General features: G+C 42.3%; 2 protein-coding genes across 3 annotated transcripts; both read right to left on the bottom strand.

Moving 5' to 3' along the window:
• Positions 1–16,903: 16,903 nt before the first annotated feature.
• On the bottom strand, positions 16,904–28,527 carry LOC106578483 (alpha-amylase). Of its 2 annotated transcripts, XM_045702104.1 has the most exons (12): positions 28,337–28,527; positions 27,977–28,139; positions 25,698–25,895; positions 24,996–25,142; positions 20,214–20,420; positions 19,805–20,035; positions 19,313–19,446; positions 18,845–18,967; positions 18,669–18,768; positions 18,381–18,502; positions 17,899–18,024; positions 16,904–17,653 (listed from the first exon to the last, which is right to left on the bottom strand). In XM_045702104.1, exons 2-12 carry the CDS (start codon positions 27,980–27,982, stop codon positions 17,461–17,463), a joined length of 1,587 nt encoding a protein of 528 aa, XP_045558060.1. In that variant the 5' UTR covers positions 27,983–28,139; positions 28,337–28,527; the 3' UTR covers positions 16,904–17,460. The 2 variants fall into 2 exon arrangements, with proteins under 2 accessions (XP_045558060.1, XP_014012808.1); XM_014157333.2 differs by having other exon boundaries at positions 27,977–28,444.
• A 321-nt stretch (positions 28,528–28,848) lies between these two features.
• rnpc3 (RNA-binding region (RNP1, RRM) containing 3) lies at positions 28,849–47,069 on the bottom strand. The gene is made up of 16 exons (XM_045702105.1): positions 46,934–47,069; positions 44,877–45,036; positions 42,491–42,538; positions 42,281–42,390; positions 42,100–42,189; positions 40,946–41,057; positions 38,115–38,196; positions 37,672–37,789; positions 37,191–37,316; positions 34,441–34,610; positions 31,119–31,298; positions 30,537–30,631; positions 30,310–30,368; positions 30,010–30,142; positions 29,700–29,775; positions 28,849–29,460 (listed from the first exon to the last, which is right to left on the bottom strand). Exons 1-15 carry the CDS (start codon positions 46,972–46,974, stop codon positions 29,704–29,706), a joined length of 1,596 nt encoding a protein of 531 aa, XP_045558061.1. The 5' UTR covers positions 46,975–47,069; the 3' UTR covers positions 28,849–29,460; positions 29,700–29,703.
• Positions 47,070–67,655: the final 20,586 nt, after the last annotated feature.

Here is a 67,655-nt window from a genome sequence, read left to right on the forward strand (position 1 = left end):
ACACAACATGTATCTGCTCATTTCCCTAATCACCCCATTCACTCTGTCCAATTTGAAATATAGTTGAGTAGTGGAGACCAGTCTATCAAACTTGGGTTGTCTCTTGCAGAGGTCATAAGTGAGCTTTTCAAGAGAGAGAAAGTCAACAATCTGGTCAATCCACATTTTAAATGTAGGAGAGGTATTAGAGGCCCACAATAGAAGAATACATTTCTTAGCAAAGTATGTAATAGTCATAAGCAAAATTTCTCTGTCAGGATCAGGAACAAAGTACCGCTGGGCATTAAGAAGATAGATACACGGGGTAATATCAAACTGTACATCTAGTATTTTCTGTGCAGCAGTATGTATAGATTGCCAGATTTTGGCAATCTCTCTACAGCTCCGAAATACATGCATATAGGTTCCACTTTCAGAGGTACATCTTTTACAGTTAGGAGAAATGTCTGTTTTCATTCTATGGAGTCTCATTGGAGTGTAATAAAATTTGTACAAAAATGTGTAATTAGATTCTTTCATTTTTACATTTGTAGAGGAGCAGTATACCCTGTGGCAAACCTCCACCCATAAATCATCAATGATAGTCAGACCAAGGTCCTTTTCCCAGATTATTTTCAAAGGAGTAAAGGAGGAGTCCACTTTCTCAGAAAGGAGTCTATAGATATAAGATATTTTGCCTTTAATGGATTGTGCTGTGACAAGAAGGGTTTCAACTTCATTCAGCTGAGTTCTAAACCTCCTAACAACAGTTTTCTGACATTTCAATCTCATATGTCAAGTCCTTTCAAATCAGTGGTCAGAAAGGAAAGGAAACATAGAAAGGAGGCCTATCGAGCCAGAGAGAATGTGTGTGTGTGTGACTGTTAGTTACTGACAGAGAGTGGCAGGGTGATCTCACCCCAGGATCTGGTGATAAGAGTCTGTTTATACCCCAGAGTTTGTGAACGGGGTCCTCCTGCTCTGCGCAGTGGGGCCTAATTCAATGCTACTGTGCACTTACACTACACACACTCTTCACTCACACGCACACACGCTCACACACACGCTCACACACGCACGCACGCACGCACACACGCACGCACGCACACACGCACACACACACACAGAGAGAGAGAGCGATGCACCACTGCGGAAATGACATGTGTACAATGAGGTAATGACATTTCCCCCATAATGTGGCCGAAGGCATCTTTCAGCAGAATGGCAGGTCTAAGAGTCTGACCTGCTCCAGTGACAAGTCAGGCTCTAATCGGTAGGTACAGCTTTCACTGCGGCTCAGGACCCAGCCACAGAGTGGCCGTTCAATTATTGAACAGGTGCAATATGTTCAGGCAGAGAGAGAGAGGTACTTCTCTAAAATGGCTGCAGTGTCCTTCCTCTGCTTGCCTGGTAGGAGTCATCAAATGTTAGACGGGAGAAAATGTCCAACTACTTTCCCCCTCGTTCCTTCGGTCCGGAAACATATTCCTCTCAATTCCCCAAAGGTGCAACGTCTTCGTCGGTTGTCAGCCGCGGCACTGATTTATTGTCTTTCTCTCCTATCTCCCTTTCAGACCTTTATTTTTTTATTTTTCTCCTAAGGATGTTTTATTGTTTTTCAGCTTTTCATCAGGGCCTGGGTTGCCATGACGACAAAGTGGAATGTCATGCTGAATTTCACCTTTGCTGTTTCACCTCATATGCAGCACAGCATCACTGTGTGTATCTGCACGCGTCTCATATGGAGCTTGCCACTCAGAGCAAACACTGCGGAACGACTCGGACATACAGATGCCTGATTTCATGGCGACGGGCGATGAGAGAAGGAGGCGGAGGGGAGGAGGAAGAGGAGATGGCATGGGAGAGTGACCTTGGGAGAGTGTCCCTCTTGAGGTTTGGGGGGGGGCCGGGGGGTTTCACTCAGCAATCTGCTGCTTGTGAGCCCCCAACACGGGGCCCAAATGGTGAGTGCCACAACTGCACTCAGGTGAAACCGACATGGCCTCCCACTGAAGGCTAAGGACTGGAGGGAAAGTTGAAATTAAAAAACAGTAACACTGACTATACTGTTACTGTAGGAGACCTACAATAATATCTGAGGGGCTGTGTTATGGGACGGTATTATACCGTTACTGTAGGAGACCTACAGTAATATCTGAGGGGCTGTGTTATGGGACGGTATAATACCGTTACTGTAGGAGATCTACAGTAATATCTGAGGGGCTGTGTTATGGGACGGTATAATACCGTTACTGTAGGAGACCTACAGTAATATCTGAGGGGCTGTGTTATGGGACGGTATAATACCGTTACTGTAGGAGACCTACAGTAATATCTGAGGGGCTGTGTTATGGGACCAGGGGCGAAAATCTGATATCAACTCTGGGGGGGACAATTACATGAAATTTTCTCAAGAGCAATTCCTGAGAAGGGACACCAAAAGTAGCGTTGTAACACATAGCCTACATTGTAATATGGTAAATGTATATTGAGGAACCAAAGAAATAAGGTGTTTGCCGTACTCCTAACTACCGGTACCCAAAACTACACAACTACTCACAACAGCAATACCATTGCCTTTAACAAATCTTAGTTCAGTCACCAGTTTAAGTTGAGAGTGGGGGTATCCATGGCATTCACATCAATCATCTCCAATCCAAAGTTAAATTTAGAATTGGCTTCCTATTTCGCAACAATTCATCCTTCACTCATGCTGCCAAACTTACCCTCGTAAAACTGACCATCCTACCAATCCTCGACTTCGGCGATGTCATTTACAAAATAGCCTCTAATACCCTACTCAACAAGCTGGATGCAGTCTATCACAGTGCCATCCGTTTTGTCACCAAAGCCCCATATACTACCCACCACTGCGACCTGTACGCTCTCGTTGGCTGGCCTTCGCTTCATAATTGTCGCCAAATACATTGGCTCCAGGTCATCTACAAGACCCTGCTAGGTAAAGTCCCCCCTTATCTCCGCTCTCTGGTCACCATAGCAGCACCCACCTGTAGCACGCGCGCCATCAGGTATATCTCTCTGGTCACCCCTAAAGCCAACTCCTCCTTTGGTCGTCTCTCCTTCCAGTTCTCTGCTGCCAATGACTGGAACAAACTACAAAAATCTTTGAAACTGGAAACACTTATCTCCCTCACTAGCTTTAAGCACCAGCTATCAGAGCAGCTCCCAGATCACTGCACCTGTACATAGCCCATCTATAATTTAGCCCAAACTACTACCTCTTCCCCTACTTTATTTATTTTGCTCCTTTGCACCATATTATTTATATTTTAACTTTGAACTTTCTTCAAATAACAAATCTACCATTCCAGTGTTTTACTTGCTATACTTTATTTACTCTGCCACCATGGCCTTTTTTGCCTTTACCTCCCTTATCTCACATCATTTGCTCACATTGTATATAGTCTTATTTTTTTCTACTGTATCATTGATTGTATGTTGTTATACTCCATGTGTAACTCTGTGTTTTTGTATGTTGTCGAACTGCTTTGCTTTATCTTGGCCAGGTCGCAATTGTAAATGAGAACTTGTTCTCAACTTGCCTACCTGGTTAAATAAAGGTGAAATAAATAAATAAAATACATTTTCCAATTATGTTCCTATTTTACAAGTAAAAAAAATTGAGAACCTTTCATAATGTTGCCAAACAAAGACTCAACAAACTTACCTGAGACTCCGTCTCTGCCAGTCTGTCCCTGCATATCTGTCCCCAACTCTGTCTGTGTGCCATCTGTTGCCTGCTCTGCCTAATGACATCATTGTGAAACATTTCCATTAGAATTTCATTTCTTTCTTATGAACATTTTATCAACTAGTCTTTGAGATATTAGGCTACTAGGGTTCTTACTTTGCGTTTTGGTGTACTGAAAAATACTCTGATGTCCGTCTTTTATTTTTCTGCCATTTTTCTACCTGGCTGGCTGGCTACACACACACACACAGTGTGTAGGTTATTTACAGTAGGAGATGGGCTTCTATCATCTTATCTTTTATCATTCTATTTGGGCTTCGATCTAAAAGGTAGCTAGCAAATGTGAAACGGATTAAAATGACAAGAGTTGACAGCTGTATGAGTTCACCATTTACACAACATATGCTGCAACCTTTTGTAATTTTAATAGTTTGTTTCATATTGGCTGGCTTCCAACAATAGCTGAATTTGCAAAGCAAGCGAGCACCAATTCCGTTTCAGTGGTGTTTGCTATAATCTTTGCTACCCGGGTTAAATAAAGGTGAAATTAAATAAATAAAAGTTCCCTTGCGACAATTTAGCTTATGCAACGAGACCATTAAATATATTTAAGACAATGGTAGAAGAGAGTGTAGTTCTGTTCAGTTTGGACTTCAGTTTATCGCTAACCTTATCACAGGGACTTTGAAGCACTAACTTACATCATCTGCATGCTGATCTCGGAATAAATTGACGATAGCAAAAGATTCCATCTTTGACGAGGCCACATAAATGGAATAGGTACTAGCTAGCTTAATAGTTAATATTTGCGCGCTAGCTCTGCATATTCAGCTAGTGTGTGTGCGTGATTGACTGGATTAACCTCACGTCAGTTACGTTCATTGAATGCCTTTCAGACAGTAGATACGACCTCTCTGTTACCTTGCCAGTGGATCAAGCCATTGTGAGGCAAAGGGTGGGGGGGTCGCAATCTTTTGAAACTTAAAAAGGCGCTATTAAGTGTCTATAATCAGTACAATTGCTTTCATTGCGTATTATTAATATTATTTAAATTACATAGTTATGTTTCAGTGATATATTGGGGGGGACAAATCATATTTTTCCCAGGATGGGGGATCGTGTGTCCCCCCGTCCCCCCCGGGATTTCCGCCCCTGTATGGGACGGTATTATACCGTTACTGTAGGAGACCTACAGTAATATCTGAGGGGCTGTGTTATGGGACGGTATTATACCGTTACTGTAGGAGACCTACAGTAATATCTGAGGGGCTGTGTTATGGGACGGTATTATACCGTTACTGTCGGAGACCTACAGTAATATCAGAAAGTATTAAGATCCCTTGACTTCTTCCACATTTTATTACGTTACAGCCTTATCCTAAAATTTATTAAATAGTTTTTCCCCCTCATCAATCTACACACAATACCCCATAATGACAAAGCAAAAAAATGTTTTTACACATTTTTTCAAAAAAATTAATGAAATTTACATAAGTATTCAGACCCTTTACTCAGTACTTTGTTGAAGCACCTTTAGCAGCGATTACAGCATTGAGTCTTCTTGGGTATGACGCTACAAGCTTGGTACACCTGTATTTGGGGAGTTTCTCCCATTCTCTCCAGATCCTCTTAAGCTCTGTCAGGTTGGATGGGGAGCGTCGCTGCACAGCTATTTTCAGGTCTCTCCAGAGATGTTCGCTTGGGTTCAAGTCCGGGGCTCCGGCTGGGCCACTCAAGGAAACTTGTCTCGAAGCCACTCCTGCGTTGTCTTGGATGTGTGCTTAGGGTTATTTTCGTGATGGAAGGTGAACCTTCGCCCCAGTCTGAGGTCCTGAGCAGGTTTTCATCAAGGATCTCTCTGTAATTTGCTAAGTTCATCTTTCCCTCTATCCTGACAAGTCTCCCAGTCCATGCCACTGAACAACATCCCCACAGCATGATGCTGCCACCACTATGCTTCACCGTAGGTTTCCTCCAGACGTGACACTTGGCATTCAGGCCAAAGAGTTTAATATTGGTTTCATCCGACCACAGAATTTTGTTTTCATGGTCTAAGAGTCCTTCAGGTGCCTATTGGCAAACTCCAACCGGGCTGTCATTTACTGAGAAGTGGCTTCAGTCTGGCCACTCTTCCATAAAGGCCTGATTGGTGGAGTGCTGCAGAGATAGTTGTCCTTCTGGAAGGTTCTCCCATCTCCACAGAGGAACTCTGGAGCTCTGTGTGACCATCGGGTTCTTGGTCACCTCCCTGACCAAGGCCCTTCTCCCCCGATTACTCAGTTTGGACGGGCGGCCAGCTCTAGGAAGAATCTTGGTGGTTCCAAACTACTTCCATTTAAGAATGTTGGAGGCCAATGTGTTCTTGGGGACCTTCAATGTCGCCGAATGTTTTTGGTACCCTTCCTCAGATCTGTGCCTCGACACAATCCTGTCTCGGAGCTCTACAGACAATTCTTTCGACCTCATGGCTTGGTTCTTGCTCTGACATGCACTGACAACTTTCGGACCTTATATAGACAGGTATGTGCCTTTTCAAATCATGTCCAATCAATTGAATTTACCACAGGTGGACTCCAATCAAGTTGTAGAAATATCTCAAGGATGCTCAATGGAAACAGGATCCACCTGAGCTCAATTTCGAGTCTCATACGAAAGGGTCTGAATACTGTATAAATGCAAATAAGGTATTTTATTACATTTGCCAACATTTATAGAAATCTGTTTTCGCTTTGTCATTATGCAGCATTGTGTGTAGAATGATATATATAATATGTGGAATAAGGGAAGGGGTCTGAATACTTTCCAAATGCACTGTATACCTGAGGGGCTGTGTTATTGAACTCACAAGGCAGTATCACAGTAAACCGTATAAATTATGTGATGTTTAATATTCGTAAACATCAGCTGTTTCTGAGATCGCACAGTAAAGTTTAGAGTATGGCCTACAAATAATAACCGTAAACTCCTACTCAACAACCAAAACCATCTATTGTAATGACAGATCATGCAGTGTGTTTTCAGGAGTGTCTACATGCTCTGAAGGTCCCTATTAGACGAGTCATTGTTGTGAGAAGTGGCACGGTGCCACACAGGTGCCACAGCAAGCAGATGCTGTCGTAGCCTGTCACTGTTGAGTGGTAGACCGCAGGAAGAATACCCCCCCCCCCCCCCGAGAGAGAGAAAGAAAGAGAGAGGGGAGGGAAAGAGAGGGAGACTGAGAGATGGAGAGAGAGAGAGACAGCGACAAAGACAGGATTGAGCTCGGTTTCGACATTGTTGTGTATCATGGGACCTCCTGTCAATCCTCCAGACAATGCCTCTCCTCTCCATTCATTCTGGGGTTTAACTGACAATAACGGCTCTAACTGTCATGGCTGACGGCTATATTATTCACCATGACAAATGGGGTTGAGTGAAGAGAGGTGCGGATGCCAGAGATCACCTCCCCCCTCTCTAATCCATACGTGTCTCTTTAATCCCCCCATCCCGACTCACACACACACACACATCCCACACCCCCTTACGTATGCTCGCCTCTAAAAAGTGACAACTTCATTATTAGACTGTAGAGGAATATAGAAATAATAGCTTTTCTGTGGTCGTCAGTGTGTGTGTGTGTGTTAGTGTTGAGTGAAAAGGCTTCTGACATGTCTGAGAGCTATTGTTAAACCATATGACAGATGTCATTATGAAGACTTAGGAAAAAGGCACATAAAGCCATCAACGAGATTGACTGTCATCTGCCAAGAGTCAAACACTGTGACCAAGTCCTGAGTTACTACAGCGTAAGACTAGAGTGGAAAATTAATATAGCTATGGTGTCATACTCTTCCCGTACCGAAATGCATTACTTCCAAAAACTGTTCCACAAACACCAACAACTATCACAGAATATTCTCTAAAAGCTGCATGTTCAAGATGAGTCTATTAGTGGGCCTATATTCCTGTCAGTTATGATACGAGAAGGGAGAATAGATTATAAGGCTGCTATCAGGGGCCTTGGGCCGTATAGTACTGTCTGCTGTTACAATTCATTAAGTGAGGATAGGCCCTATAGGATTATCTCTGTTCAGAGGCCGGGTTTAGACGCTGGCATCAGGCAGCCTTTCTGACAGGTCATTATGGCGCATCACACTGGGACCCACTGCAGAAAGAGGAGAGGATCAGGAGCAGGCCCACCATGCCACTGTGTGTGTGTGTGTGTGTGTGTGTGTGTGTGTGTGTGTGTGTGTGTGTGTGTGTGTGTGTGTGTGTGTGTGTGTGTGTGTGTGTGTGTGTGTGTGTGTGTGTGTGTGTGTACTTGTGCGTGTGCACCCCAACAGAGATGGGGTAGTAAGACCTGCTCTTCTCTGAGATGTGTGTGGAGGGTTCCCTGCTACACTAATGACTTATAGTTGTACACACTAGGCTCTGGAAGGCTTCACAGCAGTAGAGATGCATCAGGCATGCTTCAGACTGGGAGGGGAGGTCTGATACATCGTCTTAATGCAGATGTTAAACTAGTAGGGGGCACAATGTTAGAATCATAGGAGAGTGAGCCAATGTGTACTGGATAGCATAGATGAATACACACACACACATACAGTATCATTCAAAATTTTGGACACACCTACTCATTCAATGTTTTTTCTTTATTTGTACTATTTTCCCAATGTAGAATAATAGTGAAGACATCAAAACTATGAAATAACACATATGGAATCACGTAGTGACCAAAAAAGTGTTAATCAAATCAAAATATATTTTATATTTGAGATTCTTCAAAGTAGCCACCCTTTGCCTTGATGACAGCTTTGCACACTCTTGGCATTCACTCAACCAGCGTCATGAGGTAGTCACCAGGAATGTATTTCAATTAACAGGTGTGCCTGGTTAAAAGTAACTTTGTGTAATTTCTTTCATTCTTAATGTGTTTGAGCCAATCAGTTCTGTTGTGATAAGGTAGGGGTGGTAAACAGCAGAAAGCCCTATTTGGTATGAGACCACATCTATATTATGTCAAGAACAGCTCAAATAAGCAGAGAGAAACGACAGTCCATCATTAATAGAAGACATGAAGGTCAGTCAATCTGGAAAATGTCAAGAACTTTGATGAAACTGGCTCTGATGAGGACCGCCACAGGAAAGGAAGACCCAGAGTTACTTCTGCTGCAGAGGATAAGTTCATTAGAGTTACCAGCCTCAGAAATTGCAGCTCAAATAAATGCTTCACAGAGGTCAAGTAACAGACACATCTCAATATCAACTGTTCAGAGAAGACTGTGTGAATCAGGCCTTCTTGGTCAAATTGCTGCAAAGAAACCACTACTAAAGGACACCAATAATAAGAAGATACTTGATTGGGCCAAGAAACACAAGCAACGAACATTAGACTGGTATAAATCTGTCCTTTGGCCTGATGAGACCATATTTGAGATTTTTGGTTCCAACCGCCTTTGTGAGACGCAGGGTAGATGAATGGATGATCTCTGCATGTGTGGTTCCAACTGTGAAGCATGGAGAAGGAGGTGTGATGGTGTGGGGTTCTTTTTCTGGTGTGACAAAGCTCCCACTCTGTCTGCCGAATTCTTTCTCTTTGCTCTTGTTTTCCTTAATAGGATGTCGGTGAGTGGAGCCGGGAGGGTTGTCAGCGAAATTGGACACACCTGGGCTCGGGTGTGTCCCAGGATAAATGCACCTCTTCCCCATTCATTGAGGAGACTCTCTCCATGCAGACACCCTGATAGATTTTGGTCAATTACACTACTGATTACTGAATACACACACGATTGTTAATTGTATTTAGTTTACTTTAGTTAATAAATATATTTTGTTATTCCTCATCTCCACGTCGTCTCCCTTTTTGTTACGGGCTTCGAGCCGGTTCGTGACACTGGTGACACTGTCAGTGATTTATTTCGAATTCAAGGCACACTTAACCAGTATGGCATTCTGCAGCGATACCCCATCCCATCTGGTTTGCGCTTAATGGGACTATCATTTGGTTTTCAACAGGACAATGACCCAACACACCTTGAGGCTGTGTAAAGGCTATTTGACTAAGAGAGAGATGGAGTGCTGTATCAGAATACCTGGCCTCCACAATCACCCGACCTCAACCCAATTGAGATGGTTTGGGATGAGTTGGACTGCAGAGTGAAGGAAAAGCAGGCTCAGCATATGTGGAAACTCCTTCAAGACTGTTGGAAAATCATTTGAGGCGAAGCTGGTTGAGAGAATGCCAAGTGTGCAAAGCTGTCATCAAGGCAAAGGGTGGCTACTTTGAAGAATCTCAAATATAAAACATTGTTTAACACTTTTTTGGTTACTACATGCATCCATATATGTTATTTCATAGTTTTGATGTCCAAAATTTTGACTCGTACTGTACATACAGTTGAAGTCGAAAGTTTACATACACTTAGGTTGGACTGTATCACAATTCCAATGGGTCATGCACTAAGTTGACTGTGCCTTTAAACAGCTTGGAAAATTCCAGAAAAGGATGTCATAGCTTTAGAAGCTTCTGATAGGCTAATTGACATAATTTGAGTCAATTGGAGGTGTACCTGTGTATGTATTTCAAGGCCTACCTTCAAAATCAGTGCCTCTTTGCTTGACATTTTGGGAAAATCTAAAGAAATCAGCCAAGACCTCAGAAAAAAAATGGTAGACCTCCACAAGTCTGGTTCATCCTTGGGAGCAATTTCCAAATGCCTGAAGGTACCACGTTCATCTGTACAAACAATAGTATGCAAGTATAAACACCATGGGACCACGCAGCCGTCATACCGCTGTCTCCTAGAGATGAACGTACTTTGGTGCCAAAAGTGCAAATCAATCCCAGAACAACAGCAAAGGACCTTGTGAAGATACTGGAGGAAACAGGTACAAAAGTATCTATATAGAAGAAGCCACTGCTCCAAAACCGCCATAAAAAACCCAGACTACGTTTTGCAACTGCACATGGGGACAAAGATCGTACTTTTTGGAGAAATGTCCTCTGGTCTGATGAAACAAAAATAGAACTGTTTGGCCATAATGACCATCATTATGTTTGGAGGAAAAAGGGGGAGGCTTGCAAACCGAAGAACACCATCCCAACCGTGAAGCATGGGGGTGGCAGCATCATGTTGTGGGGGTGCTTTGCTGCAGGAGGGACCTGGTGCACTTCACAAAATAGGTGGCATCATGAGGAAGGACAATTATGTGGATATTTTGAAGCAACATCTCAAGACATCAGTCAGGAAGTTAAAGCTTGGTCGCAAATGGGTCTTCCAAATCGACAATGACCCAAATCATACTTCCAAAGTTGTGGCAAAATGGCTTAAGGACAACAATCCCATAGAAAATTTGTGGGCAGAACTGAAAAAGCGTGTGCGAGCGAGGAGACCTACAAACCTGACTCAGTTACACCAACTCTGTCAGGAGGAATGGGCCAAAATTCACCCAACTTATTGTGGGAAGCTTGTGGAAGGCTACCCGAAACATTTGACCCAAGTTAAACGATGTAAAAGCAATGCTACCAAATACTAATTGAGAGTATGTCAACTTCTGACCCACTGGGAATGTGATGAAAGAAATAAAAGCTGAAATAAATCATTCTCTCTACTATTATTCTGACATTTCACATTCTTAAAATAAAGTGGTGATCCTAACTGACCTAAGACAGGGAATTTTTACTAGTATTAAATGGCAGGAATTGTGAAAAACGGAGTTTAAATGTGCATCCAGGCATGCACACACATGAACAAACACGATTGAATACAAACCCAGTAGTAATAACTCCTCTATGAGAATCCTTTCTTGATGGACATAATGTGTATGAGTTGTTCATATTGGCAGCAGAACGATTATCTACTGTGTCATGCTTGAGCTTAATACCCACTCATGTTTGATGTCAGTGACTCCCAGTTCAGCTAAATGTCTGTCTGATGCTATCTTCCCTTTCACAGAGAGTAGAAATAGAGAGAGAGCGGGAGAGAGAAAGGAAGAGAAGCAGAGGGAGGGAGAGAGGGAGAGAGAAGGAGAGAGAGAGAACAAAAAAGAGAGAGTGACGGACAGAGAGAGAGAGAGAGAGAGATGCTACAGTGGGATGTTCCATATGTGCAGCAGACCTGGATCAATAAGCCTTGTTGCTATGGCAGACCAGAGAGAGAGAGAGAGAGAGAGAGAGAGACGGACGGGGTATCTGAAGGTAGATGGTATCGATTTGCTCCCGTTTAAACAAACCTCCGTAATGCAATTCCGAGGGTAACTGACACACACACACTGACGACCACGGAAAAGCTATTATTTCTCAATATTGCAAAACAAATTGTACGTCTGTGACTTTGAGGCCACAGACGATTGAGAAACACAAGAGAGCAGAGCCCTTTAAATTGATCTGCCATTTTATTTAACTTGACCTCTCATAAACAAGGAAGATTATTAGAGGCTTAGATGATAAACCTGTTTCGCTGGGAAACTGCCTGACTCACAGACATGGACAGACAAACAGACAGGAAGGGGATACTAGATCTCATCAAAATGAAAGGGACAGCTCAGCTACCCGTCTCATATAGAGCTAAGAGCAGCTCAACTAGCCCTAATGTAATGTGTGATTGACTTCTCCCCTTCATATGTCTGAGTCCGAGTCTGGCCCAGCCAGCTCCTAAAGACCTAGGATTTATGGGGGGCTCATTGGAAGTGGGAGTGCACACACACACACACACACACACACACACACACACACACACACACACACACACACACACACACACACACACACACACACATATATATAGAAAGCATGCACACACGCACGCACGCACACACACACACACACACACACACAGCTTTCTCAATCACACAGTGGTGAATTAACAGGAATATGTAAATGCATTAGATGAGCATTAGATGAAATTACCCAGCCTGGGCTGCTCCCTCCCAGCTAATATTCATGGCTAATTACAAGGTGCTGGTCGACTGTCTATCAACATGGTTGGTGACGCGAGCAGACGTTACAAAGACCTGTTGGCCTAGGAGATGAGTGCAGAGACTGGATTAATGTTCATGACTGAGAAAACAGTGTTGAACTTCAGATGGGTGCTGAGGGGAACACCATCAGGCTTGACAATGTAATGCACAGAAATGAAGTTGTGAGTTTGTAGGAACTCGATAGGATTTTGTCAGACCCTGGGTTCAAATACTATTCTATTTTTTTTTTTAATACTTTGAGTGTTTACTGTAGCTTTTGCAACAGGAAAGCTCAATCAAGGACAGCTAAAGTATTTGAAATAATTTCAAATAGTATTTGAACCCAGGTCCGAATCTTGTACATGCGTTACGCGTAGAAACTTTACTCCCTCCAGAGAAATGAGTAGGACTTTCTTCAAACATCTCACTCTTCAAGGTCATACATCTCTCTGCGTTCCTGTTGCTTTAATTCATCTTTATTTAAGGATTCATATCTAATTCTACCAGTGGGCCTAGATTACCCTTTTGTTATTGACTCTGGCACGGCGAAAGAAAACCTGTTGGATTATTTCAATTGAAATGTTTATTTTTTTAGGCTCATAGCCAATTGCACACTGTGCAGCGAAGGTTTACTCACCACATTGATCTCCTGGACAATATTGAGGGTGGAAATCCCAGGATACATCATCACCCTTCGATGGCTCCTACCCAACTTCTATAAGAGACCGGGCCGTCCGGCTGCTCTCTCTACACACGCTACGAGAGAGAAGAGCACAAGGTTAAAAGATTAGCAAAGTTCTGTTGAGGTTTGATGCCCCAAAGTAATGCATACCTGTCTGGAGCTTTGCATGCTGGGAGCTAGAAAAGCTAGAAATCTCTCGCTTAAAGGTCCAATGCAGCCGTTTTTATCTCAATATCAAATCATCTCTGGGTAAAAATTAAGTACCTTACTGTGATTGTTTTCAATTAAAATGGTCCAAAACAAAAATAGCTTCTTAGCAAAGAGCAATTTCTCAAGAAAGAATCTTCCTCCTCTCTTACGCTGTCTCCCTCTCCTTCTCTTCTCCCATCCTCTCCCTCCCTTTCTCTCTTCATCAGTATGCTGTCAGGTCATCTTCATACGTCCCCTATGAGGAATCCCCCTTTAGGTGGGAGATAAAGATAAACATTATGTTCCATAATTCATCCCGTTAATAAAGGAAGCATTTGCTTTTCAGATGTGGGAAAACATTATTATCTGTGCTCTGAAGGGAATCGCTGGAGACACTATCTCATTGATTGCAATATTCAATGGCGACATGTTGCACTACGGTAGTTGGTGCTACACATGGTTTAGTAGATAGCAGATAGTGGATTGTATAATGTCAGAGGCAATAGCAATATTTTTTATTCATGCAATACCTTCAGTTGCACTCCCTATCAGTTTGATCGTTCTCGTTTGAACACGCTCGACAGAAATGACTTGACTATTTTCGTGAATTGTATTTCTATGTTGTTATGCCTGTATTACAGAGCCAGTGGGTGGTAACTCACATTCCCAAGAGTGTTATCATGCCTGTAAGACATTCAAAACAGTCAGGCCTGGTACTCAGTCTGTGCATCAGGTCAAACTGAACATCTTGTAAAACAAAGGCTGGTACAGTAGATGGCTATGTTAACCCCTGACACAAATACACACACACTTGAATAACTTGCATGTAAACAGATATGTATCTATGCTAGATGTGACTGAATGTGGGCCTAGAACATAAATCTTCCTGCTTTCTCAGTGTCACTACAGGACCCTTTCATTTCTATATTTTTATTTGGGGGCGGCAGGTAGCCTAGTGGTCAGCGTGTTGGGCCAGTAACTGAAAGGTTGCTGGATTGAATCCCTGAGCTGACAAGATAAAAATCTGTTGTTCTGCACCTGAACAAGGCAGTTAACCCATTGTTTCCTGGTAGGCTGTCATTGTAAATAAGAATTTGTTCTTAACTAACTTGCCTAGTTAAATAAAATATATTTTTAAATGTGTGTAGTGCTGTTCTTGTCTCTTTATCAGGTTGAGTAGCTGATGCATTTGCAACAGCTAATGGGGATAATAAAATAACAATAACAGACACACAGCTGAGTCAGGCCCACTAGGTCTGGGCTAATGATACACACTCAAAGATGGATACCGGCCCACCTTACCGGCTGTCTTGGAGCCGAAGGCCAGCTGAGCCATATTAAAACCATGGTGTCACAGCGGGCACACACACACACACACACACACACACACACACACACACACACACACACACACACACACACACACACACACACACACACACTGCCGTGCTGTTTGGCATGCTGCTCTGTCGCCTTACGTTAGTCCTGAAGAGTTACCCAGGGAATAGTTATATCCATACTGATCACTGCCCACACCCTTCTGGCCCTGAGAAATCAACAGGCAGGACATATATATTTGCCTTAGATTGCCTCTTCCGCATTTGTCCCCCCATAAATGCTTTTACAGCTCTACTAATGCCACTACGGGGAATAAGCAAGGTTACAGTGGATAAGATGAGGCTGAGATTTAGTTGGCGGTTCAGACAGCGCCGGACGAGTGATGAGGAAGGGACTGGTGTTGGGCTGTGTTAGCATTGTTAGCATGCTGTGTGTGTTGATATGTGTGTGTGTGTGTGTGTGTGTGTGTGTGGGAAGGCATCACAGATGCTGCCTGTGTGTGCTCCCAAGCTGGGTCTAGTGAGAATATTCCTCAGCCTAATGTGACAACACCACCCCATTGTACTCTCAACACATGCATTGAGTTTACTGTAGAGTGTGACATGTCTGTTCCATGTGTTGTTGTTTTGCTGGTGAAGGATTGCATAATTCAAGCCCTGTACTGTACCACAGCTATGGTGTTATGTCTATACCAAGCCCTCTGAATACATAAGAAGCATGTTTGGTTGAATGAGGAAGCTCCCTCTGTGACTATCTCTCTGTGTCTCTCTCTCTCTCACTCTCTCTCCCTCTGTGACTCTATCTCTCTGTGTCTCTCTCTGTGTCTGTGTCTCTCTCTCACTCTCTCTCCCTCTGTGACAATCTCTTTCTCTCTCTGTCTGTGTGTCTCTCTCTCTCTCTCTCCCTCTGTGTGATTGTCTCTCTCACTCTCTCTGTGTCTCTGTGTCTCTCTCTCTCTCTGTGTGATTGTCTCTCTCACTCTCTCTCTGTCTCTCGCGCTCTCTCTACCTGTGACTCTCTCTCTCTCTCTCCGTCTGTCTGTCTCTCTCCACCTGTCTGTGACTCTGTACGTCTCTATCTGTCTGTGTCTCTGTGTGTCTCTCTCCACCTGTCTGTGTCTCTGTGTCTCTCTCCCTATCTGTTTGTGTCTCTCCACCTGTCTGTGTCTCTGTGTGTGTCTCTCTCCACCTGTCTGTGTCTCTTTGTCTCTCTCCACCTGCCTGTGTCTCTGTGTCTCTCTCCACATGCCTGTGTCTCTGTGTCTCTCTCCACCTGTCTGTGTCTCTGTGTGTCTCTCTCCACCTGTCTGTGTCTCTGTGTGTCTCTCTCCACATGCCTGTGTCTCTGTGTGTCTCTCTCCACCTGTCTGTGTCTCTGTGTGTCTCTCTCCACCTGCCTGTGTCTCTGTGTGTCTCTCTCCACATGCCTGTGTCTCTGTGTGTCTCTCTCCACCTGTCTGTGTCTCTGTGTGTCTCTCTCCACCTGTCTGTGTCTCTGTGTGTCTCTCTCCACATGCCTGTGTCTCTGTGTGTCTCTCTCCACCTGCCTGTGTCTCTGTGTGTCTCTCTCCACCTGTCTGTGTCTCTGTGTGTCTCTCTCTCTCTCTTTCCGTGACTACAAAGTTGTTTATCAATGGGCAGCATTATTGAAAAGCAGCTCCTGGCTGAAGCAAAAACAGATGACCATGGTGCTAATGCTTATCAGAGACATCCACTATAAATGATTAAAATGAATGACTTCATTTCAGTTTTAAATGCTACTCATTTGGACAACTTCATGAAACTTGCAGGGTTTAAAGCCATAAAATATGCATAGTAAAGCCATCACTCGTTGGATAATGAATAAGCACACCTTGGAATTGACAGATTTGCTCAGGGAAAGTCTTGATAAACTGATTACAAGAGTACTCTCTAGAGTTGGCTGGGTTATCTTCATACACTATGTGAAGCCACATCAGCAATATTAGGAGGGGTTGTAAAACTGGTTTTGTCATCATTGTGCCATGGCCAGGTAGCTTTAGAAAAATCTACATGACAGTTGTCAGTAAAAATAAAAAACGGAACTGGTTCTATTTCCAACTGGACATTTAATTGTATTTTACAAATGATAACACATACAGTATATAATGAATGCATGTATATTAACGCTAAATTTGAAGAGTCATTCAGAATCTATAGTGCGTGATCACATCTGACATAAAATTAACATTGATGTTTTTACACAGCTGTTGTTTGCATTTCACGACCCAAATTGATATGAGCCATTATAACACATGACATTTCAGTATCTCAGTACACCACTGTAGTATAATCTGGGTGGTTCGAGCCTTGAGTGCTGATTGGCTGACAGCCGTGGTATATCAGACCATATACCATGGGTATGACAACATTGTATTTTTACTGCTCTAATTACGTTGGTAACCAGTTTACAATAGCAATAAGGCACCTTGGGGGTTTGTGGTATATGGCCAATATACCACGTTGGCCATATACCACAGCCCCTCGTGCCTTATTGCTTAATCATCATCTTTCCAAACCTCGATAGAAAGACCACTTGAAATACAGTAATGATACACAAACTATAATATCACAGTCTGTGGTATAAAGTGCAGCGTTATTAGCTCCTACTCCAGCTTAGAGTGTGTGTGAATGGCTATGACAGGGTCCGGGTCAGAGGGGCTGATGGTGAAGTGTGCTCTCCCGTCCCCGCCAACGGTCACCTGTTTCCCCGAGCAACGCCCCCCTGACCTCTGACCGGAGATGACATCACAGTAGGTTCCTCCATGAAGGCCGGTGTACAGCATCACATCCAGGGAACTGAATAATAGGAAATAGCTCAAAGTGTTACAAACAAGTACTGTAGGATGACTACTAGGTTATGGAATTGATTTCCTTACCCATTCAGATATCATCTTATTAGCATTTGACAATTCCGTCAAACAGTGCTTCCCTTCCGATCCAAAATGGACCATTAAAATGTCCTCTAACAAATTAATTAATGGCATTCATTTAAATATATGCAAATGTGTTATCTATAACTTCTTTCATATGGTGAAACGTACCAGTTATCATTGTTGATAACTATGAAGCCTTGGTTGCCTCGTCCAAAAGCTATCTGGTTCCCCCCATTGTCCCACCAGTTAGACAACGGCTCTCCATCGACAACATTACGAAACATCACCATATTTCTACAAGGAGAGAGAGAGAGAGCAGTTCAGCAAAATAATAATCACCATCAAGCACACATACAAAATAACTGTACATTGACCAGGTCAAAATACTCACATTACTGGATGGACAACGCTTTGTTCGAAGGGGACCTACATTAAAACTTCATATAACACTTTCATAAGATGCTTATGTCAACATCCACATTTTTGAGACACTTACACATTTTTTAAGAATGCTTTACATATTGCTTACGAACGTGTTATGAAGTCCTTGTTAAAGTACCCTTCAAATAAAGTGTTACCCTTTACAGTAGGTCAATACAATACTATTCAACATGATTGACTGACTGAGATCTGGAGGTGTAAACTGTCACCTGATTGTGGGCCATCTGTGTTCACACACCCAGCCCTCCCCACAGCTGCCGTCTGGCTGGATGGGGACAGGCTTGGTGGAGCCGTCAGGGAAGCTGGGAGGACCTATCCAATCATTCTGGTCCTGACAGACAGATAGGTAGCAAGACGAACAGCACGACCGTGAGGCAGGCGGTCACATTGACCATAGTCATACACAATATGAGAGGTTTAAGATCTAAAGTGTCGCGGTTTAACAGTTTAAGTCACCAGAACTTTTTTGATATCGTTTTCGACTGTCAGAAGCATACCTTTCCATCCACAACACGTCGATCCCATCGGTAGCTTGACATCACTCTCGTAACTCCATAGGGATGGGCCAGCATGAAAGCTGTGGCCATTTTATACATTCTGAGGATATATGATAGAAATAATTTGTCTATACTTATGCAACATCTATAATCAGATTCTACAGTATGGTCCCTACCTGGGCTCCCAGAAGGTGAGGATGGAGGCCCCTCCTGCACCGTGCCCTCTCTGGTTGTCATGGTTATCCACAAACACCAATGCCTCGCCTGAGGGCAGCAGATCCCAGCTCTCACCACACGTCCTGAAACAACAGACTAGAAGCTAATTTTCACCTCAGAATAGTCCGAATTCTCACAGTATCTCAAGCTGGTTCTCTTTCAGTGATGCTTTGTTCTCTCCATCAGAGAACCAGGGTTTACGTAGTAACCTAGACAATATACTTTAGGGGGTTCAACATATATTTGAGAATTTGCTGATATACAATCTGCCATATTTATTTTCTTAGACCATGGCAATATGTTGTACTGTGTGTGTGTCCCCCAAATGGCACCCTATTCCATTCATAGTACACTAGATTTGACCAGCAGGGAACATAGGGCACTATACAGCGAATATGGTGCCATTTGGGAGGCATACTATATCATACTTGAGGTCAGAGAGTTTCCCTTGGTTCCACTTGCGGATGACAGAGCCCAGCATAGTACCATACTTGAACTCTGTGACAAGGCCCAGTCCAGAGTATTCTGTGGCTTTTATCGGCTCGCCACCGAGGTCGATAACCTTGAAGAGAAAATGGGAATGTGTTGCTGTTGGATATGTAGTGTTTTTGCTAAATCACACACGTAAACGTGGTGCCCCCAGTAGGCCTACAGCTTCAGTGTCGGAAGCTGATCGATAAATTCCTAAATCTGCAGCATTAATGTTTAATTGACACTTACAGGAAACGCATGACAAAATGAGAAAATATATATAAAATATTTGCTAGACTAGCCTGCATGTTGGACAAATCACAGTACATAAAACACATTGGAAGCAATCAAAAATGATCCCATTCAGGCCAAAACAACAGAATACATAGCCTACTTAAATACATAATACAAGTACAATAAGTCGACATATGGACATTTCTCATTCCCACCTCTTGGTAAATGAGTGGTCTGGATCCGTGTGTGAACCAGGTGGTGTTAAGGTTGTGAAGTCTGCTGTAGACGTTCTTTAGGTCCTCAGGCCACATGTGTTTACATGCGTCCACCCTGAAACCTGCTACACCCATATCCACCAGTCTGTTCATGTAGTCCACTATCCTCTCCCTCACATGCTCCTTGTCCTGCGCCAGATCCAGAAGTCCTAGCAGACGACAGTTACGCACCTGGTGGGTTGAAATGCCAAAGCAATACAGTGTATGATCTCTGGGTTTATATTACATTACATTATATTATTTAAAAAAAAAGTGGTTCGCAGAGAGAGAGAGAACATAATACGTCTCCATCAGTGTCTAGTGGTATTTACAAGGAGTTATCCTTCTTATTTTCTCTCTGAAATAATACCTGATAAATGTCTTGGTAAGTCTCAATATTTCTGCTGCTGGTGGTGCATTTGTCATCGTTGAAGTGGGAAGCGGAGAAGGGCACAGATGGGAACTCCCTCTTGCTGGCATTGAAGTATGAGCCACAGGTCGAACGGCGTCTGCCCTCCCCCTCGCCCGCGTCAGACATACACATGTGATTAATGACCACGTCTGCATAGATCTTCACCTGCAGAGAGAGATGTGTTCATAACCACACTAATACTGATTCACGAATGTATTTCACTATTCAAACGGATATCACAGCCATTCATAGCTGTAGTTCACGCTATTTTAATGGATATACAATGAGAGACCTAAAGGCATTTAGTACAGTGCAGCCGTGCTCCCACCTGCAAGTGTTCACATCCACATGCATACCTGAAATTCATATTTAAATATTATTTCTATCTTATACAGTGCCTTCAGTATTCCACACCCAATGACGTATTCCACATTTTCTTGTGTTACAGTCTGAATTCAAAATGGATTAAATATACTGAACAAAAATAGAAACATGTAAAGTGTTGGTCCCATGTTTCATGAGCTGAAATAAAAGATTCCAGAAATGTTCCATACACACAAAAATGCACAAATTTGTTTAGATCCCTTTTAGTGAGAATTTCTCCTTTTCCAAGATAATCCATCCACCTGACAGGTGTGGCATATCAAGAAGCTGATTAAACAGCATGATCATTATAACAGGTGCATCTTGTGCTTGGGACAATAAAAGGCCACTCTAAAATGCACAGTTTTGCCACACAACACAATCCCACAGACATCTCGCCTTTTGAGGGAGCGTACAATTGGCATGTTGACTGCAGAAATGTCCGCCAGAGCTGTTGCCAGATAATTTATTGTTAATTTCTCTACCATAAGCCACCTCCAATGTTGTTTTAGAGAATTTGGCAGTACGCTCAACCGGCCTCACAAACGCAGACTACATGCAACCAAGCCAGCCCAGGACCTCCACATCCAACTTCTTCTCCTGCGGGATCGTCTGAGACCAGCCACCCGGACAGGTGATGAAACTGTGAGTTTGCACAAGCAAAAATTTCTGCACAAACTATCAGTAACCATCTCAGGGAAGCTCATCAGCATACTCGTCATCCTCACCAGGGTCTTGACCTAACTGCAGTTCTGCGTCGTAACCGACGTCAGTGGGCAAATGCTCACCTTCAATGGCCACTGGCATGCTGGATGAATTCCGGTTTCAACTGTACCGGGCAGATGGCAGACAGCGTGTATGGCGTTGTGTGGGCGAGCGGTTTGCTGATGTCAACGTTGTGAACAGAGTGCCCCATGGTGGCGGTGGGGTTATGATATGCGCCTTACGGATTGTGGTTGTTGTGGATGGCTGTTCATAAATCTAAGCTTTATTTAAACCCAATAATGGTTGAATTCAAGAAGTTTAAGCTGCCTATCAATTACTGTTTTGAAACCAGTGGACAGCCATTGAAAAATGCGCTCTTGCAACAGCTGCATATATGCGGATCCCAGACTATGAAATAAAAGTAGGGCTTTTATTAGGCAATCTAATTAATGCTGATAAAACAAATACATCCATAGACCTAATGGACACATGCTCAAACTCACACACTTTTGATAGTCTTAAGCAATCTGTAGTTGCTACATCCATTTTTGGAATTATAAATGATATATATACACAGTACCAGTCAAAAGTTTGGACATACCTACTCATACCAGGGTTTTTCTTTATTTTTACTATTTTGTACATTGTAGAACAATAGCGAAGACATCAAAACTATGAAATAACACACATGGAAGTATGTAGTAACCAAAAAAGTGTTAAACACATTCAAATATATTTTATATTTGAGATTCTTCAAAGTAGCCATCCTTTGCCTTGATGACAGCTTTGCACACTCTTGGCATTATCTCAACCAGCGTCATGAGGTAGTCACTTGGAATGCATTTCAATTAACAGGTGTGCCTTGTTAAAAGTCAATTTGTGAAATTTCTTTCATTCTTAATGCGTTTGAGCCAATCAGTTGTGTTGTGACAAGGTAGGGGTGGTATACAGAAGATATCCCTATTTGGTAAAAGACCAAGTCCATATTAGGGCAAGAACAGCTCAAATAAGCAAAGAGAAATGACAGTCCATCATTACTTGAAGACATGAAGGTCAGTCAATCCGTTGCAGTCGCAAAAACCATCAAGCACTACGATGAAACTGGCTCTCATGAGGACCGCCACAGGAAAGGAAGAGCCAGAGTTACCTCTGCTGCAGAGGATAAGTTCATTAGAGTTAACTGCTCCTCAGATTGCAGCCCAAATAAATGCTTCCAAGAGTTCAAGTATCAGACTCATCTCAACATCAACTGTTCAGAGGAGACTTGGTTCCAACCGCCGTGTCTTTGTGAGACCAAGAGTAGGTGAACGAATGATCTCTGCATGTGTGGTTCCAACCGTGAAGCAGGGAGGAGGTGGTGTGATGGTGCTTTGCTGGTGACACTGTCTGTGATTTATTTAGAATTCAAGGCACTCTTAACCAGCATGGCTACCACAGCATTCTATACGCCACCCCATTTGGTTTGCGCTTAGTGGGACTATCATTTGGCTACTTTGAAGAATCTAAAATATATTTTGATTTGTTTAACACTTTTTTGGTTACTACATGATTCCAAATGTGTTATTTCATCATTTTGATATCTTCACTATTATTCTACAATGTAGAAAATACAACAAATAAAGAAAAACCCTTGAATGAGTAGGTGTGTCCAAACTTTTGAATGGTACTGTAATATTACACAATGTTTGTAAACATTGTAAATTTAAACAAACAATGTATAGCCTCATAACATGGTTAAAACCATACTTTTGATATAATGGAAGGTCAGTCCTTGCATCCATAGCTCTGTCTATTCATCTGAGAGTGATTACATTTCTCCAGGCCCATTCCTCAGCGTTGTACCAAAACAGAGGCGGGGCACCGTTTTGTTATTGTTTTATCTGTAAATTTGCCGTTTAAACAGCTGCATTATCAAGATATCAAAGTGTCACCAACAAAAATGTAAACAATAAGCCTATAGCAAACGTAGCATATGTCATTAATTTTTAACATGTAAATAACCATTTAAGGTAGTGCTCAAAGCATGCCATTCCATGAGCACAACATTTATTTTTCAACTCAAATCGATGAGCCCAATCAGTCCTCCATAACAACAAAATCATAAACAACAGAGTAGGCCTGGCTAATAAGTCCTTAGCTTTGGGGTTATGCTCAGGTAAAACAATTTGGCTAATCTATACTTCCATATTTCCAAGTCGTATTTTTTAAGATCAAGGGGTATAACATTTATTGAAATGACTGGAATTCTGAAAGACTTTGGTTTTTAACGTAAAGATATAATTTAATCGTATTATTATATGTAGTAGAAAGCGATGGGTTAGAAAAAGCCTACAAGCCTACAAAAAAAAAAAAACTATTCCTTGCTAATGAAAAGCATACCCATAAAATGATGCAGCCACCACCATACTTGAAAATATGAAGAATGGTACTCAGTGATGTGTTGGATTTGCCACAAACATAACTCTTTGTATTGAGGACATAAAGTTCATTTCTTTGCCACATTTTTTGCGATTTTACTTTAGTGCCTTAATGCAAACAAGATTAACATTTTGGAATATTTTTATTCGGAACAGGCTTCCTTTTTTTCACTCTGTCATTTAGTTAGTATTGTGGAGTAACTATAATTTTGTTGATCCATCCTCAATTTTCTCTTATCACAGCCATTAAACTCTGTAACTGTTTTAAAATCACCATTGGCCTCATGGTGAAATCTGAGTGGTTTCCTTCCTCTCCAGCAACTGAGTTAGGAAGGGCATCTGTATCTTTGTATTGACTGGGTGTATTGATATACCATCCAAAGTGTAATTAATAAGGTCACCATCCTCAAAGGGATATTCAATGTCTGCTTTTTTGTTTTACCCATCTAGTGTACCAATGGGTGCCCTTCCTTGCGAGGCATTGGAAAACCTCCCTGGTCATTGTGGTTGAATCTGTGTTTAAAATTCACTGCTCGACTGAGGGACCTTACAGATAATTGTGTGTGTGAAGTACAGAGATGAGGTAGCCATTCAAATATCCTGTTAAGTACTATTATTGCAGTCCATGCAACTGATGTTACTTGTTAAGCACATTTTTACTCCTGAACATATTTAGACTTGCCATAACAAAGGGGTTGAATACTTATTGACTCAAAACATTTATGCTTTTTATTTATAATTAATTTGTAAAAGAAAATCTAAAAACATAATTAAATGTTGACATTATGGGGTATTGTGTGTAGGTTAGTGACACAAAATCTCAATTGAATCAATTTTAAATTCAGGCTGTAACACAACAAAATGTGGGAAAAGTCAGAGGGTGTGAATGTTTTCTGAAGGCACTGTACATGTTGTGTCTTAATATAAGGCTCTCGTTCACACTATTCAAATATATTTACACAATGAGGAGGTCAAAACGCATGCAGTACAGTATCTGTAGGCAGTCGTGTTCCTTCCCTAACAATTTAAACAGAAATTTGGTACATCCCTCTCGTACCAATGAGTTAAATTATGTCTCTTCTCAAGCAATCCATTGCATAACCCATTATGCAATAACACATTGCATAACCAATGAGATGCTAACGAATGAAATGAGAAATGATTGAACCAAGACATCTTTCTAAAAATTTATATAACCATGTCCCTTTTTCCTTCTATAAATGAATTCAAAGGAATCATGTTCCATCATCATTACCCCGACATTGTTGCACCTGCAGACCATGTCTCTGAGCTCCTGTTGGGTTCCAGAGCGGGAACAGAGGTTGTAGCTGACTGGCTGGTACCTCTCCCACCACGGTCTCCATGGCTTAGTCACCACCACGTTCTCACTGGGAGGGGAGATCTAGTACAAGACATTTCTATGAAGAATATAGTCTGTAAAATGAATCTATTATCAATCATTTCTATGAGGAATACCTACTGTGCATGTGCATCAGTGGAGGCTGGTGAGAGGAGCTATTGGAGGACGGGCTCACTGTAATGGCTGGAATGGAATCAATGGAACGGAGTCAAACGTGGTTTCCATATGTTTGATGTGTTCGATACCGTTCCATTTATTCCATTCCAGCGGTGGAGGCTACTGAAGGGAGGACGGCTGATCATAATGTTTGGAATGGAGTTAATGGAATGGTACCAAACACAAGTGGTTGATACTATTCCATTGACTCCATTCCAGCCATTATTATGAGCAGTCCTCCCCTCAGCAGCCTCCATTGATGTGCATCTATACTGTATGTACACATTATCTATATTATCAGTAGTGTTAACAGTGGAGGCTGGGTCATCAGATCGTATACCTAAATGGTGTAATAGACTTTAAAAGTAGAAGCGGTCTTCCAACAGAAATACAATGTGATTTGACTGTACTGTTGCCTGGTAGAAAAACACATGAGCCTACCTGCACTCCATCAAATCCATTGGGTCCCAGATATCGCTCACACTCTTCAGCTATGTCATTCCAGCGCCACTCAAACAGGTGGACTATGGTTGACCTGCCCTGTTGGATGTGATGCTTTGTGTGACTTTTAGACTGGTACTGGGAGAGGCCTACTCCAAGACCCAGAGCCAACAGACAGCCATACAGTTTAGCTTTTACCTGGTGGAGGCAATGACACAAGTGAATGATTAATTGATTACAATACCTAGGTTTCCATCCAACTGGCAAATCAGATTTTCATGTGAATATTCTAAAATCTGCATAAAAACGATATGCAAATGTTCCCTCCAGAGGGGTGTTCATCAACACTGACTTGTTGTGGATAAAAGGCTGTGAGTGATAATGTAGTATACATAAAAAACACTTTTGGTCCTGGGTGGCGCAGCGGTCAAAAGCACTGCACCGCACAACCGGCTGTGACCGGGAGCCCCATTGGTCTGCGAACAATTGGCCCAGCACTGTCCGGGGTAGTGGATGGTTTGACCGGTGGAGCTTTCCTTGGCTCTTCATGCTCTAGCGACACCTTGTGACAGTGCCGGCGCCTGCAAGCTGACTCCGGTTGTCAGTTGAACTGTGTTTCCTCCGACACATTGGTGCGGCTGACATTCGGGTCAAGCGAGCAGTGTGATAAGAAGTAGGCGACCAGGTGGGTCATGTTTCGATGGACACATGGCTCGACCTTTGCCTCTCCCGAGCCCATTGAGGAGTTGCAGAGATGTGCCAAGGGACCAAATTAGGGGAGAAAACGGGTAAAAAAATATGTTACTACTGGTACGATGACCATATGTGAATACCAGGTGCAGTAAGCTCAATTTTTTTATTTTATTATAACAATTACAAAGAATAATATATATATATAAAAAAAATGTATTGCATACATGGGAACTTAACCACAAAAGTGTGTATATAATATATATATATACACATACACACACACTTTTGTGGTTAAGTTCCCATGTATGCAATACAAAATCAAAGTTTAATGGATTTCCATCACATTTTCAACTCTACCGATGGTTTTGTCACAAAAACTGATATGGATAAAAAGGCAGGCAGATGGCGATATTAAGTTGTTTTATCTTACTGTACAAAGAGAATGCATGCATATGAGCTATACACTCGTTTTCCCTGTGGACCGGTTTGTACATAAAACATTCTGTATTCAGGCTGCAAAGATGACAATTACCTCCTTAATTCGATTTAATGGCGAGAAGACAAAAATATATAAAAAAGGGAAAATATGCATACGTTCTTTATGAAGAACCATTTTCCATCACCATGCTATGGCTAATGCTTCCCTAGTTCAGCCAGGGATAAACAACAGACTTCAGCAACCTGATTGGCTGAACACAATAGCCTGGACTAGGCATTCGCCACATGCTGGTGGGAAATGTATCACTAAGTAGTCATATTTTACGTATTTTTCCGCCTTTTCATTCAATCTAATTTAAGAGGAAATATATGTCTTTGGAGCCTGAATGAAGACTGTTTATTCACGAACCGATCCACAGCGGATACAAGTGTATCTGCATGCATTCACTTGGACAATAAAATGAAACGACTCAATATCGCCATCAGCCGGCGTTTGGGCTAGATAAACGCCAGATCCCTTTTATTTTATTATTGGCAGCCAAGCAACGATCATGTCACCAACATAATTCAAATAGCCCACCCTCGATATTTAGTGGAAATGTGCATGAAGCTCATCGCCGTGCACCTAACCACCATAAATTAAGTCACGAAATAAGTTATAAAGTTCATAATTTATTCCATCTGTCTATAAACTCGGTATGTTTTTCCATGTGGTGGTAACATGAAACATCGCGTGACTACAAATTGAATGGGACGGTGGTTTTTATATAAACAATTCTGCACAAAAGCGTTTCCCACCGCAATTGTCGCCTAATCCATTTCAACGACAAAAAAAGTTCCCACCTTGTATTGCAAGTATTATGTTAAGTCAAAATAGGGACATTTTAGAGACACATTTCCTGCTTCCATAAGGCCTGTAGTGAAACCTCAACGTGATAAAGAAACCTCACGAACACTAATACAAGTCCTACAACCAATTACTTGGGAATGATTGAACAAAATGTTTCAATGCAATAGAAAATATTAAATCAAGAAAAAAGCATACATTTGCAAAGGATACTAGTTTGTCTGTTCACATATTTTGGCAGTGGTAAAGGCCTGTCACACCAGATATTTCTAACTAGTGCGTTTGTATCTAAATGACTCACCTTCATGTTTGCTCTTCAGATCCATGCAGTCCAGCTGCTTCTCAGACAACACAACCAGTCTGTGCAGCATTTGAAGGGGCTTGTTTTTAACAGGCCCTATAGCAGGGAGCTGTTCCTCTTCTGAAGCCCACAGATCAGGCACCCTCGGTGGGCAAGGCAGTAACTAAGATACCCTGGTCAGTATATCTCTAGCAGTAGTTGCAAGTCATGCAAATGCTAACATATATTGCGAATACCATATATCGGTGCTTAAGATATGAATGGGTGACTGATTATCTTCATGAAACGAGGCATGGAACTGACAATATAAGAAAAGTGATTTTAATAATAAACAATGTCTGTTTTAATTGCACTGCTCACCTTCCTCCAGTGTGCATTTTGCTCCATCCCCAATAAAATCTATCAATCATCATGAATCCAGAGTACAGCCAGCAGAGTACAGCCAGCAGGGTACAGCTAAGTTTACGGACTCAGTCCCTGCCTACCAGCATCATCTCTCACAGTCCGTGTTTGTTTGTTTGTTTGTTTGTTTCGTCTCGTCAGGAGTGTTACTCTAGTCTACAGCGTTGACACCACCATCTGTTGCTGCAGCTCACAGCCAATTCAGATTTCAAATTGCTTTCACTGTCTATATTTACCTACTCTCTCTCTCTCTTGTTCAGTTCTCACTTTCTCTGAGGTTAAAAACTCCTGTGACCCTACAGACAGTTCACCAATGATACAAAATTGTGTAAATTCATATCTATATTTTCTAATTAGGCAAATTTGACATTGTGTGATTATGTAACATGTACCAAACAAAAAAGTATTAAAGAAAACAAAAAAAGACCTTACAGTGGACTAGTAGGTATTTATAGACAGACAATATATATATATAAAAAATATTTTATTTAAAAAAAAAAAATGAAGAAATTATATTCCTAACGTGTTGTCTTCAGTTTGCAGAGGATTCCATCACCTGTAGTTCAGAACCAAACAGGGGAGATGTCAAATATTGAATTTCACAGATTAAAAATACTACATCTCATAGCAACATATTCTTTTTTATCAGGGGAGAAGAACATTTCAGATAAATAACACTGACTCCAGGCGCTACAATTTAAGCAAGAATCAGTGTGTGTGTGCATGTTGGAAGGATACAAACAGGTATGTATTATGTCCCTCATCAGAAAAGAAAAACCCATAAGACTGTATACTGTGATTTCTTTAAAAACAATTATGTTAGGTCGTAACCTATCATTTTAAAACTGCTATTGATTTCACTGGATATTAGAGCTATGCTTAATGTTTGGTGTTTTATCTCCAAGGGTATTTCAGAACGGCATGGTTGTCTATGGGTCTAATGTGTACCAAAGAGGAGGAAAACACAGGTATCGTGATGGTATGATGTGCTTTGGAAAGGATATGACAGAATCAGAAGGATACAAATGGTACTGACTGCTGGGCCACACTATCACCATGTAACTTCAACTTGACATCAATATCTTCAACAAAAAATTTAAAGATACAGATAGTGTTTTAGATAAATATAGGGATCATGTCTTAGATACAGAACTATTATAATTTCACAAATAAATAGCTTGAATTTCTCAGATTAGGCCTATCTTTGAATCAACATTCAGCAAAGGAGCTATATTTCAAGAGTTCCATTTCTCTTTTTCAATGAGACAAGTCAGTGAGACAACATAATATGGACCTAGAGGAGCAGAAGAACCCTTCTCACCTGTTCATCGGGTTCGTTTGGGTCCTTTCTTGGGGTCCAGGGTGTCCGCTTTAGGTCTGGCAGACCTGGCAAATGACTGGAAGGTCTGAGTTAAGGTCTGAAAGAGTTAAAATATTGTACAGGAAACATCACACAAACTGTGATCCACTAAGCGTAATATGCATCTCTGGAGAATTTCAAAACCAACCTAGCTTTATAACTTAAAACTGTTTTGATTCCATTTTTTAAATGAACTAAACAAGTATATTCTTAATGATTGTTGAAAGTATATATTTTATCTGTTTTATACGTGATTAGAAGTAAAGGATACAACGACGAGGGGCTTGTCATAGAGGACGTAACCGTTGGTGTCTCTCAGGGCCTTCTCTGCACTCCTCTCACTGGGGAGACCTACGAATGCCTGGCCCTTCATACGACCCTCCTTCATCAGCACTATGTCAAACCTTAGGCAGAGACAAGGGAGAGGTTATTCTCACTGATACCTGGTCTACACATTCCCTATGTCAAACCTGGGGGAGAGAAGTGACGCAGATCATTCTCATGAAGATATCCGAAATATTTGATTTTGATTTGAAGCACCGTACACCGCAAGAAATGTCTTCATACATACATATTTCTCTCTGCCTCAGATGAAACGTCAATGTATCGCCCATAGATGTATTTCAGATCCTGCAATACAGAGAACAAATAGTCACCACCAACATAGTCATCTTAACACCACATTGTACATGATTTGATGCAATTAGACGGTAGAAGCAGAAGACTAGATGCAAATGTGTGTAAACTAAACATACATATTGAAAGTTTGTCAACTCTATAGTATAAAAAGGTACCTACTTTCTCTTCCACTGACTTGGCGATGTTCTTCACGTAAAGTCTGCTGGTCGGCTCTCCAGGTTCATAATTTTTATACACGGACATCCTTTTTATCTCTGGTTTAAAAGAAGTAAGAGAAGAACCCAGTCAACCCCAGTCCTACTTCAATAAACACAGCTACAAAAGACCACAGGGGTGCCTCTGCCAATCTGATGGCAATTCAAACCTTATTTCAATTCAAGGCCAAACATTGAGTCACTCCCTACAGTCAGAATACATTGCTACATTAAAAGGCATGTTTGATCTCAACACCCCCATTTTCTTTTCTATTTGATCTTATAAACAAGTGAGTTGGAACCAAACAACCAGTCTAGCAGACCCATTGCCAACAACGCTTCACAACAGTTACAAATCCAGACACTACGCATTTCTCTCGGACTTTTCAAGTAATGGTGCCCTTTCAAACATTGAAATGCTTAGAGAGTGGCGTCTGAGCTACCCAGACAGAGTAGTGTAGTGGTCTGTTAAAGTGAGAAGTGTACCGTCTCTGTCTGTTGATCAAAGGCTGTAGTAACAGACTAGTGATCTGGTAAGTAAGCGTACCGTCTCTGGACAGCCGTCCCTTATCCAGTTCCTTCCTGGAGATGACATCAGAGGGGACATCCTCGTCCTCATCACTCTCCTCCTCCAGTTGGGAGGCCTGGGCAGCAGGGTAGATCTTCCCAAAGCCCTCCCCTGGATCCTCCTCTGTAGTGGTGGTGGCCTGCATCTCCTCAGCTGCTACTGGGACAAATAGGGGATTATTAGTCTCAAATGTCATGTTAAATTTGGCTTATGTAATAAATACATTGGAAATCTTATTATGCGTTTAGGCTGAACCAATCTACTGTAATGAGTGGACAAGCTGCAATAAATAATACGTTTGTTAGAGCATTTGTTGACTGCTATTGCCATGCGGACCGTTTTAAAACAGAGCATTCAGCAAGCACTGCTCCATGGAACTTTCACTTGAGGCTGAGGAAAAAAGTAGTTGGGAACTGTAGCCTGGAGGTTAACTCTGAGGTGCGTGCGCACACACACACAAAATGATGAAGAGCAGAGAGCTTATACAAATCCTCTGGAAACTTGTCACACACATCCAGCTTGTGCGTGCTCGCCCACCGCGGCGGAATGCCAGGGCTGTTCTGATACATTCTCAGTATAGAACTAGATCCTTTTTTCAAATGATCCTCCTCATCACACCCCAACCCCCTTTACATAATTTAAAAACGGGTTGTTTATCAGCGCCCCAAAACAAGACTAATCCAAAAACCAACCTGCCACAGTTTGTCTTCTATGCCTTAGACAATCTTTTGCCTTGGACTTTTTAGATACGTTTTATTTCTCGGGAGTTGGGATGAGAGTGGATTCATGGGAAGACGGTGGCTTATAAGAGACAGAAGATAAGACAAGCTGAGACAGCCAGTCAGGGTGGCAGGTGACGACACAGTGCCACAAGATGACATTTCTCTAATCCTGATAGTGAAACACCTTCCTGCTTTGATAATTCTATAGTGCATTCTATAGAAGCCTTGAAATACAATACAGCATATGGTAGTGCGGCTACTGATTGAAATTAATCCATGTATTGTAAACATGGAATCACAGATGTTCCAATTAAAATTCCTTTTACATAATTCTGATTACTCATTATTACCATCCAAAATGTGCTAAAGCTTTATTATAACCTTTGTGTGGGCTATAATATTCTCTTCTCAATTTTTTTAGTTGACAAGTTAAATTCCCCCTTTGAACTGTTCTTCAAGTCTCAAGGAATAGAAGCTCCATCTAGGGGCAGCAGGTAGCCTAGCAGTTAACCTGTTAGGGCTAGGGGGCAGCATTTGCACGTCTGGATAAAAAAAATGTACCCGATTTAATCTGGTTACTAATGCTACCCAGTAACTAGAATATGCATATACTTATTATATATGGATAGAAAACACTCTAAAGTTTCTAAAACTGTTTGAATGGTGTCTGTGAGTATAACAGAACTCATTTGGCAGGCAAAACCCTGAGACATTTTCTGACAGGAAGTGGATACCTGATGTGTTGTATTGACTTTAAACCTATCCCATTGAAAAACACAGGGGCTGAGGAATATTTTGGCACTTCCTATTGCTTCCACTAGATGTCACTAGCCTTTACAAAGTGTTTTGAGTCTTCTGGAGGGAGATCTGACCGAACAAGAGCCATGGAACGATGATGTCCCATTAGACACCTGGCGCGCGAGTTCATGTTGGGTACCCTCGTTCCAATACGTTATAAAAGAGTATGCATTCGTCCACCTTGAATATTATTCATGTTCTGGTTAAAAAAGGCCCTAATGATTTATGCTATACAACGTTTGACATGTTTGAACGAACGTAAATATATTTTTTCCCCTCGTTCATGACGAGAAGTCCGGCTGGCTTAGATCATGTGCTAACAAGACGGAGATTTTTGGACATAAATGATGAGCTTTTTTGAACAAAACTACATTCGTTATGGACCTGTGATACCTGGAAGTGACATCTGATGAAGAGAATCAAAGGTAATGGATTATTTACATAGTACTTTCGATTTTAGATCTCCCCAACATGACGTCTAGTCTGTATCGCAACGCGTATTTTTCTGGGCGCAGTGCTCAGATTATTGCAAAGTGTGATTTCCCAGTAAGGTTATTTTTAAATCTGGCAAGTTGATTGCGTTCAAGAGATGTAAATCTATAATTCTTTAAATGACAATATAATATTTTACCAATGCTTTCTAATTTTAATTATTTAATTTGTGACGCTGACTTGACTGCCGGTTATTGGAGGGAAACGATTTCCTCAACATCAATGCCATAGTAAAACGCTGTTTTTGGATATAAATATGAACTTGATAGAACTAAAAATGCATGCATTGTCTAACAATGTCCTAGGAGTGTCATCTGATGGAGATTGTAAAAGGTTAGTGCATCATTTTAGCTGGTTTTATGGTTTTGGTGACCCTGTCTTTGACTTGACAAAACATTACACACAACTCTTGTAAATGTACTGTCCTAACATACTCTAAATTTATGCTTTCGCCGTAAAACCTTTTTGAAATCTTAAAACGTGGTTAGATTAAGGAGATGTTTATCTTTCAAAGGGTGTAAAATAGTTGTATGTTTGAAAAATTTGAATTTTGACATTTATTTGGATTCAAATTTGCCGCTCTTGAAATGCACCTGCTGTTGATGGAGTGCACCACGGGTGGCACGCTAGCGTCCCACCTAGCCCATAGAGGTTAAGAGCGTTGGGCTAGTAACTGAAAGGTTGCTGGTTCCAATCCCCGAGCTGACTAGGTGAAGAATCTGTCAATGTGCCCTTAAGCAAGGCACTTAACCCTAATTGCTCCTGTAAGACACTCTGGATAAGAGTGTCTGCTAAATGATGCGCAAATTCACTTTTAACAAGGCACACCTGTTCATTTAAATGAATAGCAGGTGACTACCTCATGAAGCTGGTTGAGAGAATGCCAAGAGTATTCAAAGCTGTCATCAAGGCAAAGGGTGGCTACTTTGCAGAATCTAAAATCTATTTTGATTTGGTTAACACTTTTTGGGTTACTACATGATTCCATATGTGTTATTTCATAGTTTTGATGTCTTCACTATTATTCTACAATAAAGAAAAACCCTTGAGTGAGTAGGTGTGTCCAAACGTTTGACTGGTACTGTAAATGACTTATGGATTCACTTTGAAATGGCACCCTTTTCCCTATACAGTGCACTCCTTTTGACCAAAGCCAAATGTAGTGCACTATATAGGAAATAGGGTGCCCTTTTGGATGTAACCTTAGACCACTGAAACTGTGGGTAGTCGGTGTGTTTCCCAGAGGGGTGCAGCCTGGTCCTGTGGCGAGTCCGAGTCAAAGGCCCTACCTTCAGCCTCCTCAGCTGGCTCAGTGGGCTCCTGTGGCTGGGTGGAGCTGCCTCCTCCTCCTTCCAGTATGGCCGACACGTCTGCTGAAATGTGGAACTCAATCTTCTTCTGTCCGCAGGGCTGGGGCTGCTCAAACACATCTGATGGCTGCAAGATGGACCCTGGAGCACTGAGACCACAAGAAAGCTAAAATACACCCCTAAACACCAGGGTCTGGTACAAGAAAGCTAATATACACCCTAAAAACACCAGGATCTGGTACAAGAAAGCTAATATACACCCTAAACACCAGGGTCTGGTACAAGAAAGCTAACATACCCCACTAAGCACCAGGGTCTGGTACAAGAAAGCTAACATACCCCACTAAACACCAGGGTCTGGCACAAGAAAGCTAAAATAGACCACTAAACACCAGGGTCTGGTACAAGAAAGCTAACATACCCCACTAAACACCAGGGTCTGGTACAAGAAAGCTAACATACCCCACTAAACACCAGGGTCTGGCACAAGAAAGCTAACATACCCCACTAAACACCAGGGTCTGGTACAAGAAAGCTAACATTCCCCCTAAACGCCAGGGTCTGGTACAAGAAAGCTAACATTCCCCCTAAACGCCAGGGTCTGGTACAAGAAAGCTAACATACCCCACTAAACACCAGGGTCTGGTACAAGAAAGCTAACATTCCCCACTAAACACCAGGGTCTGGTACAAGAAAGCTAACATACCCCACTAAACACCAGGGTCTGTCTGGTACAAGAAAGCTAACATTCCCCCTAAGCACCAGGGTCTGGTACAAGAAAGCTAACATACCCCACTAAACACCAGGGTCTGGTACAAGAAAGCTAAAATACCCCACTAAACACCAGGGTCTGGTACAAGAAAGCTAAAATACCCCACTAAACACCAGGGTCTGTCTGGTACAAGAAAGCTAAAATAGACCACTAAACACCAGGGTCTGGTACAAGAAAGCTAAAATACACCCTAAACACCAGGGTCTGGTACAAGAAAGCTAACATACCCCACTAAACACCAGGGTCTGGTACAAGAAAGCTAAAATACCCCACTAAACACCAGGGTCTGGTACAAGAAAGCTAACATTCCCACTAAACACCAGGGTCTGGTACAAGAAAGCTAACATTCCTCCTAAACGCCAGGGTCTGGTACAAGAAAGCTAACTTAACCCACTAAGCACCAGGGTCTGGCACAAGAAAGCTAAAATACACCCTAAACACCAGGATCTGGTACAAGAAAGCTAACATACACCCTAAACACCAGGGTCTGGTACAAGAAAGCTAAAATACCCCACTAAACACCAGGGTCTGTCTGGTACAAGAAAGCTAAAATAGACCACTAAACACCAGGGTCTGGTACAAGAAAGCTAAAATACACCCTAAACACCAGGGTCTGGTACAAGAAAGCTAATATACACCCTAAAAACACCAGGATCTGGTACAAGAAAGCTAATATACACCCTAAACACCAGGGTCTGGCACAAGAAAGCTAAAATACACCCTAAACACCAGGATCTGGTTCAAGAAAGCTAATATACACCCTAAACACCAGGGTCTGGTACAAGAAAGCTAACATTCCCCCTAAACACCAGGGTCTGGCACAAGAAAGCTAACATACCCCACTAAACACCAGGGTCTGGTACAAGAAAGCTAACATACCCCACTAAACGCCAGGGTCTGGTACAAGAAAGCTAACATACCCCACTAAACACCAGGGTCTGGTACAAGAAAGCTAAAATACCCCACTAAACGCCAGGGTCTGGTACAAGAAAGCTAAAATAGACCACTAAACACCAGGGTCTGGCACAAGAAAGCTAAAATACACCCTAAACACCAGGGTCTGGTACAAGAAAGCTAAAATACCCCACTAAACACCAGGGTCTGGTACAAGAAAGCTAAAATACACCCTAAACACCAGGGTCTGGTACAAGAAAGCTAAAATACACCCTAAACACCAGGGTCTGGTACAAGAAAACTAAAATACACCCTAAACACCAGGGTCTGGTACAAGAAAGCTAAAATACACCCTAAAAACACCAGGGTCTGGTACAAGAAAGCTAACATACCCCACTAAACACCAGGGTCTGGTACAAGAAAGCTAAAATAGACCACTAAACACCAGGGTCTGGTACAAGAAAGCTAACATACCCCACTAAACACCAGGGTCTGGTACAAGAAAGCTAAAATACCCCACTAAACACCAGGGTCTGTCTGGTACAAGAAAGCTAACATACCCCACTAAACACCAGGGTCTGTCTGGTACAAGAAAGCTAACATACCCCACTAAACACCAGGGTCTGGTACAAGAAAGCTAAAATAGACCACTAAACACCAGGGTCTGGCACTGGGCACAGTAAACTGTATTCATCTGTGAATCTAGCTAGTTGATCTTTTTTTCTGGTCAGCTTGATATTTCCCAGGCCACTGAGTAGACTTAGGGAACATTAAGGGTGCGTGTGTTGTATTTCTACTCTCTTCAAACTGAGTTTGTGGTCTGATCTATTTTGGGGTTACACAAGGTGCAGGCAGATATCCAATATGCAGTCGAAGCCACATTGGGGGACTATTACGAGTGAGAAATGTCTGGAAGGAGGATAAATCCTTCACAGCTAGTTGTGTTGTCTGGCCCTTCAGACAGACAACCCTGTACCTTTCAAACAGAAAACTGCATATTTTAAAGTTGAGAATAGATTAAGAAGAAAAGGGAGAGGGTTGATGTGCATGAGCGGCTGGGTACCTCTGAGAGTCGGGCTTGGGGACAAAGAGAAGATCCTTGAACTTGGGTTTCTTTCTCTTGGAGGACACTTTAGTTCTCAGAGGTCTCTTGCATGCTTGGTTGACCAGACCCATCAGGCGAATCATCCTGGAGAAGAAATCAACAAAAGAAAATAAAGGCAGCCTAGACATTCACGCCACTGTGCAAATGATGACTGCTCTAGAAATGGCACAGGGGAAATAGTGGTATACTGTGAAATATTGTCAGAATAATGTGACTCAACATGCATTGCAACAACCCATTTGGATATGCTCGAGCAAATTCCTAGCTGTGAAGAAAAAAAATACAGGTACAGCTACCACACAAAATCGCCAAAATCTCATCTCTCTTGTAATCATTTGGCTTGAGACCAAAATACATCGACACGGGGCAGCCTCTAAACTGACTTTATTGGTTAAAATTTCCATCAATCGCCAATAAAGTAGTGTGATTGGTCCCTCACCTCTCTTTGTCCTCGTCATCTCCACTCTCATACTCAGACCCCTCCTCGCTGGAGAGGTCCATCTCATCTGCTGGTAAGGGGGGGTAGTGGGGAGGATAGGGGGGCGGCATTGGTGGAGGGGGGCAGGATGCATTTCATACTAAGAGCAGAAAGAGAGAGTATATTAATTGAGGCCTGAATTTACAAGACCTGCTACAGTACACAAGCTTTCATACAATCACACACAAAGTTGTAACACTAGTCTACATCCACAGATGGGATTGAAATCTAACTAGTGTATAATATACAGGTATTGGACAATCTAGTTGTGACAATAATCTGGGTCTTTCGGAGTATGGTCCCCGTAATCTAGCTATTGAACAATCTATAGATTATTAATCTGTGTTTTAGAATATGAAATGAAGCTAGTATATAATCTACTAATCTGTGTGTTGGAGTGTGATCCGGTAATCTCACCATCGGAGGTCTTGCTGTGATGGGGCCGAACGGAGACGGTAGGTTCATCTTGTTCATCAGGTGAAGGACCTGTTGGATGACAACACACTGTACTGTAGCACCCAGACTACAATGCTCCACTTCTTAAAGGCTTAGCTAGCTGAAGCTCTGAATCAAATTATTTATTGTAAAACGTCTGGGCGGATTGGCATGACTGGCCAACATCACAAACACACACTAGCAACCAGTCCCCCAGTGTCTGGTCTGGAGCGCGAAGTCACAGGCACTGCTGGGCGGCTGATGCGTAACTTATGATCGCCAGATCGGCCCCACAAAAATTTGGGCTGCCATTTTGGATTTTAAAATGTGTTTATTATGATCAAGTTCAATCCCCACAGTGAATTATTTGAACATTCGATACAAATCTAAATATTTTATGAAATAGTGATCCATTCTGACTATTACATTTGTCGTCATACATGCTGACACAAACAAATCACGGGTGAGGAGGCTACCTCTGTCAGGATGAAACGACTACATCAACCATGATCCTTTGTTAGTTCAGGCCACTTTCACCATGATCCTTAGCGATTGTTTGGTGCCATTCAGCAATATGGCACAACTCAAATTCAAATACTTACGACTTCATGAGCCAACGGGAGTTTTCAATAGGAATACGTGGATGACATCAGCACTAGAGGTCGGCCGATTAATTCGGGCCGATTTCAAGTTCTCATAAAAATCGGACGCCGATTATACCGATTACATTGCAATCCACGAGGAGACTGCGTGGCAGGCTGACCACCTGTTACGCGAGTGCAGCATCAAAAGGACCTTGTGGCAGCAAGGAACCAAGGTAAGTTGCTAGCTAGCATTAAACTTATCTTATAAAAAAGCAATCAATCTTCACAATCACTAGTTAACTACACATGGTTGATGATATGACTAGGTTAACTAGCTTGTTCTGCGTTACATATAATCAATGTGGTGCCTGTTAATTTATCATCGAATCACAGCCTACTTCAACTAAGCCAAACAGGTGATGATTTAACAAAAGCGCATTCCCGAAAAAAGCAATCGTTGCAATAATGTACCTAGCCATAAACATCAATGCCTTTCTTAAAATCAATACACAAGTATATATTTTTAAACCTGCATATTTAGTTAAAAGAAATTAATGTTAGCAGGCAATATTAACTAGGGAAATTGTGTCACTTCTCTTGCGTTCAGTGCAAGCAGAGTCAGGGTATATGCAGCCGTTTGGGCCGCCTGGCTCGTTGTGAACTGTTGAAAGGCCATTTATTCCTAACAAAGACTAATTAGTTTGCCAGAATTGTACATAATTATGACATAACATTGAAGGTTGTGCAACGTAACAGCAATATTTAGACTTAGGGATGCCACCCGTTAGATAAAATACGGAACGGTTCCGTATTTCACTGAAAGAATAAATGTTTTGTTTTCTAAATGAAAGTTTCTGGATTTGACCATATTAATGACCAAAGGCTCGTATTTCTGTGTGTTTATTATATTATAATTAAGTATGTGATTTGATAAGAGCAGTCTGACTGAGCGGTGGAAGGCAGCTGCAGGCTCGTAAGCATTCATTCAAACACCAGTTATTAGCAATGCTTGAAGCACAGCGCTGTTTATGACTTCAAGCCTATCAACTCCCGAGATTAGGCTGGCAATACTAAAGTGCCTATAAGAACATCCAATAGTCAAAGATATATGAAATACAAATGGTAGAGAGAGAAATAGCCCTATAATAACTACAATCTAAAACTTCTTAACTGGGAATATTGAAGACTCATGTTAAAAGGAACCACCAGATTTCATATGTTCTCATGTTCTGAGCAAGGAACTTAAATGTTCGCTTTTTTACATGGCACATATTGCACTTTTACTTTCTTCTCCAACACTGTTTTTGCATTATTTAAACTAAATTGAACATGTTTCATTATTTATTTGAGGCTAAATTGATTTTATTTATGTATTATATTAAGTTTTAAAAAAAGTGTTCATTGTTCATTCAGTATTGTTGTAATTGTCATTATTACAAAATAGATATTAAAAAATTGCCCGTTTAATCGGTATCGGCATTTTTGGTCCTCCAATAATCGGTATCTGCTTTGAAAAATCATAATCGGTTGACCTCTAATCAGCACTATCACCATCTACTGGTTTTGACATCTATGCTAGCAACACAAACACACTGTCATTGTGACCTCAGCTCCATATGCAACACAGATTGCAAGGAGAGCATATGTCTGCAACATTTACCAATGGAACTATACAGTGGGTGAGGTAGTGAGTGAGGAGAGTGCCTGCATTGTTAGGACAATAGCATGCTTTTCCACAACACACTAGCACCACCAAGAGACCATTATGAGCTACTCCAAATGTGAATAGCTCCCACAGAGTAAGAAGGGCAGCCCAGCAGCATGGAGGCAAATGTTAAACCCTTTACTCATGCCTCCCACTTAGCCTTAATATTATAAATTTGCAACGCACCCTTAATTGTAATTTCCAAGGCAAATGTTTTCTGTTTGATCTTTAAAGTGTGTTGGATGTGGTAAAAAATAAAAAAAACACTAGGGAGAATGTTAAAATTAGAAGAAAAAAAAATGTTCTGAGTCCATTTGGACCTCTTATAATAATATATAAATGCTATTTTGTTAACACAATTGTTTTTCTCTAAGGTTAAAAGAAGGACATTAACTGTGGAATAAATAAAAGCAGAGATATGAGGATATATATTTGAATAAATACATTTCCCAGCATGCTCTCCGAAATAAACCAACACAGAAGGAAATATCACTTTGCAGGATGTACTCACCTGAACGTAAAAGTTTGGAACGCTCAGAAGGGCATGTGTTATGTTTGTCAGGATCCCATTCGAAGGAGGTGGATATAAATATTTCAGACTGGGATTTGATTGAAATTTCAACCTGCAGAGAATGAGGGACAAAAAAAGCCACAGGAAAGAGAATAATTAGCACATAAAACATGTCAAGCGCTACCTACGAACGTACGGTCTCCCAACACGCAGAAATAATACCAGAAACAATATATGTCTAAATAATGGGGCCGCATAAATATGTAAGCAGGCTACCGAGGTTTAGTAGCGGGCTTTGGCTGCCTTTCTCCTTAACAACCTGCACAGCATGCGACTGAAATATACTCAATATCACACTTCCTCTTCAGGGATGTTGGGAACAGTATGCCATCTCAGCATCTACTCAAGGTCTGTTCTCGTGTAATGACTAAGGTCTGAGCTTAGGCTAGGCCCTGTTCTGTGCTGGGCCAGCCACGGAGGCTGAAACTCATTCAATTCAAAGTCTATTTACACTCAGGGTATGGGGGCCTTTTAATTAAAAAAGCCATTACCTGCAATAAAAATTATATTTTGTAACTGAATGTGCAGGGAACATGAACTCAATGGGCCGCTTTCCTGGAATAAGCCTATTCCTGGACTAAAAAACACTCAGTATAGGACTGAGAAACCGTCCCTAAAGCACAACTTGCTGCAAGTCTTGCTGTAGGCTTACTGGAGCTTCAAAGCCACGTAATTACAAAAAATGACTGTACACATGCATTTCATCCAACAACGATTAAGCACATACCCTCAAATAACTGACAGACAAATCAACCTCCAATGTGTGTGATGTATAGGATAGGTGACTTCTCATAGTGGCATGACACCTTACACCTCAGCCCTGAGTGTCTTTATCAAAGGCCACCTGGTGCCACCAACTGGAAGCGGCAGATGGCCTGCCACTGCTGATGTCACTACCGAGCACCAAGCCACAGACCTGACCTGCCACTGCTGATGTGCTCAGCCACAGACCTGAGACCTGGGGTTATAATTGGACATGAGAATGCTGACAGCTCCTCATTGGAGATTCCGGCTGAGTCTCAGTCAGTCTCCCCCCAGGCAGCACACACACACAGCATCAGTCTCAAGACACACACATGCACGCACACAATTACCCGAGTTTGGGTGCAGTGCCAGTCTCTATTAGTGGTATACTCGGTTGTGTCACTTCCTTTTTCTTCTTCACATCTTTGCCATCTGTTGCACTGAGAAAAATAAAGGGTTTAATACACACTAGACAAGTTTTGCTTTTCAATTGAACATATTTGACTGCCTCACCTAGTTGAGGTAAATTACCTGTCTGACACAGGTGGGTCTTTCAGCACCGTCACATGTTCCTGCTCTTTGGCGAACTCCACCACCAGGGTGTGGTTGAGGATCTGTAGCTGGTGAAGCCTGCTCAGAGCCTGCAGGACAGGGGAGAGAATACAGGTTTTACTACAACTCTAATTTACATCATGTAATATGATAATGAACTGCTACTGAAGGCAGAAACAATTAGCCTACCTTTGCTGCAGACTTTTCACTCGCAAATGTTGCAAAGGCTGTGTGTCTCTGGAGGTATAAGAATTGAATGGCATTAACACGAGAACGGCTAAAGCAGTCATTGTGACTGCTCATGATTTTGCAGTTATTTATTACTCTGCCATTTAAGTCAATATCCGTCCTTGACTTTTCCTAAATAAGTCTAAATAACACACTGTTGGTGTTAAAATCTTAATATCATAAAAAGAAAGGACAAGTCATTATTTTGTATTGTTTTCCCCATTGCCTCTCCTTCTCTGATAATCACACCAATAATTGCCTCAAAACCTGAATCTAAACTATGCCAAAATGAATTTCACACATACACTATATGTACACAAAAGTATGTGGACACCCCTTCAAATTAGTGGATTTGGCTATTTCAGCCACACCCGTTGCTAACAGGTGTATAACATCGAGCACATGGGCATGCAATCTCCATAGACAAACATTGGCAGTAGAATGGCCTTACGAAAGAGCTCAGTGACTTTCAACGTAGCACATCAAAGGATGCCACCTTTCCAACAAGTCAGTTCATCAAATTTCTGCCCTTCTAGAGCTGCTCCGGTCAACTATTTGTGCTGTTATTGTCAAGTGAAAACGTCTAGGAGCAACAACAGCTCAGCCTCGAAGTGGTAGGCCACACAAGCTCACAGAACGGGATCGCCAAGTGCTGAAGTGCGTAAAAATCGTTTGTCCTCAGTTGCAACACTCACTACCGAGTTCCAAACTGCCTCTGGAAGCAACGTCAGCACAAGAACTGTTCGTCTGGCGCCTAAGATCACTACGCGCAATGCCAACAGTCAGCTGGAGTAGTGTAAAGCTCACCGCCATTGGACTCTGGAGAAGTGGAAACGCATTCTCCAGTATGATGGGGAGAAAAGGGGAGAATGGGTGAGTTGATGAGCGAGGGGAAGCGAACGATGCATAATTGTGTAATCACCAATTATGAATGAAGAACGGGGGGGGGCATTCTATTGTACTGATCCATTCTAATCTTAAAATGGTATGTACCCTACTTCAGTCCACTAAATAAAAGCAGTTTTATCAGTCTACTCTGGCCATACTTGGAGTAGGCTACACAGTTATAGTAGGCGTAATTGTACATGCTGAACGGCTTTCAATATCTGTGAAAATATCTACATCGGGCAGCAGGTGAGCGAATGTCGGAGACCTCATGAGAAATGTCACCATGGACAATTTATTAACTTCACTGTCATTGGCGAACAAGTTGCTTGCAGAGGAAACAAGTCTGGCCGGCACCATGAACAAAGTGAGAGGCAAGCTCCTTCACGCTGCGCAAAATAAGGCACCCGCTCAGCCGTACAACGGTGCTGAAGAATGACAAGACAACGGGAACACAAAGAGAAAACCGGAGACTATTATGCGACAACCAAACGAACGTCAGTCAAACTGTGTCAAGGAAGTGAAAGTTATGAAATTGTGTCAACTGTTAGGACAAGGGATAACAGCTAAATGAAATCCAACTGATGCCATTGCCTGAAGATGTACACAATAAAAGCACGTAGCTGACAATAATTGACTATTTTTGACTGCCGTCATATCGACACATTAATTATAATGCAATTATTACATTTGTGCCGAGTGTCACTATTTATCAAGGCCACTTTGCACTTATAGGCTATGAAATATATAAATTACACTGTTAGAATGTTGCTGGCAGAATGACTGCTCATTAGCTTGAAGGTGGTCCATCAAGGCCCAGCGGTTTTGAGTTAATGTACAATTGTTGAAAAAAAATATATTTTTTATTTCACCTTTATTTAACCAGGTAGGCTAGTTGAGAACAAGTTCTCATTTACAACTACGACCTAGCCAAGATAAAGCAAAGCAGCGCGACACAAACAACAACACAGAGTTACACATGGAATAAACAAACATGCAGTCAATAATAAAATAGAAAAGGTCTATATACAGTGTGTGCAAATGAGGTAGGATAAGGGAGGTAAGGCAATAAATAGGCCATAGTGGCGAGATAATTCCAATATAGCAATTAAACACTGGAGTGATAGATGTGCAGAAGATGAGTGTGCAAGTAGAGATACTGGGGTGCAAAGGAGCAAAATAAATAAAATAACAGTATGGGGATGAGGCAGTTGGATGGGCTATTTACAGATGGGCTATGTACAGGTGCAGTGATCTGCTCTGACAGCTGGTGTTAAAGTTAGTGAGGGAGATATGAATCTCCAGCTTCAGTGATGTATTAAATGGGCTATTGGATTGTGTTTTTTGATTTCATGTTGTTTTGTCATCATGATGGTGTTGTTTATTGTGAAAAATCGACTGTTTTAAGACCGTAGCCACTTAAGACTGTAGATACGGCAGTGGGCTACATGGTCTGACCTACCAGTACTCCTTTATCAGAGAACACTCTGACTCCCACGGCACCAAAGTACTTGAGTAGATCCTGCTTCTCATCCCTGGACAGGTCAGCAGGGAGATGGCGGATGATCAGAGTTCTACTTTTCCTCGACTGGACCAACTCCTCGTCCTCACCCGCCATAGCGCTGTCAGAGATGGATCAGAATACATTGACTAACCCGGTAACATTACCTGGGGATAGAAAAAGAAAGCTAACGAGCTACGAGAGTTAATGTTACTGTTGAGGGAGGGATGAATGCAATATGGTGGCTTGTAAGTATGCATCTGCAATGGTGTGAATCCCTTGTCTCCTTTACTTTATCTGTAGTGATTTATAGGAACTGGGCTTTTACCTACCCTGTGTTCTCAGATCAGAGTGCAGATAAAGGAGAATCAATGACAAGGCTGGGAAATAACCCACATTATTGAGAGAGATCAACCTGTGCTGGCTAGCTAGTTGCTGTCGTGTACAGTTAACTGTCAAAATAGAGGAAACGCCAACATAAAGTGTGTTATTAATATGGTGTTGGGCCACCAAGAGCAAGAACAGATTCAATGCGCCTAGGCATAAACTCTACACATGTCTGGGACTCTATTGGAGGGATGCGACACCATTCTTCCAAAATAAATTCCATCATTTCGTGTTTTGTTGATGGTGGTGCAAAACACTGTCTCAGGCGCATCTCCAGAATCTCCTATAAGTGTTCATTTGGGTTGAGATTTGGTGACTGAGATGCCCATGGCATATGGTTTACATCGTTTTCATGCTAATCAAACCATTCAGTGACCTGTTGATACGGGCATAGCCATGGTAGCAAAGATTAATGACCAAAATAATGACCTGCACAGCATTTTAATACATGACCCTAAAAGCATGATGTATGTTAATTGCTTAAAGGAAAACTCCACCCATAAACTATCTTTTGGTATTCGTTTCATTAGTCCATTGTTGATATAGTCCCAAACTGTTTTGTATGTCAGCAATCAGGTTTTCAAGAGATATAGCTTTCAAAAACAGAAATACAGCTGGTATGACGTATTCAGCATCATATGATGCAAAACGCAGCATCATATGTGTATGGACCAATAAAATTGTATTTGAAAATGCAGCATCATATGATGCAAAACGCATCATACAAACTGTATTCTTAATTTTCCTTTAAACAACTCAATAACCACACCTGTGTGGAAGAACCTGCTTTCAATTGACCTTGTATTCCTCATTTACTCAAGTGTTAACATTATCTTGACAGTTAAAGTGGGTGGGTATAATTTGTGGAACGTTCCAACAGGAATCTGTTCCAAAAACTTCGTAAAGTACAAGGATGCCAACAAACAACGCATACAAAGTAGCATGACCAATTCACCTCGCTAACTAGCTGCTGAATAGGCATCAACTAACCACGTAGCTTATTCTTAACGTTTGTCCATAGACTACCAGAGTGAGGACAGACATGTTTCGGAATATACATTGGGAGTGAAAAACGTAATTAAAAAGCCCACGCCCTACGTTACCGGGTATCTTATTCTGCCGCTATACAACTTTGTATGCGTTGTTTGTTGGCAGCCTTGTTATTTACGACGTTTTTGCAACAGATTCCTGTTCGAACGTTCCACAAATTATTCCCACCCGTTAACTATACAGTGTTCAGCGAAATGAAACCTGCTAGTTTATCCTCTGAAATCCTCTCGGCCGAACCCGGCCTGCCAAACAAAACCCACACCGGTATGATATCCAACATATCAAAGCTTTCTTTGGTTATTCCTTTCTGATAGCTAATTTCCCACAGCGTCCAGACACAGACCTAACATTTTGTCGATGAACTCAACTCAGACTCCGAGGCAAGTACAGTAGGTAGCTAGCTAGATAGCTATTGGACCTGCATCAGCTAGAAAAGCTGATGTTTGTAACAAGCGTGTAATTCACATTCTCTACCATTCAATGTCGTACATGTAGATATAACATTACAACACGTCATTCAATGAGTAGCTCATTGTAATTAAAAACATTTATGAATTGAAAGAACTGTTTTTGCCACATACCTGCTACCTAATATAGGTTTGTCTTGCAACCAAGAGCGCATGCGAACCACTTCCGCCCCAAATGGTCGATGATTGGATGTTTACACATTTGACCGCCTACCAAGAGTTCAAAGTCTGTTGGTTAATCAGGATGTCCATCACTAGGATTATTTACTTGAGTGTATCGCTTTCCTTTCACCAGTAGAGGTCAACATTATCAATAAAATAGTCAGGTTCCTAAAGTTTATGAACTATGGGAAATGAGAGGTTTTAGTTTGAAACCCATTGCACAAAGCACATCACAGTATTGGAGGTATACTCACCGTTTTCTTTGTCTTTGATTGTCTAGAGATACTACTAAGAAGACACAGACAACTGAAAGTAAATGTTATTACTTAGTTGGTCTGAGTAATGAGGAACAACAACCCCTGAAACTATTGTAGACAAGACAATGAATCCAGTATTAATATATATTTCCTCAACTACCCCAGTTGTCCTAACCATAGTGCATTGTCCACAGTGGCTCCAAGTGGCTCTCTCTCTCAGGGGCCTGTATAGTTGGCATCTGACTAAGCAAAATTGTCAACTTCTGTCACTCATTCATTCCAGGCCAAACTAGTTCCCTGTGTCACACTTCATCTTGGATAGAGGCAAGCTTCTCGAGACAGTTTTGAAAATGCCCTTCAAACAGTTGGTTACTATCTGGGATGTTATAATGTATGATAAAGTAATCTGAAATATGAAGAAAAAAACTAATCAGATAACATCATCACAGAAGTTCCTTACTGTCACATACTCATATCTCATTGAAAATGAGGGCATATTAATCTACAGTTACACAACCCACTGACCAGTTAGTGACCAGTCCCACCTGAGTACATCAACCCAAGATCTCCTCTATGTTCTCAAGTCTCAAGGAGCTTCCAAATTCCTGTGCAAATTAAGCCTTTATTTGAGGACAACACGGGGCATTCCTCTAGGGGGGAAACAATGCCCCCTTTCACCCTGGCTCCCTCTGAAATTTCACAGGTGAGGGGAGGAACGGTATACTTTTTCCCCATCCCAGGACTATGCACTCAGCCCAAGCCCCTGGCAGAGGTTCGGTGGAATTTTATGGGAGAGAGAGGGAGATAGAGAAGGAGACATAGATAGAGGGTGAGGGAGAGAGAGAGAGAGAGAGATATAAAGCCCTTGAATTGAATTGAATTGAATTGAGAGAGAGACATTCTCACAGTGACCATCAAGGATTTATTTGTAAAATATATTTTACAGTGATTACAGCGATATCACTTTACAGTAGAAAATTAAAATGCATTTTGTCTCAAATCATACATGAAACTGACAGCTGGCTACACCCTGAGATTTGGGATTTGTGTTCGGTGCAGTGTAAATGTACAGTTGAAGTCAGAAGTTTACATACACTTAGGTTGGAGTCATTAAAACTTGTTTTTCAGCCACTCCACAAATTTCTTGTTAACAAACTATAGTTTTGGCAAGTCGGTTAGGACATCTACAGTGAGGGGAAAAAAGTATTTGATCCCCTGCTGATTTTGTACGTTTGCCCACTGACAAAGAAATGATCAGTCTATAATTTTAATGGTAGGTTTATTTGAACAGTGAGAGACAGAATAACAACTAAAAAAATCCAGAAAAACGCATGTAAGGAATGTTATAAATTGATTTGCATTTTAATGAGGGAAATAAGTATTTGACCCCTCTGCAAAACATGACTTAGTACTTGGTGGCAAAACTCTCGTTGGCAATCTTTACATTTACGTCATTTAGCAGACGCTCTAATCCAGAGCAATTTACAGTAGTGAATGCATACATTTCTTTTTTCTCCATACTGGTCCCCCGTGGGAATTGAACCCACAACCGTGGCGTTGCAAGCACCATGCTCTACCAACTGAGCCACACGGGACCAATCACAGAGGTCAGACGTTTCTTGTAGTTGGCCACCAGGTTTGCACACATCTCAGGAGGGATTTTGTCCCACTCCTCTTTGCAGATCTTCTTCAAGTCATTAAGGTTTCGAGGCTGACATTGGCAACTCGAACCTTCAGCTCCCTCCACAGACTTTCTATGGGATTAAGGTCTGGAGACTGGCTAGGCCACTCCAGGACCTTAATGTGCTTCTTCTTGAGCCACTCCTTTGTTGCCTTGGCCGTGTGTTTTGGGTCATTGTCATGCTGGAATACCCATCCACGATCCATTTTCAATGCCCTTGCTGAGGGAAGGAGGTTCTCGCCCAAGATATGACGGTAGATGGCCCCGTCCATTGTCCCTTTGATGCGGTGAAGTTGTCCTGTCCCCTTAGCAGAAAAACACCCCCAAAGCATAATGTTTCCACCTCCATGTTTGATGGTGGAGATGGTGTTCTTGGGGTCATAGGCAGCATTCCTCCTCCTCCAAACACGGTGAGTTTAGTTGATGCCAAAGAGCTCCATTTTGGTCTCATCTGACCACAACACTTTCACCCAGTTGTCCTCTGAATCATTCAGATGATCATTGGCAAACTTCAGACGGGCATGTATATGTGCTTTCTTGAGAAGGGGGACCTTGCGGGCGCTGCAGGATTTCAGTCCTTCATGGCGTAGTGTGTATCCAATTGTTCTCTTGGTGACTATGGTCCCAGCTGCCTTGAGATCATTGACAAGATCCTCCCGTGTAGTTCTGGGCTGATTAATCACCGTTCTCATGATCATTGCAACTCCACGAGGTGAGATCTTGCATGGAGCCCCAGGCCGAGGGAGATTGACAGTTCTTTTGTGTTTCTTCCATTTGCAAATAATCGCACCAACTGTTGTCACCTTCTCACCAAGCTGCTTGGCGATGGTCTTGTAGCCCATTCCAGCCTTGTGTAGGTCTACAATCTTGTCCCTGACATCCTTGGAGAGCTCTTTGGTCTTGGCCATGGTGGAGAGTTTGGAATCTGATTGATTGATTGCTTCTGTGGACAGGTGTCTTTTATACAGGTAACAAGCTGAGATTAGGAGCACTCCCTTTAAGAGTGTGCTCCTAATCTCAGCTCGTTGCCTGTATAAAAGACACCTGGGAGCCAGAAATCTTTCTGATTGAGAGGGGGTCAAATATTAAATTGCAAATCAATGCAAATCAATTTATAACATTTTGACATGCGTTTTTCTGGATTTTTGTTGTTGTTATTCTGTCTCTCATTGTTCAAATAAACCGAACGTTAAAATTATAGACTGAACATTTCTTTGTCAGTGGGCAAACGTACAAAATCAGTAGGGGATCAAATACTTTTTTCCCTCACTGTACTTTGTGCATGACACAAGTAATTTTTCCAACAATTGTTTACAGACTTTATTATTTCACTTATAATTCACTGTATCACAATTCCAGTGGGTCAGAAGTTTACATACACAAAGTTGACTGTGCCTTTAAACAGTTTGGAAAATTCCATAAAATTATGTCATGGCTTTAGAAGCTTCTGGTGGGCTATTTGACATAATTTGAGTCAATTGGAGGTGTACCTGTGGATGTATTTCAAGGCCTACCTTCAAACTCAGTGCCTCTTTGCTTGACATCATGGGAAAATCAAAAGAAATCAGCCAAGACCTCAGAAAATATATTGTAGACCTCCACAAGTCTGGTTCATCATTGGGATAAATTTCCAAACGCCTGAAGGTACCACGTTCATCTGTACAAACAATAGTACGCAAGTATAAACACCATGGGACCACGCAGCCGTCATACCTCTCAGGAAGGAGACACATTCTGTCTCCTAGAGATGAACGTACTTTGGTGCAAAAAGTGCAAATCAATCCCAGAACAACAGCAAAGGACCTTGTGAAGATGCTGGAGGAAACAGGTACAAAAGTATCTATATCCACAGTAAAACGAGTCCTATATCAACATAACCTGAAGGGCTGCTCCGCAAGGAAGAAGCCACTGCTCCAAAACCACCATAAAAAAAGCCAGACTACAGGTTGCAACTGCACATGGGGACAAAGATCGTACTTTTTGGAGAAATGTCCTCTGGTCTGATAAAATAAAAATAGAACTGTTTGGCCATAATGACCATCATTATGTTTGGAGGAAAAGGGGGTAGGCTTGCAAGCCGAAGAACACCATCCCAACCGTGAAGCACAGGGGTGGCAGCATCATGTTGTGGGGGTGCTTTGCTGCAGGAGGGACTGGTGCACTTCACAAAATAGAGGGCATCATGAGGAGAGAGGGAAATTACATGGATATATTGTAGCAACATCTCAAGAAATTAGTCAGGAAGTTAAAGCTTAATCACAAATGGGTCTTCCAAATCGACAATGACCCCAAGCATACTCCCAAAGTTGTGGCAAAATGGCTTAAGGACAACCAAGTCAAGGTATTGGAGTGGCCATCACAAAGCCCTGACCTCAATCCCATAGAAAATTTGTGGGCAGAACTGAAGAAATGTATGCGAGCAAGGAGGCCTACAAACCTGACTCAGTTACACCAGCTCTGTCAGGAGAAATGGGCCAAAATTCACCCAATTTATTGTGGGAAGCATGTGGAAGGCTATCCGAAACATTTGACCCAAGTTAAACAATTTAAAGGCAATGCTACCAAATACTAATTGTGTGTATGTAAACTTCTGACCCACTGGGAATGTGAAGAAAGAAATAAAAGCAGAAATAAATCATTCTCTCTACTATTATTCTGACATTTCACATTTTTAAAATAAAGTGGTGATCCTAACTGACTTAAGACTACGATTAAATGTCAGGAATTGTGAAAAACTGAGTTTAAATGTATTTGGCTAAGGTGTATGTAAACTTCCAACTTCAACTGTATTAGTAAGCTGGTCACGTTGAGAAATACTTTCTCAGCTGTATATGACAGTAGCCAACAGTAAAGATTTGGGCCTGCTGTTGTATACAGTAGCATACAACAAAACCATAAACATATGTAAACCAAAAGTATATTGTTTAGAATACAGTAAAGAACACAATTGTGTGTGTGGGGTAGGGGGGGGCAGTCACCAGTGCTAAACTACACTTCATCTCTTCTCCGGGCTGGGTCTGGCCACAATACTTCGTCCACATCACAAGATACGTTTTCTCTTGCCAAACATCGAGGGAAGTATCTCCTAGCATGGCGTATCCAACCTTGGACAGAGGCAACATCTATGTCCCCACATGCGTCCTCCATTGCCTGGAGAAGCGGCATGCGGGCATAGGGTTGGCGATCATACACTTTCCAGTGCCAGGCTGAGAAGAATTCCTCTATGGGATTTAGAAAAGGTGAATATGGGCGTAGGTACAAAACTACAAATTGTGGATGGGTGGCAAACCAGTTTTGGACCAGAACAGCCCAGTGAAAACTAACATTGTCCCATAAAACCACAAATCTAGCAGGCTCCTGATCTGGATCAGGGACAAGCATTGTGTAAATTGCATCCAGAAAAGTGAGCATATGGCCGGTGTTGTACGGACCCAGTGTGGTATTGTGATGGAGGACCCCGTTTTGAGTGATGGCAGCACACATAGTTATATTACCCCCACGCTGTCCAGGGACCTTGGTAATTGCCCACTGTCCTATTACATTTCTTCCGCGGCGCCTGGTTTTGGTGAGGTTGAAGCCAACCTCATCCACATAAATAAATTCATGGCGAATTACATGGGCATCCAGCTCCAATACTCTCTGTAACAGACAAAAGGATATACAGATAAGTAAATATGGTATGTCTGAAGTACTGGAAGTAGTGTTGCATACATACCTCTACAAAGTCTTGTGGCATATTCTTGACTCTGTCAGAGTTTCTCTCAAATGGCACCTTGTAAAGTTGTTTCATCGTCACTCGGTGCCGTTGGAGGATGCGTTGTATGGTCGACAGGCTTACAGCATTGATGTTGTTAAATATGGTGTCATTATTCAAGATATGCTCTCTTATCTCTCGAATCCTAATTGCATTGTTGGCTTAAACCATATTTATAATTGCAGTCTCTTGTACATCTGTAAACAAGCGTCCTCGTCCTCCATGATGTCTTTGCCTTTCCACTCTGTACAGAATTCAAACACAGTATGTGTTCAGCATAGGAACTGTAAACAATGTACAAAACAATGTAGTACAGCATGATAACCAACCTCATTCATTCAATCCAGTGCAGTAAATGGGTGGCTTAGAGTTACAAATGTTTATGCAATACTATGCAGTCATACGTATTTTACAGTACATTACTGTAATGCTAAAATAGTCATTAGATAGTTGCATACCTGTTCTCATTTCTGAAGGTTCGAATTATGGACGCCACTGTAAATCGACTCAAGTTGGGCTGGACTCTCAGTCCAGCCTCTCTCATGGTCAAACCGTGGTTGATCACATGATCAACAAGTGTTGCCCTAATCTCATCAGAGATGGCTCTCCTTCCTTCTCTTCTTTGCCCTCGTCCTCTCCTCTTCCTCCTACTCCTCCTCCTCTTCCAACTCTTTGTCTTTGAATTTGTCCTCGTTGTTGTCCCCTGCCTCTCCCTCCTACTCCTCTTGCTCCCTGTCCATTGTTGGCATCCATTGTTCAAAACAGGTAATCTGACCTTTGAACTATTTATAGGCCTATACTACAGTAAAGCAGTGATGGGTTAGTGATCAGTTAAGCAATTAGTGTTTGCACATGTGAGGAGTGTGTGTGTGACCTGGTGAATAAGTGTAGCATTTTGATTGGATGTGTTTGGAAAAGGAAAGCAAGTCACTTCCTGTTAGATTTTTGTGTTTTAGGTAGAGAATTGTGTGTAGTGTTTTGAAAAAAGTGTTTTATGCAATTGACAACTGAGTCAAAGGCTGAGAAATAGCTTATGGTTTTGGATATTTGGTGTGTAGTTTTGCACTTTGAGTGAGAGGTTTCAAAAATCGTGTGACATGAAAAGATTTTGTGTGTAAGCAGTTGGAAAAAACTGTAAGTTTTAGAGCTATGTGGAGCAGATGTTTCAGATCTGACATCTCTCAGTCACTTTCTTAACAGTGGGTGGGAACTTCAGCAGAGATCCAGAAGCCTGCTGGTTGCAGATCTGTTTGTGCTGTAATACTCACACAGCGACCTTAGGAGTTGGTAAGACAGCTCAAACTGATCTGGGACCAGCAGGTTAGAAGTCCTCTGAGAAGGCGCCTTATTCAAGTTTCAAGTTTTATTGTCATGTGCATAAGTACACAGAAATGCCTTTCTTGCAAGCTCTTTCCCAACAATGCTGTAATCAGTATCAGTAGTAAAAAATATTATACTATAAAATAAAGTAAAGTAGAACAAAAACACACAATAAAAATAAATAAAAATAACACAAGACAGTATGTAAGCTAGTTACAGGATCAGTGCCAGTACCATATTTACAATGTGCAGAGATACTGGAGTGGTGCACTCTTAGAAAGGGTTCTCCTATGGGGAGAGACAAAGAACACTTTGTGGTTTTAGATAGAACATTTTCTAAGATAGCACCTTTACTGTAGTAGTAGTAGATACAGTATGTATAGGGGTAAGGTGACTAGGCATCGGGAGATATGATAAAAGCAGAGTAGCAGCAGCGTATATTATGATTATACCTGCGTGTGTGTGCGTGTGTGGAGAGAGTATGAATGTGTGTGCGTGTTATGTTTGTGTGAGCAAATTAAGTATGTGTGTGTGTGTGTGTGTGTGTGTGTGTGTGTGTGTGTGTGTGTGTGTGTGTGTGTGTGTGTGTGTGTGTGTGTGTGTGTGTGTGTGTGTGTGTGTGTGTGTGTCTGTGTGTGTGTTGTAGTATCAGTGTGAGTGTGTAGAGTCCTGTGAGTCTAAAATATAAATATAAGGGTCAATGCAGATAGTCCGTGTAGCCATTTTGTTAGCTATTTAGCAGTCTTATGGCTTGGCAATAGAAGCTGTTCAGGAGCATGTTGGTGTCAGACTTGACGCTCCGGTACTGCTTGCCTTTCGGAAACAGAGAGAACAGTCTATGGCTTGGGTGGTTGGAGTCTTTAACAATTTTCTGGGCCTTCAATTCACACTGCCTGTTATAAAGGTCCTGGATGGCAGGGAGCTCGGCCCCAGTGATATACTGGGCTGTAAGCACCACCCTAAGTAGTGCCATGCCAGATCACTGACCGACCTCCTCCCTGTAGGCTGTCTCATCCTCACCGGTGATCAGGCCTACCACCACCATGTCGTCAGCAAACTTGATGATGGTGTTGGAGTCGTGCGTGGCAACGCAGTCGTGGGTGAACAGGGTTGTACAAGAGGGGACTAAACGCACACCCCTGTGGGGCCCACGTGTTGAGAGTCAGTGTGGTGAAAGTAATGTTGCCTACCCTCACCACCTGGGGTTGTTCCCATCAGGAAGTTCAATATCCAGTTGCAGAGAGAGAGGGATATTAAAATAGGTCCCGTATTCCAAAGGTTCTAGGTTCCATATTTCTGAGCTTGGTCTGGGTCTTACTGTTTGTTCAAGCTCCCTGAGTGCTCCTTTAGCAGGTCGTTGGTGCAGCAACCCCAGCCCAGACCCAAACAGTAAACCAGGTCATCCCCAGCCTCAGAGTGAGGTCTTTCATTATGGGAGAACTGACGTAGGTAGGGGAGAAAGTACCCTCAGGTAAGTAGGGGCCAGACAGTGTGTTTATAATTCCCTTTATGGAAACTGTAGTTTCTATCCATGATACATTGTCCTTTCATTAGCCTGGACAGGAAGTGGCGAACTGGAAGTGCGGTTTCCATGGTGTTCATAGGGTGGGTTTGTATTTCTGTTGTAAGACCTTTATGCATGAAATTAGTAGTTGTTTAGGTAATTTAAGATTTAAATAATTTTTTATCTTATCCTGATGGTCAAAAGTGCTCTCTATAGGAAATAGGGTGCCTGTCAGATGTGCTCTCTATAGGAAATAGGGTGCCTGTCAGATGTGCTCTCTATAGGAAATAGGGTGCCTGTCAGATGTGCTCTCTATAGGAAATAGGGTGCCTGTCAGATGTGCTCTCTATAGGAAATAGGGTGCCTGTCAGATGCAGCCCAGCTGAGTTAGCCAAACACAATGAAGGTATTTGCAAGATCACAACCAAGATTTAATAATGACATACTATTACATGGGTTGCATGTTATTAAATGGGGAAAGTCAGGGCCATATCCGTGTTATCACACATTTAGTTAATCTCAGAGAGTATAATGAGAAGCATGTCCAGAGGATATGAACTCTCCTGCTCCAATGATTTTCCACAGTAATGTGCCATGCAGATGTGCTTCACTTCTTTTGATGGAAAATAATCTACGCCAGGCAGGACTCTTAAAAGGGTTTCTTTTTTTCATCCCTTCTTTGCTCTGTGTTTAATCTGCTTTCAACAACAGAACTGAACCGGGAAAGGTGGCCTACACTGCTTTGACCAGGGAGAGAATTAAGAAATTAGTGCCCTAAAGTTTTGTGCTGAGGCCAACAGTCATATACAAATTGATATTGTCATATACAAATTGATATTTCATCTTCATTTATTTGAATGCGATTGTGGTTTCTGTGCTGGAATCTCTGTTTTCCTGATTTCATGTCTCTTAGCCTGGCTACATGCACTAACTACACTGGAAGCCAGTATAGTATGACTGACTGCAGACAGACAAAGTCCAGTCCTAGATGTTATCCATGTTAGGCCCATATCCTCCTTGTGTTTCAAGGGGCCTTATGATAATCAATGATGAAGGAACTAAATCCTGTGTTATTCCGGTAAATTCTCCCGTTGGAGAAATATTCAAGGCAATTTATGTGTTCATTATCGGCTTCCCTTTCCTGTCCATATGGGAGTGGGTGAGCATGGCCGGCCCTAGACTTTTTGGGGCCCTGACTATAATTTTGGGACGCAGATAAATATTGCAATTTCAAAGCAAATTTACTCCAATTCTACACAATTTACGATGACTTATGCCATGTTTGTATACACTACATGACCTAAAGTATGTAGACACCTGCTCGTCGAACATCTCATTCCAAAATCATGGGCATTAATATGGAGTCCACTCTTCTGGGAAGGCTTTCCACTAGATATTTGAACATTGCTTCCATTCAGCCACAAGAGCATTAGCGAGGTCGGAACTGATGTTGGGCGATTAGGCACGAAGTTGGCATTCCAATTTATCCCTAAGGTGTTTGATGGGGTTGAGGTCAGGGCTCTGAGCAGGCCAGTCAAGATCTTCCACACCAATCTCGACAAACCATTTCTGTATGGACCTCGCTTTGTACACAAGGCAATTTGTCATGTTAAAACAGGAAATGTCCTTCCCCAAACTGTTGCCATAAAGTTGGAAGCACAGAATCGTATAGAATGTCATTGTATGCTGTAGCATAAACATTTTTCTTCACTGGAACTTAGGAGCCGAGCCCAAACCATGAAAAACAGCCCCAGACCATTATTCGTTCTTCACCAAACTTTACAGTTGGCACTTTGGATTCGGGCAGGTAGCGTTCTGCTGGCATTCGCCAAACCCAGATTTGTCCATTGGACTGCCAGATGGTGAAGCTTGATTCATCAGTCCAGAAAACTGATTTCCACTGCTCCAGAGTCCCAATGGCGGTGAGCTTTACACCACTCCAGCCGAAGCTTAGCATTGCGAATGGTGATTTTTGTTTTGTGTGCGACTGCTCGGCCATGGAAACCCATTTCATGAAGCTCCAGACGAACAGTTCTTATGCTGATGTTGCTTCCAGAGGCAGATTTGAACTCAGTAGTGAATGTTACAACCGAGAATTTTTTTCAGAGATCGGCAGTCCCATTCTGTGAGCTTGTGTGGCCTACCACTTTGTAGCTGAGCCGTTGTTGCTCCTTGACATTTCCACTTCACAATAACAGCACAGTTGACCGAGGCAGCTCTAGCAGGGCAGAAAGTAGACAAACTGACTTGTTGGAAAGGTGGCATCCTATGACGGTGCCACGTTGAAAGTCACTGAGTTCTTCAGTAAGCCCATTCTACTGCCAATGTGTGTCTATGGAGATTGCATGGCAGTGTGCTCGATTTTATACACCTGTCAGCAACAGGTGTGGCTGAAATGGCCGAATCCACAAATTTGAAGGGGTGTCCACATACTTTTGTATATATAGCGTATCTGAGTGAGAGTCACTAACAAAATCAATGGGGGCCCCCTGGAGATCAGGGCCCTGGGCACAAGTTTAGATAGCTGGCACCTTGTGTATTCTACTATTCTAACTCTCAACAGTAAGTTTAGACCCCAACTGAGTTCCTAAAATCTCAGACCGAGTTCCTTTTATTTGGTCACTAAGCGACCCTGTGGGTGAGGTATAAAGTAGTGCCCAACAGGTGTCATTCCTGGTGACATTCTACATGGCCATGGTATTGACATGGAAGGATAGGAAGAAAAATATATATATTTGTTAGGAATGGCCAAAATTCCCTCCCTAATGTTGGAGTTAACATATTAATACATACATGGGTAGTTAGATCCAATTATGTCATCCAAGAATTGAAAAAAATCTAAGCTAATTTCGGGACCACACCCTCTTGATAGTAAAGCTCTATATGAGGCCCCCAATAGTGAGAACTAAATACGTCACAACATTGTGAAATGAGAAGCGTAGGCCTTCGTACCAGACATTGACATTTTCAGACACTGCCTCTCTAATCAACTCATGAAGTCCTTGTTTGACATATGTTGGCTCAGTCTGGGGAGACCACAGAGAGCTGAGATATGGAGTTATGGTTTCATACTGACAATTACTTCTCGGTGACACTGAGATCATACCAACAAATTACAGTAGAAAAAAGACCCAGGATTTGTCCAAGGGATCTTGCTGCATTGTATCAGAGTTTGTCATTGCCTGTAAGAAGAGAAGTTCGAACAAACATAAGGTACTTTTTGAAAACACCAAATAGATGTTCAGACTATCAAATAGTTTCAGCATGTTGAAGCACAACAGTAAAATGTGTCTCCCAATAGCAACATAGACATAGTTTAAAGGGTCTAACATTGCTAATCTAACTAGGTTTAACTTAGCTTCCTCAACAAGAAAAAAAACATTTATAATTATGATCATTTGTCTCCAGTAGTCTACCATCAGAAGAATACCATCCTGCATCCCACTGCTGGCTCGCTTCTGATGCTAAGCAGGGTTGGTTCTGTTTGGTCCCTGGATGGGAGAACAGATGCTGCTGGAAGTGGTGTTGCAGAGCCAGTAGGAGGCACTCTTTCCTCTGGTCTAAAAAAGAACAAAATTGTATGTCCCAGGGTAGTGATTTAGGACATTATCCTGTGTTGGGTGCTGTCTTTTGGATGGGATGTTAAACGGGTGTTCTGACTCTCTGTGGTCACCAAAGTCCCATGGCACTTGTCGTAAGTGTAGGGAAAGGGGGATACTTAGTCAGTTATTCAACTGAAATGTGTCTTCTCTATTTAACCCAACCCCTCTGAATCAGAGAGGTGTGGGGTGCTGTCATAATTGACATCAATGTCTTCGGTGCCTGGGAAACAGGCGTGTTAACCCTGGTGTCCTAGCTAAATTCCCAATCTGGCCCTCATACCATCATGGTTACTTAATCATCGTTTCCAATTGGCTCATTCATTGCCTCTCCCCTGTAACTATTCCCCAGGTTGTTGCTGTAAATGAGAATGTGTTCTCAGTCAACTTACCTGGTAAACAAAAAAAGGATCCTTTCTATTGCCAATTTTTCAAAGTGAATCTCAGTTGGAAGGCAGCCTAATCACTCATCAGCCAAGTCTGGCCGTTAAGCTTGATCTTATCAGGCTTATACGGTACATTATGTCGTTTTTTTGTCCGAGTGTGTGCATAGAGAAGGCAGCCATCTTGGCATGGTGGGGGAAAGGTTGGGACATGGTATAGAGCCTCTCCACTGACCTCTATTTTGAGGTGCATTTTCAGCCCTCACACGGAATCAGTATTTTCTCTTCCAACAAGGCCCCAGTCATGAAGGCTGCTCCTGACACGGGCTACAATGGACTCTCTGTACTGCTCACCTAGAGTCTCCATCTGCCACATAGGCATGAACGATAATGAGTGACATTTACTCAGAGGTTGCTGTAATGCACTGTAAAACACTATTCTTTAGCACAGGTGAACCCCCTGAGAAAGAGGATCTAGCCCTCTCCAAATGCGACACGATAAGCAAACTGCTGTAGTTGTATCACGATGCTAGTCTACCTGTGATTTAGTTGTTATATGATATGGGGTTTTTCCCAAGAAAAGTGGCCATCATTGTTAAGTGTCATTGAGATTGTACTTGGGAAAGCCCTGAATTGTATGTCTAGGAGCCAATGCCAGAACAGGATATTCATGTATAGTAGCCTATATGCCTAATGTATAGCAAGTATCCTCCAAGTTTTTTTTTTACAAAGGCTATCAGAAGTAGGCTGATCTCAACACAAATAAATGTCTCCGTTATTTGGAGAAGTTGTTTTCAGTATCAGAGAAGAAGAAGAAGATGAAGAAGAAGAGAACCCATCTCCAGCAGCGTACTGAGCGCAGAGGAGAACAGCAGCAGTCTCAGTGGGCTTGTTTAACTAATCTGCTCAGACCATTTAGTCTCTCCCCTTGAGGAAGAAAAGCATTAACACTGTTCTTTCTTCCTGCATGCTGCTCTGCTATGGGATTATGCCACCCAAACCTATTTTACCAAGAGGATCAATTCACTCCATCCTTCATACTGGCAAGTGTGTCTTCTATCCAAACACCTGAAACAGAAATAAACAGTGAAAGGAGTGCTGCTAGTCAATTGTTTTATTTGACATGCAATGTTACTGAGGTGAGTGGAATAGTGGTAAGAGTAGATAGACAGTAGATAGACTCCTATTAGCCATTCTGGTTGGCACAAGCTAAGGCTCTTGTGAGGCTACTGACTTACATACCTGGTACCTACGCTTCAAAGGAGGGTGTTTTTGGCCTTGAGCTGCTAAATCTTACCTCATAGTGCATTGTCAAATTGAGTGATGTAGCCTATACACCTCTCTCTCTCGCTCTCGCTCTTGCTCTCTCTCTCAGCATGTCAAGGCAATGGCTAGGCGCAGTTCAGACACAAACCAACATGCCAAAGTTGTCTTAGTTGAGTATAATCTGAGTTTTACTCACATTGTGAGTGAAAGGAATCAAAGTATTGATGGTGTCTGGCAAACACGGAAAATGTGGAGAATGGGAGTAGATTAAATATGAACAGTGTCACTGGGAGATTGTTTACGTCCTTGTTTGGAATGCCTGGAAGAAAGACACAGCTCTTTAACAACAATAATAGGGAGGTACTCTCTCTGTGCAGCATAATCACATCGTTGCCCTCCAAACGCTTCCAAAATTAAACCAAATCTCACACGTTGATAGCCGGGTAGCTGCAATCATGGTTTTCAGAAATCCCCATCTTGTCCAAACATGGTCGCTGTAATTGCATAGTCACCAGGATTGTTTTAATGAAAAATCCCTTGGTGGACTATCCTTTTACTCTGAAGGTGGTTGTTAGAACTACCTCTATGCTGCAGGGACTACATTATTTCAACCAGCGTAGGGTTATCATGGTGCTGCAGCGTCTCTGTTGGTGTGCAGCTGTCTCTAGGGCCTTTGACCTCTCAGCCTGTAGGTGAAACATGTTGGGGTCAAGGATCAAGGCTTCCACTTCGTGTTGGTTGGTTCACTACCTCCAGCGTTGGACTGCTGCCTGTCTCTGTATTGCTCAGACCTGCTCTGCCACGTCTGGGCTGTGTCATCCCAGCAATGCCCCCCTCGTTGCCTCCAGCACCAGCGCCAGGGCTCACTTCCATCTTCCACCACAAGCCCCGTGTTGTGATTGAGTGTGCTGCCAAAAAGCAAATGGGCAGAAAGAATGAGGAAAAATTATTATTTTCAAAAAAAGAGACCTTCAGTTCTGCAGGTGTATGGTTAGATAAGACACACGTTTCAGCTTGCCCTGCTTGTATTTTCCTCTTAACTACCAGGTGACTATTTGCCCCTAGTCTTCCCTGTTTTTAATCGCCATCAAATTCTATCTCCCGCTGCAGTGAACAATTGTCATTACATAAATGTCAGCGTGAGATTTATAAAGTGTTAGAATACCCTGCAGGAATAAGGTTTATTGTGTCATCATTACCCAATATGTCTTTAATGTAACACAGTATGCTGTATACAATGAAGTGTATGACAGTGTATCACTTACCTTCCATGTGGAGCCACAAGCCTACCTGGCATGGTCAGGCATTCTGCCAGTCAGATAATGGCTGGTTGCACTCTGAGGCACCCTCATATTACCTCTAGATCTGTAATCAACAATTAGTGTCAAAGAGAAACTTTTGATCAGAACCGTCCGCGGCGAGGAGTATTAATAAAGAAAGAGAAGTAGGTTTATGCACCTATGTTTATTCTGCTTTTTTCCCAACCAACTGTTTTCTGCCTGAAGCGGGATCCAATAAAATTGGTGCTCATTTTGATAACGTGTAGATACAGTCAATCAATCGGTCAATTGTTATTTCATTTTTTACGTCGACAGTTGTCATAACGTGCTTTACATTAACCTGGCCTAGACCGCAAACAGCAAGCAGGAGCACAGTGTTTCTCTGAAATCTATTAAACTGTATGCCTAGTTATGGTACTTCCATACATGTTTCTCTCATTCCTTCAGTATATCCCTCCTAAAATGAAGCTCCTGTTGACTCTGACTGACTGACTCTAGTACAGTGAAGGGAGATGAAAAATATGTGACTGATCGTTATTTTAAAGTTCCGGCTTCTTGTTCTGCTCTTCCATTCCAGTTGATGACAGCTCCAGACATTTTCACCGGTTACCCCAAGAAAGACAAGCTTATGCTAAAAGAGAAAACATGAAGGTTCCAATACAGTAACGACATAATACTCTGTTCATTTGTATTTTTTTATTTTATCTATACTGATTGCTGTAACAGAGAAAAGTCAATACGAAAGTAACTATTTTGTTAAGATGGATCGGTCATCCCATAGCTCACCTCCTCGCTCCAGGAAAGGGAAACTTCACTAAAATCTACATCAACTGTGATGTCATCTGTTTTCAGCCCTGTAGCAGGAGAAAAGTGGAATTGTAGGGTACTCTACTCTCATATTTCATGAAATATGTGAGCGTCAAGCCTCTGCATGTCCAACTCCTGTCCACATTAGATATCATTTACAAAGAGGGCCAGCTTCAAACTGTCAAATACAGTGTCTGGAAGTTAACTTTTCACCCAAGATGATGGCAATATTTATTTTGACAGTAAAGAGAAATATGTTTCAGTTAACAAGTTCTCCACTTCTAACCAATCCTAGTAAAACAAAACAGTTCTGTTTTTGGGACATGATGTGGCCTATAGGTAATAGATGTCAGAAAAGGCCTGTCACCGATACTTAAATATTCCAGAATATGTTCTAGATAAACATGGTTATGGGAAGATGTGTAAAGCTGGGGACTGGTGTAAAGAATAATTTAGTGAGTTGAATGGTCTGCTTATGTGGAGTCCTATTTGTACTGATACCGTCTCATGGTATGGTGATGCATTTGGTATGCTTACATGACATTGCAGGGTTTTGGTTGTTTCAACACCAGATATTTTTCTCTTTTTGAGCTTGTTGAGTTCCCTGCCGAGCGTCTGTAAATGTTAGCAGATTGACGGCAGAGCTGACGAGACAAAGTTTACCGTAGAGATACAATATATCTGCTCAGAAAAGGAGGGGTGAAAAGGGAATCCAATGAGGGTCCAGTCGGTGTATAATCTAATGGGAAAGGGTAGAGAGGGGTTACATTAACATTTCATTTTAAGAAAACAGTCCATGTCACCCAACACAACCCAGGAGTCATATGCCGTGACCCCTGCCAAGTGTTGGAGGAGACCCCTGTTGTGGTCCAGATGTATGGTTCCAGGGCCGGCCCTAGCCTTTTGGGGACCTGCTGGGCCACTCAGGAGGCCCGTATTCTACCTAACAACAGTAAATTGAGACCCCATGTTTTATGAACTGATACACAAAACAACGGCAGATTCAAACTTTACGTTTTTCAATTTAAATTATTATAAAAAAATTATTGCGTCCAACAAAATGTTATATATATGGGGGATACAACCATCCCAGCTTTGCAGATTTTATCTGAAAAGAGACAGAATCATTAGATCATTTGTTTTGGTACTGGTTCAGAAATGGCTGAAGAATTGCAACATTTACCTGGAATTAAATCTGCAAATAGCACAGCTGGGTGATCTGAAAAGTCAAAGGCAATTGATTCATATTATATAATAATACTCTTAGCAAAAAAGTTTATGTATAATTTACAATCTGTTGAAACAATCTGGACAACCGTAAGTGCTGTTATTGTAAAGTGGAAACATCTAGGAGCAAGTGGTAGGCCACACAAGCTCACAGAATGTGCTGAAGTGCATAGCGTGTAAAAATCATCTGTCCTCGGTTGCAACACTCACTACCGAGTTCCAAACTGCCTCTGGAAGCAAGGTCAGTACAAGAACTGTTCGTCGGGAGCTTGGGAAATGGGTTTCCATGGCCGAGCAGCCGCACACAAGCCTAAGATCACCATGTGCAATGCCAAGAGTCAGGTGGAGTAGTGTGAAGCTCACCGCCATTGGACTCAGGAGCAGTTGAAATGCGCTCTCTGGAGTGATGAATCACACTTCACCATCTGGCAGTCTGACAGACGAATCTGGGCAGTCTGACAGACGAATCTGGTTCAGCGGATGCCAGGAGAACGCTACCTGCCCCAATACATAGTGCCAACTGCAAAGTGTTGGTGGAGGAGGAATAAAGGTCTGGGGCTGTTTTTAATGGTTCAGGCACGGCCCCTTAGTTCCGGTGAAGGGAAATCTTAACGCAACAGCATACAATGACATGCCTGACGATCCTGTGCTTCCAAATTTGTAGCAACAGTTTGGAGAAGGCCCTTTCCTGTTTCAGCATGACAATGCCCCTATGCACAAAGCGAGGTCCATACAGAAATGATTTGTCGAGATTGGTGTGGAAGAACTTTACTGGCCTGCACAGAGCCCTGACCTTAATCCCATCGAGCACCTTTGGGATGAATTGGAATGCCGACTGTGAGCCAGGCCTAATCGCCCAACATCAGTGCCCTTCCTCACTAATGTTCTTGTGGCTGGATGGAAGTCCCTGCAGCAATGTTCCAACATCTAGTGGAAAGCCTTCCCAGAAGAGTGAAGGATGATAAAGCAGCAAAGGGGGACCAACTCCATATTAATGCCCATGATTTTGGAATGAGATGTTTGATGAGCACGTTTCCACATACTTTTGGTCAGGTACTGTATATAGATAGATATGTGTTATTGGTCGGGGACCCCCTAGAGGCCTAGGGCCCTAGGCAACCGCCTATGTCGCTTATGACTGTGGCCGGCTCTGTATGGTTCCATGGTTCCATATGATCCCCACATATCTCTGGGAGGGGCCCAGTATTAGACAGAGATAATTGGTACTTGAGAAAGGGCAGCATGGCTTTAACCAGTGGATTGGGCGAGGTGGAAAAAATAAACATCAAAAGCGTCTGCAAGCGAGAAGACAGGGCAGTACTGCAGCCAAAGCAGGATTACCAGTACTTTAGCTGAAATAGAAATGTGTGTGGAAGCATATACATTATGGTTTCTCTGAAGAAATGAGAGTGCTTACTTGCTAAAAGGGGTTTGGACAGGGCTGAAAGCAATGGGTGCTCCCATATGCACTTAAACGAAACAACACAAAAATACTATACTAACTGACGATACAGACGTGACCAAAAAACAATTACATCATTCTTCTGTGTGTAAATTCCTTCCCAATCAAGTGATTCATCGTTTGAAACGTCATTAAAATGAAGGGGATCTTGTGGTCTACCACAAACAAGACATATGACTAAGTCTACCCTTACATATTTCAAAAGTGTGAAAAAAGGAGAAGGGGCACATCCCAGCCCCCAGGATGTGTTTTAATTTACAAAGGGGTTTGGTGCGCTAGCTAGCTGCAAGAAGGGAAGGCCGACCTAAGCTGGGGGGGGGAATGTCAGCATTCCTATTCACAGTCGTTTAATCCCCACTCTAGGAGAAGAAGAAGAAGAACAACCAAGAGAGAAGAACCACGAGCTAGGTCCAGTGCAGTGATACTGTTGAGACAACCAATTCATGAATCTTGATCATCCAGATCATCCTCTTTTGTAGGCCCGCAGATCATACAGTAGTTATAGGGTTGTCAAAGTAATTTCTATAAGGGAATCAGCTTTTGTCAAATTAATGTCAAAAGCAGATTTTTTTGTTGTTGCTGCATTTTAGTTAACCCTAACCCTTTTAATAACCTTAACCTAATTATCATAATCTGCTACTTTAATTATCCTAACCTGCTTTGTAAATTCTCCTACAAAAAGTCAAATCTGACAAAAGCTGTATCCCATCTAGTCAAAACCAGTTGTCGGGGGAGCCCCTTAACAAACATGCATAAAAAAAATCCATACCTCTCACTCACACCCTATCATTTTGATTCAATGTCTTAACAGACACCACTTACAGTGTCCATAAACCCAGCGTTATAGACTGACATCCATATAAAAACTCGAATCAAATCAAATTGTATTGGTCGCATACACATATTTAGCAGATGTTTAGCTGATAGAATATGTAGTATATCTGAATAATACGTGGGATAGAATAGTATATGTACAGCAATAGTTGAATAGGATGGCCTTGACTAGAATACAGTATATACATATGAAGTGGATAAAACAGTATGTTAACATTCTTAATGTGACCGGTGTTCCATCACTGCATGCATAGGCCAGCACCCTCTACGGTGCATGGTAGAATAAGCGGGTGGTAGCCGGCTAGTGACAGTAAAGTTCAGGGCACGGTACTGGGCGGAGGCTGGCCTAGTGGTGACTATTTAACAGTCTGATGGCCTTGAGATACAAGCTGTCTCTTGGTCCCAGCATTGATGCACCTGTACTGACCTCATCTTCTGAATGATAGCAGGGTGAACAGGCTGTGGCTCAGGTAGCTGAGGTCCTTGATGATCTTCTTGGCCTTCCTGTGACACCGGGTGCTGTAGATGTCCTGGAGGGCAGGCAGTGTGCCCCAGGTGATACGTTGGGCGGAACGCACCACCCTATGGAGAGCCCTGCGGACGGTGCAGTTGCCGTACCAGGCGGTGATACAGCCCAACAGGATGCTCCCAATGGTCCATCTGTAAAAGTTTGTGAGGGTCTTAGGGCCAAGCCAAATTTCTTCAGCCTCCTAAAGGTTGAAGTGGTGCTGTTGCACCTTCTTCCCCACACTGTCTGTGTGGTTGGACCATTTAAGATTGTCAGTGATGTGAACACAGAGGAACTTGAAGGTTTTCACCTTCTCCACTGCAGCCCGACCCTGCTGCTGGTATTCTGGTGCCGCTCCATAGACATGTAGCACTGCGTGCTGGTACAGGACGTACAGGAGGGGTTCATTAGGAGGAGGGAGGTATGAAAGAAGCCTCTGTTGGTAGAGGAGAGGGCCGGGGTGGGAGAGGAAGAACGATGGGGGGGGAGGGTCGGGTCGGGGTGGGAGAGGAAGAACGATGGGGTGGGAGAGGGCCGGGGTGGGAGAGGAAGAACGATGGGGGGGAGGGTCGGGGTGGGAGAGGAAGAACGATGGGGTGGGGAGGGTCGGGGTGGGAGAGGAAGAACGATGGGGTGGGAGAGGGCCGGGGTGGGAGAGGAAGAACGATGGGGTGGGAGAGGGCCGGGGTGGGAGAGGAAGAACGATGGGGTGGGAGAGGGCCGGGGTGGGAGAGGAAGAACGATGGGGTGGGAGAGGGCCGGGGTGGGAGAGGAAGAACGATGGGGTGGGAG

The sequence above is a fragment of the Salmo salar genome, chromosome ssa19, assembly GCF_905237065.1.
Source record: "Salmo salar chromosome ssa19, Ssal_v3.1, whole genome shotgun sequence".
In the NCBI taxonomy this organism is placed as follows: Eukaryota; Metazoa; Chordata; class Actinopteri; order Salmoniformes; family Salmonidae; genus Salmo; species Salmo salar.

Coding starts and splice junctions, on each gene's coding strand:
- rnpc3 (XM_045702105.1), bottom strand. CDS start 46,974: ATGCGCTCTTGGTTGCAAGACAAACCTATATTAGGTAGCAG. Junction 37,790..38,114: donor TCCGATGGTGAGATTACCGG/ATCACACTCCAA, acceptor CATCCTGCCCCC/CTCCACCAATGCCGCCCCCC. Junction 37,317..37,671: donor GATGACGAGGACAAAGAGAG/GTGAGGGACCAA, acceptor TTTCTTCTCCAG/GATGATTCGCCTGATGGGTC.
- LOC106578483 (XM_045702104.1), bottom strand. Junction 18,503..18,668: donor GACGTGTTGTGGATGGAAAG/GTATGCTTCTGA, acceptor TCTGTCTGTCAG/GACCAGAATGATTGGATAGG. Junction 18,025..18,380: donor CACAGATGGCCCACAATCAG/GTGACAGTTTAC, acceptor CTCTCCTTGTAG/AAATATGGTGATGTTTCGTA.